The 72,064-nt window shown below is 43.9% G+C and overlaps 3 protein-coding genes and 1 long non-coding RNA gene across 4 annotated transcripts; 2 read left to right on the top strand and 2 right to left on the bottom strand.

Annotated features, from left to right (window-relative positions):
• Nucleotides 1-21,748: 21,748 nt before the first annotated feature.
• Nucleotides 21,749-23,238, top strand: LOC112074960 (dexamethasone-induced Ras-related protein 1-like). Its single transcript, XM_024142028.2, has 2 exons — nucleotides 21,749-22,117; nucleotides 22,340-23,238. Exons 1-2 carry the CDS (start codon nucleotides 21,847-21,849, stop codon nucleotides 22,873-22,875), a joined length of 807 nt encoding a protein of 268 aa, XP_023997796.1. The 5' UTR covers nucleotides 21,749-21,846; the 3' UTR covers nucleotides 22,876-23,238.
• Nucleotides 23,239-23,610: 372 nt separating this feature from the next.
• LOC112074959 (mediator of RNA polymerase II transcription subunit 9-like) lies at nucleotides 23,611-24,672 on the bottom strand. Its single transcript, XM_024142027.2, has 2 exons — nucleotides 24,563-24,672; nucleotides 23,611-24,322 (listed from the first exon to the last, which is right to left on the bottom strand). Exons 1-2 carry the CDS (start codon nucleotides 24,640-24,642, stop codon nucleotides 24,103-24,105), a joined length of 300 nt encoding a protein of 99 aa, XP_023997795.1. The 5' UTR covers nucleotides 24,643-24,672; the 3' UTR covers nucleotides 23,611-24,102.
• A 15,063-nt stretch (nucleotides 24,673-39,735) lies between these two features.
• On the bottom strand, nucleotides 39,736-44,477 carry ube2t (ubiquitin-conjugating enzyme E2T (putative)). The gene is made up of 7 exons (XM_024142026.2): nucleotides 44,339-44,477; nucleotides 44,049-44,166; nucleotides 43,740-43,809; nucleotides 42,707-42,812; nucleotides 42,457-42,555; nucleotides 41,034-41,117; nucleotides 39,736-40,202 (listed from the first exon to the last, which is right to left on the bottom strand). Exons 2-7 carry the CDS (start codon nucleotides 44,155-44,157, stop codon nucleotides 40,092-40,094), a joined length of 579 nt encoding a protein of 192 aa, XP_023997794.1. The 5' UTR covers nucleotides 44,158-44,166; nucleotides 44,339-44,477; the 3' UTR covers nucleotides 39,736-40,091.
• Nucleotides 44,478-50,449: 5,972 nt separating this feature from the next.
• LOC112074958 (uncharacterized) lies at nucleotides 50,450-57,552 on the top strand. Its single transcript, XR_011477185.1, has 4 exons — nucleotides 50,450-50,584; nucleotides 54,764-54,928; nucleotides 57,323-57,347; nucleotides 57,390-57,552. It is a non-coding gene; the product is annotated as an uncharacterized lncRNA (long non-coding RNA).
• The last annotated feature ends 14,512 nt before the right edge of the window (nucleotides 57,553-72,064 follow it).

The raw sequence follows: 72,064 nt of genomic DNA, 5'->3' as shown, positions 1-72,064 counted from the left end.
TCAGACTCTCCAATCCTGACCCAAAAAGCGCTTCATAATAGCTTCGTAGTCCCTCGCATAGCCACTCGGGAAAGATACGATATATAGATGACAACAATATAGAAGTTGTTTGTTTGTTTGACCTTACAACAAATGAAGACTAATTTAATATGAAAATACGATATTTCTATTAATTATGGTATGTCTATTTGTCTCCTCCTAACATGTCTTGTTCATTGTATGTTACTGTTTGAAGCGTCTTGAATCCAGTATCGCTATGAGCCATATTTTCTCTACACTAAAAACTGTGCAGATAATAGAGCTTTACTGATGAAGAGGACACTATAACAATGTTTTCGTTTACAGAAATACAGATGCTAAAAATATGCCCTGCGGATTTGGTAGGTCAATTCACATATTTATTGATGTCCAATTTTAAGATTAACTAAGTAAATTTCCACTAAATGGTATATTCTGAGACAGATGATTTGCAAAGGGCCCTATTAAATGAGTCTGGAATATACATACTTACATTTGAGCGGTAGAACTAATGAAAGTTGCTGACGATCACACATAAAAGCCAGCTTGTACTCAAAATAAGTGAGATGGGGAAAAAGTAGCGCATTATTAAGGACAGGGATTCACTCCAAGTTCAATCTTAAGCAAGCCAGTCAAACTTGAAAGGGCCCTATAATGTTCTGGAACCTCGAATTGAAATGAAATGGAAGAGAAGCACAGACAACTAAAGCAGACTTGCGTAACTCAAAACAAATGACATGGAGAAATAAACATGTTATTCATTTTCTAGTGTTACACAGAAACGGTCAATGTGGTACACAAAAGGTTTTAACATACTAAGTTACAGGTATCCTACTCTTTTATGGTTTGAGAGATTACAAACTAAGATTCTATTCAACAGCATAGCTACTCATTTGGGTTTACCAGTGAGAACGTGACGAGATGTATTTGTTTCTAGCAGCCTCATATAGTCTAAATAGCTACCCATGCATATGGCTAAGGAACCACGCTGGCATCGTGTCTCTGTAATAGCTGCTCCAGAGGATACATAGTGGTCTAAATTACGACCAATGAACAGGGCCGTAGTCACTGTCACTCCACCCTCGTTACACAAAACCTCATGAGTTTGTTTGTTGACACTGGTGATTGAACCCCTCTCTCTGAACTGGATCCGTGGATTCCCTGACGGCCTGGCCCAGGCAGGTCGCAAGGGTAGGCAACAACACACATCTGCCACCGCTACCGTAAACTCACGGGGCCCGTACAGGGGTGTTTGGCTGCTTAGACCCCTTGTGTAACTCCTGTCACACGACTGTGTGGGCGTGCATAGACTGCTACACCATCATTACATTTGCAGACGAAATCGACAGTGGTAGGCGCTGATCACAGATGACAATGAGACAGCCTGATAGGGAGAGGGATTCAATGAGAAGTGTCAGTGTGGTGCAAGGATATCACACAGCTTTCCTTCCTTCCCTCAGCAAGTATCATGAGGACTGGGATCGTGGACTAAAAAGAAAAGCGGAGGAACGACACAGCCCCATGAGTCACATACGGTGGGGCATGTAGTGGGGCGCGGGTTACGAGAGCTTCAAGTGTTTCCGTGAGGAGGGTGTGCAACATAACGCATGAGGATCTAGATTGAATTAGGGTGTGCACGAGAGTCAGACAGCAATGAGGGTGAAGAGTTGAAAAGGGCACGGATCAACACCTAGATGCGATTTCCCCAAGTGAGAGGCTGAAGACAGGAATATTGGGCGAGTGAGGGCGAGGAATCTAGATACAGATACAGAAGAAGGTTCTACAGCTGCGACCGAGATTGAGGAAGCATCTTGACTGGGGCTGCACTCTACCGCAGCTGAGTGTATGACGAAGTGATGTGGAACATCGAGCGCTAGGTAGAGCAGAAGGGAGTACAGGAGGGGATTAGGGGGGTAACGGCCTCAGACAATGCACTATGAGCGTAGAGCATCCTGCGGTTCAGTGACTATTTATAGACCAGGTAGGGGGTCAGAGGAATAGGAGCAAGAACCGGATAGGGGTCAAGAGATACTCGAGAGTGGGGCGACGATATGAGAGTAGGGGTGAGTGGACGGTGCGAGCTACGCGACAGAGGGCAGAGTGCGGGAGTGGATCCAGACGCGTAGAGTGATCGCAGAAGAGCAATTGAGGGGGACTGAGAAGCTGATGCTTTTCCTCAAGAGACGCGCAGAGGAGGAACGCGCGAGAATATGATATTAAGTATATTATGAGGCAAAATAAGGCGGTAAGCTGCGTTGTTGCTGACGGTGCTAGTACGAGACGGGAGGCGATGGGGAGGCATGTGATGTGGCGACGCGAAGGCATGTTGGGATTGAGCGTGAGCAGTATCATGGACGTAGGTAATGTGGAGGTGTATTGGTGATTGTAGCTTGAGCCAGTAGTGAGACGGTGTAAGTGTGCGTAGTAGAGATGACCGCAGCAGTTGAGTGGAGTGGCAGTGCGAGTAAGTAGATGTAGTGTTGTATGTGAGAGTATAGGGACAGTTGTAGTAGAGGGTGTGAGTAAGGCGCTGATTTTATAATGTGTATGTTATGACTAGTATGTATGGAGTCGTTTCTGAGCGAGAATTGTGTGGTAGATAAGACGCAGTAAAGGTAGAAGGCATTTCACTGTTAGGTCGCTAGCAACCTGTTTTTAGCAAAGGCATGGTGACAGAATGAAGATTGGGTACTCTTGATTGATTTATGAGTTTGGAGTTAGAGGCCTTGTGCACGCACTAGAGGGAGATGGTCTACACGGAAACGCAAAAGGGTTCGTACACTGGAAGCAGAGTAAGGTTCCCGTGTAAAGTGAGTAGAGCAGCCGAAGAGGAACCCTTTAAGGAAGCCTTGAGACGCTGTGAAAGAGTGTATCACAGTGAAGCAATCCAGTCTTGAATGAAAGGAAAGACGAAGAAACTAGTACTGAAGTCACCAAGGACCAGAACGTTTCATAAACACCACGAGGAAGGGGAGGGACGACGTTTTTATGTTAGGATGTGTTCAGGCTGCTGTCAAAGTGATCTGACATTAGGAAAGCGGTGAGCGCGAGGCTGGATCGTAGTATGGAATCGCCCAGGAGTAAGGCTGATAGAGTAAGTCGGTCGCTGGGTTTTCACTCCACCAATAATCTGGAGTAATAGTCTGGACGCTGAGTCGTGCCGGTCGCTCTTGTATAGCGGGGTTGTTGTTCCGATTAGGCACAGAGCATTTGAAAATCATGGTTTTTGCTTATAGAAAAATAAAGTGGAGCATTTCTTCTTTGGACAAGAAAGATGGGTCCCTGCTTGCGTATGATTCATTCTTTCTTTGTGACGTTGTAAGTGGAGCAGGAACGAGATGTACGTCTCAACCTGTCATAGCTGTGACAGCACGAGAAGGTAAGAGACAGGTGACGACAATGGCGTCCCTGCAGAGCAGTAACTTGCGCGGGGAAGGGAGGGATCATAGGACCCTCAATATAGATTGAGAGGAAAGGTCCGTTTGACCACTCAAGTAGATATACGCATGATGGGTTTTTCAATTGATTGGAAAAACAATTCACACTGTGACGAGCCACAGGCAGCTACTGCTTTATGTGGCTTTGCCCACGTGCCTGCGGTTCCTCCTTTTTTATGATTGGATACCGCCGCCAGATACGCTTTGTGGTAAAGGTGTTGAAGCACGGCTTTGCAAGGAAACAGAGAAATGGGAAATTTCTCCCTCCATTTTCATCGGTCTAGGATCTACGGTTACTTTTGGTTGCAGTTAGCATTTGCAGCAGCACACCCAATATCCAAGGTCTCTTTCTCTTTTGTGATGTTTGCTGAGGAGAGGGTAACTATATTCACGAGCACTCCTAATGTATATCATGTTTGTAAAAGTTTAAAAAGAGTAAAGTTCATGTTGTTTGTTGTTCATTTTTATGTTTTGTGGTAAACTAAGCAAACGATTGGCGATGAGATGATTGTGTAGAAAAGAGTTCTATACCCGAGTGATACTGATGCATGGCACTGTTAGGTTGGCTACTTTAGCTAGGCTATGTTTGCTAGCTAGACGAACGGAGCTAGCAATCAAACGCTAGAGCAGCAATCTGGGTCTTTCGCCCTTTTTCATTTCAACTGCAGTTTTTCAGATGGCAGCACTCAATAGGTCACTCCATTCACCCTAGTGAAAATCAATTAGCCGCAAGCCATTTTTTATTGTATTATAATGGTAATTTGGTAATAATGATTATGCAGGGGTAAAGACAGGTAGCTAGAGTCGAGGGAGAGAGAGGGAGAACACTGCATTGTTGATGCCAGGGAGAGGGTGACAGGCATCAGGTGAGAATATGGAAACTTGAAGTTATAAGCAGTTTGGTAAAGGAACAATCGCACACAAGACTCAACTATCGATTCTAACTCTCATCTTTGCGACTGCTGCTGTTTATAAACAAACTGTTGTTGCCTGCATTCTGATTGCATCTTGGTTGTCATGGCAGGGGTCAAAACAGTAAGTTGCGAGAGGAGAGAGGGAGAGAGAGAGAAGAGTAGAAAGAGAGCACTGGCTCAAACTTCACGCAGAACACAAACTATCTGCTGTAAAAAACAACAACAAAAAACAAAAAACGGGTTGTTGACCCTGAACCCCAAATATGCAACACAAATTTACACCCTGCCTCCATGTTGTTGTACTCCACCTCACAGCTTTTGTGAATCCTGGGGTGGATGCTTTGTATAGTAACGTCTCCTCAAACATATCTCTTCAGATGAATTGAGATAAGAAACCCTTGAGTGTGAATGGGTTACTGTGAACTGACAGTGTTAATGTTTCAGCATTCAGTTCCATGCTACAAGGAACAAATTGTACTTGAATCTCAATCTGCTAGTATCTAGTGAGGTTGCAGCGGGGCGTATACCACGTGTCAAGTCAAAGCCCTGCAGGCCGGAAGTCCGATTCAATGCTGCCTTTTTTTGTTTTTTGTTTAAGATTGATTTTACAAAAACAATCGAAAACGGTGTAAAGAAATTATACTTTGACATAATTATATACACGTCTCTTCACTATTTCCAGGGTGCAAGAATCCAAAAAGAAACTAGGATAATCGGGAAATATAACACATTTTTCCGTGCTGCCTCGGACTAGGTGAAGACAGCCCACAATGCAGCCTGTGGGAAATGTTGTTTTATACCTCTGGCGTAAACTGTTCATAATTTTAGTGAGAATGAATGAGAGTGAAGAGAGAACAAGAGATCCTTCACCTCCTTGTCTTCTCATCTTGACCTTCACCTTGACCTCTCCACCAACCACCCTCGTCTGTTGCACAGTGTGCTTTTTGTTATCGCAGTCAAAGAAAATGTTCATCCCAAGACCTTGAGCCATTTTCTACATGTTCCCTATATGACACGTACTGTATCCGTTTAGACCTGTGATGTGAAATGTGAATGCAAGTCACGTTCATCAGATCACGCGTGATAGTGTGTATATTTGAAAGACTTCGATTATTATGAATTGTTTCACCATAACAGGTCTTTCTTTTTCATCACGAGACAGAGATGTCATTTAAAACACAATGTTATTGGCCAAAACGACACTCTAAAGGGAGTTGATGCTCCAATGGCCTCTTTCTCTCTGTCTCTCTCGCATGCACACACAAAGACACACACACACACATGCACACACACACACACACATGCACACACTCGTTTCACTTCTCTGCTGGCCTGCCAGTTAGCCTCTGTCCATCCCTCCATCCATTCCTCTATCCGGGTTTGATTTTCTGTTTCACTCTCTGATGACTCTGACATCATAGTCGGTAGCCTGTGTTTATATTTGGAGTGAGAAAGGGGGTTAATTTGATACAGGATGGAGGCGGCCCAAGTTGGAGGGGATCGGCGCTTTGTGGATTCGATAATAGAATCAAGGGCCAGTTACAATGCAATACAAGCAKGTTTCCCTGRCGACAGTGACATTTAGTTTAGTGGGCTGGCCAGCATGAGGCCTGGTCAGACATGATAGTGTATACTATATAGTGACCGGTTTAAAACAATACAGACGCAGTGAGTGACAGCTATTTAAGGTAGGTTATGTAGGAGCAGGTGATGATGGCTATTTAAATGTAGGTAGTTTTTATAGCAGTGATGATAGCTATTAATGTAGGTTATGTTATAAGGGTGATGATAAGCTATTTAAATGTAGGTATGTATGAGCAGCGTGATGATAGCTATTTAAAGGTAGGTTATGTATGAGCAGGTGATCCTAGCTATTTAAAGGCAGGTTATGTTATGAGCAGGTGTATGATACTATTTAAAGGCACCGGTATGTTATGAGCAGGTGATCCTAGCTATTTTTAAAGCAGGTTATGTTATGAGCAGGTGATCTAGCTATTTAAAGGTAGGTTATGTTATGAGCAGTGATGATAGCTATTTAAAGGTAGGTGTAGCGTAGCAGGTGATGATAGCTATTTAAAGTAGTTATGTCAGAGCAGTCTGATGGCTATTAAAGGTAGGTTATGTAGAGACATGTATATGATTACTTAAACCGAACCTACACGAAATAAATGCATTAAAATAGGATATAGACAGCGATGATAGCTATTTAAAGATAGTATTTAGGAGCAGTGATGATAGCTATTTAAAGACTAGGTATGTTAGAGCAGGTGATGATAGCTATTTAAAGTAGGTTATTTTAGGAGCAGGTGATATAGCTATTAAAGGTAGGTTATGTATGGAGCAGGTGATGATAGCTATTTAAAGGTAGGTATGTTAGGAGCAGGTGATGATAGCTATTTAAAGGTAGGTTATGTTAGGAGCAGGTGATGATAGCTATTTAAAGGTAGGTTATGTTTAGGAGCAGGTGATGATGCTATTTAAAGGTAGGTTATGTAGAGCAGGTGATGATAGCTATTAAAGGTAGGTTATGTTATGAGCAGGTGATGATAGCTATTTAAAGTAGTTATGTTATGAGCAGTGATGATATAGCTATTTAAAGGTTAGGTTATGTTAGGAGCAGGTGATGATGAGCTATTAAAGTTATATGTAGGTTATGTTATGAGCAGGTATGATAGCTATTTTAAGGAGGTTAAGTAGGAGCAGGTGATGATAGTATTAAAGGTAGGTTAAGTTAGGATCAGTATTTTCCTCCTTTTGATAATGTTTTACATACATATTAGCCAGTTTCACAATCTTGCATGGTTTGAAATAAGTGGTATAATATTTTGGTTTAAAGGGCAATCTGCAGTAGCAACAGTACATGATTTTTGGTTGTATATATTATTACATGTACCCATTGATTCTTCAAGAATAAAACTTATAAATGCCTCATGAGCTTAGTCAACTGTCGTACCCCTCAGAACCCCAAATTATTTTTTACTGCAATGTTGTAAACAAAGTCAAATTCAAACAATACTGTATATCCTCAAAACATGGTTAAAACTATCATTTTGATATCATGGATATTCAGTCTTGGCACCCATAGTAAAGCATCTCTGTCTGTCTCCATAGTGACTGAACCAATCTACAGCAATATTCGTTTTACAGTAGCCTATACATTTAGTTTTTTTCACCATACGGTGAAGCATGGTGGTGGCAGCATCATGTTGTGGGGATGTTTTGCAGCTGCAGGGACTGGGGAGACTAGTCAGGATGGAGAGAAAGATGAAGGAGCAAAGTACGGAGAGATCTTGATGAAAACCTGCTCCAGAGTGCTCAGGACCTCAGACTGGGGTGAATCTCACCTTCCAACATGACCTTCAACGACCCTAAGTACACAGCCAAGATAACGCAGGGTGGCTTCGGGACAAGTCTCTGAATGTCCTTGAGTGGCCCAGCCAGAGCCCAGACTTGAACCCGATCTAACATCTCTGGAGCGACCTGAAAATAGCTGTGTAGCGACACTCCTCATCCAACCTGACAGAGCTTGAATAGTATCTGCGAGAGAAGAATACAGGTGTGCCAAGCTGTTGAGCGTCACCCAAGAAGACTCAAGGCTGTAACTGCTTCAACAAAGTACTGAGTAAAGGGTCTGAATATTTATGTAAATGTGATTTTGCATTTATTCATTTAATAAATTAGCAAACATTTCTACAAACCTGTTTTTGTTTTGTCATTATGGGTATTGTGTGTAGATTGAGAGAAAATAAAACAATTGAATACATTTAGAATGAGGCTGTAATGTAATAAAATATGGAAAAAAGTCTGAATACTTTCCAAATGCACTGTATGTTCTCCAAAAACCCAACCCATAAGCCATAGTAATATGACTTGCTAATAAAGAGAGGAGACGAGAAGTAAGCCAATGCTTAGCAACGGCACACGGCAGCCACCGTCCAACTCACTGTCACCATGGAGACAGCCACAGGGTGCACTACCTTACTGATTTCCTCTGTGGAAACGAATTCATATACGAATTCATGAACGCCACCAGGACTTCACCATGACTCTTGTCTAACTCCATCCACGCAGGTGATGACTGGCTCAGTATGAGGTTCTCCCCTGAATCTGGGCTGGAGTGGATGTGTCCTCTGCTCTGTAGCCCGGAACACTGACTAGACTGGCTGGGGGGCATTATAACTGTTCTCTCCTCCATCCATTCACTCTGACCCATTTCTACTTCTATCCTGCTGTTCTGAAGTCAACAGGACATTCACCTGCAAACAGTCATGGTACAGGTCCTTTTGTCCAAACAAGCATTATAGGTCAATATATTGTTGTCTAATGCCACCGAAGGGTAAGGTTGGGTTGAACAATACAGTAACTACCACTCCATACAATACGTTCACCATTAAGCACAGTCTGAAACACTGGACCCCTCTACTAAGCCTATCCTTTTGATACTGACAGCATCATCACAACAAATCTACTGACACCAGGGAGCACACAAAGTTAATTACATAATATAAAGTGGAAATAGGCCAGCAAGGCTCCATTGTGCCTGAATGTAAAGTGGTTCACCAGCAAGGCTCCATTGTGCCTGAATGTAAAGTGGTTCACCCAGCAAGACTCCATTGTGCCTGAATGTAAAGTGGTTCACCCAGCAAGGCTCCATTGTGCCTGAATGTAAAGTGGTTCACCCAGCAAGCTCCATTGGCCTGAATGTAAAGTGGTTCACCCGCAAGGCTCCATTGTGCCTGAATGTAAAGTGGTTCACCAGCAAGGCTCCATTGTGCCTGAATGTAAAGTGGTTCACCCAGCAAGGCTCCATTGTGCTGAATGTAAAGTGGTCACCCACAAGGCTCCATTGTGCCTGAATGTAAAGTGGTTCACCCAGCAAGGCTCCATTGTGCCTGAATGTAAAGTGGTTCACCCAGCAAGCTCCATATGTGCCTGAATGTAAAGTGGTTCACCAGCAAGGCTCCATTGTGCCTGAATGTAAAGTGGTTCACCCAGCAAGGCTCCATGTGCCTGAATGTAGAGGTTCACCCAGCAAGGCTCCATTGTCGCTGAATGTAAAGTGGTCACCCAGCAAGGCTCCATTGTGCCTGAATGGTTCAGTAAATTGCGAGCAAGGGGAGGTTGGTGGTAAGAGGATGGTGACGTTCAGGCACACAGTGAACATGCTGACATTTGGGGTGGGAACCCCTGGGACTGGTGGGATATGTAGGATTGTAGCACACAGCATCAGAGCTCAGGGGGTTGACTAGGTGACACATGCAGCCAGAACTTTCCTAAACCCATTATCTAAGAGTGCAGAAGGCCCACTAAACTAAAGTATGCACATTGTTCATGGCTGATAGATTGTTGAGTGAAGGTTATTGAATGAACCCAGTCTTCAGTGACTTAGACTAGACAGACACATCAAGAGACTCCAGGTGGCAGGAACAGCGGGTGATGCATCACTAGTCAGCATCCTTCAGTGACAGACATTGTCAGATTGCTCAGTTGACCCTTTGAGGTTAAACATATCTTTCAGTTGTATTTCTCCACTTCCTCCCTGCCACTTCCCCCTGTATATATATGAGCTCTGCAGGTAATGACAGACTATAGTATGTGATGCCGTATTCAGCCTGTGTCACTACACATTGTGTGACCCAGTTTTGATATAGATGACAGGTCATGAATAACTAATAACCCTTTATGGTGCCCATATGGTGCCTTTTCACTCACTGCTACCACATCATTCATTAGTGTGTGTGTGTGTGTGTGTGTGTGTGTGTTGTGTGTGTGTGTGTGTGTGTGTGTGTGTGTGTGTGTGTGTGTGTGTGTGTGTGTGTGTGTGTGTGTGTGTGTGTTGTGTGTGTGTGTGTGTGTGTGTGTGTGTGTGTGTGTGTGTGTGTGTGTGTATCCACCAGTAAGTGTAGAAGCACAACTGTACGGTCATACCCATCACTTGTCCTTGGCTTCTGCGGTGCAGTCAGAGATGATGATGTACACAAACATGCCGTGCAGAGCATGGCTAGTTGCCCACAGTAGATTATCCAGGGTCTCCAAATAACTCACAGGTATGACATCAAAGCTTTTCCAGCTCATCAATGGCTGCCACTGTGTACAGTACATGTCCACCTGTTTAAGTAAAGCCCTTTAACGTGGTGAAAATGCCATGAATCCTGTCCCACTGTCGCAGTAAGGTCTCCATTTAATATCTAACGTTAATAATAACCAAGCCAGAGGAACAGGGCTAAAACCCTACTTTCTGAAGACCGTCATTGTCGTGGCTGGTCTAGTGCAGCAGCTTGGTCAGACAGACACAGCTGGGCTCAGTATAATGGCCAGTAGGACGTAGTGCTGTATTCGGCACAAGTGACAAATAAAATTTGATTTGCCTGTGCTTCCTTCCTTGTCTTCAAAGTAGAGTCAAAACGGTAGCAAAACTTCCCAAGCTCCTTGGCTCGAGAAAACCCATTTGGACACCGCTTCTGAGCCGGCCCTTGCAACAACCCTAAGTAGAAGTTCTGACCCTAAGTAGAACACAGATATTTCATGCATAATTACCATCACATTCAGAATGAAACAAAGTCAATTATGAGAAAACATTCCTATTTGTCTGGAAAGTAAATGTGAGTGACCTCCAGCATGGCCTGTCACTCACCAGTCACCTCAGTCCCCAGGAAGATGAGAAGGATGCAGAGAAGAAACGATGCAGTCATGACTCCCATGATGAGCAGACAATGGTGGTGGTCTGGTGGTCTCACTGCACTTCTTGTCATGTGCAGGGTCACACCAACACTGTGTGTTACSTATGGATTCATGCGCAATATAAATGTTCATTACGAAAGATATGCATGGTTATTTCACCTCTATTTCACTTCTACAACAAATCAATTGAATGTATTTGTGGCCTACATAGCTCTGTTATTAGTAAAACAGCAAGAGACTTACCAAAGTCAGCAGATAGAAGCTGAGCCGTTCCTCCCTAGAAGAGTGTGGAAGGTTCAGCTGTCTTCTCAGTCAACATGTAGGTCCTTATAAACAGACATGTGGGGAAATGCTGCTAGGCATATCACCTGCAAGGCATGTTTGTGTGGCACAAATCAGTTATTGGGATCTGTAATGTCATTGTGTGCAATGTGACCTTACTGTACCCAATGCAATGCAATGTGTTACTTGAGTGAACCAAGCATTTTGTATCAACACCATGTTTTAAACTTGCACAATTACACTACATGACTAAAAGCCTGCTCCATGCAGGCCAGTCAAGTTCTTCCACACTGATATCGACAAACCATTTTTGTCACACCCTGACCATAGATTGCTTTGTATGTTTCTATGTTTTGTTTGGTCAGGTTGTGATGTGGGTGGGCATTCTATGTTGTATGTCTAGGTTGTCTTTTTCTATGTGTTTGGCCTAGTATGGTTCTCAATCAGAGGCAGGTGTCAGCGTTGTCTCTGATTGGAGCCATATTTAGGTAGCCTGTTTTTCATTGTGTTTTGTGTTTTTTTTTATTTTCTGTTCTGTTTTTTTGTTTTCAATGTACAGGAGTGTTCGTTTGTCGTGGTATTGTTTTTGTTCAGTGTTCATTTTTGCGTATTAAACAATATGGACACTTACCACGCTGCGCATTGGTCCTCCTCTTCTCATTCCAACGACGAGCGTTACAATTCTTTTATGGACCTCGCTTTGTGCACGGGGGCATTGTCATGCTGAAGCAGGAAAGGGCCTTCACCAAACTGTTGCCATAAAGTTGGAAGCACAGAAGCGTCTAGAATGTCATTGCATGCTGTATTGCATGCGTGATGCATCACTCCAGAGAACGCGTTTCCACTACTCCAGAGCCAATGGCGGCGAGTTAACAGCTCTCCAGCCGACGCTTGGCATTGCGCATGGTGATCTTAGGCTTAGGCTGCTCAGCCATGGGAACCCATTTCACGAAGCTCCCGACGAACAGTTCATATGCTGACGTTGCTTCCAGAGGCAGTTTGTAACTTGGTAGTGAGTTTTGCAACCAAGGACAGACCTGCTACGTGCCTCAGCACTCAGTGGTCCCGTTCTGTGAGCTTGTGTGGTCTACCACTTCCCGGTTGAGACGTTGTTACTCCTAGACATTTCAACTTCACAATAACAGCACTTACATACCGGGGAGCTCTAGGGGGCATAAATTGATGAACTGACCTATGACAGTGCCACGTTGAAAGTCACTGAGCTCTTCAGTAAGCCTTCCACTGCCATGTTTGTCTATGAAGATTGCATGGCTGTGGCATATCTGTCAGCAACGGTGTGGCTGAAATATCAGAATCCACTCATTTTAAGGGGTGTCCACATACTTTTGTATATACAGTGCAATCGGCGTGTATTAAAACCCTTCACTTTTCCACATTTTCTTACGTTATAGCCTTATTCTAAAATGATTCAAATCAAATGTTTCCTTATCAATTCTCACACAATACCCCATAACGACAAAGCGAAAACATTTTTTTTTTTTGCAAATTTATAAAAACAAAAAATAGATACCTTATTTACAGTATTCAGACCCATTGCTATGAGACTCAAAATTTAGCTCAGGTGCACTGTTTCCTTGATTCACAACTTAATTGGAGTCCACCTGTGCTAAATACAATTATTGGACATGATTTGGAAAGACATACAGCTGTCTATATAGGGTCCCACAGTTGACAGTGCATGTCGAGCAAAAACCAAGCCATGAGGTCGAAGGAATTGTCCGTAGACTCCGAGACAGGATTGTGTCGAGGCACAGATCTGGGGAAGGGTACAAAAATGTCTGCAGCATTGAAGGTCCCAAGAACACAGTGGCCTCCATCATTCTTAAATGGAAGAAGTTTTGGAACCACCAATACACTTCCTAGAGCTGGCACCCAGCCACACTGAGCAATCGGGGGAGAAGGGCCTTGGTCAGGGAGGAGCCAAGAACCCGATGGTCACTCTGACAGAGCTCCAGAGTTTCTCTGTGGAGATGGGAGAACATTCCAGAAGGACAACCATCTATGCAGCACTCCAACAATCAGGCCTTTATGGTAGAGGGCCAGACAGAAGCAACTCCTCAGTAAAAGGCACATGACAGTCCGCTTGGAGTTGCCAAAGGCACCTAAAGGACACTCAGACCTTGAGAAACAAGATTCTCTGGTCTGATGATCTGCAGAGAAGATTGAGAAGATATGCAGAGAAGAATGGGAGAAACTCCCCAAATACAGGGTGCCAAGTTGTAGCGTCATACCCAAGAAGACTTCAGGCTGTAATCGCTGCCAAAGTGCTTCAACCAAGTACTGAGTAAAGGGTCTGTATACTTATGTAAATGTTATATATTATTTTTTTTAACTTTATTTAACCTTTATTTAACTAGGCAAGTCAGTTAAGAACAATCTGAAAGACAGACAGACAGACAGACAGACAGACAGACAGACAGACAGACAGACAGACAGACAGACAGACAGACAGACAGACAGACAGACAGACAGACAGACAGACAGACAGACAGACAAGACAGACAGACAGACAGACAGACAGGAGAGAGACAGACTTTTACGTAGCTGGGGTATCTCCACTAACAAGACATGTGGAGAACATTTAAGTGCCTGGTGTGTGTGGAACAATGCTCCCCACTGTGGATGACCAGCTCCACCAGACAGGCATCAGGAATCAACTCCAATCCCTCAATGAGGCTATTGTAGATTCCAGCCCAGTAAAGCAAATAAGAAAATAAGAGCATACCAGTTGCAAGTAAAGTACTCCTGGGAGAATTGATTTGCAATTAATGGAAAATTGGCATCCAACTGTACCCCAGTGGATGATACTGAGTTGCACTCAAAGACACATGTCAAATCAAGAATTATACCTTCCTCCTCAGCGACAGCTAATTAGCAACACAAACTATTTCAGTCTGGTAGCTGTCAAACTATCTTGATGCAAAAACACATCTGCATTTCAAGGATGACGAAAAGATTTGTTATTACACAAACATGACTGATACAAATGCTGGAAGAATGACATAATAAAGTGATGTAAGACTGTAAATACATCAATTCCTACAGAATAGATAATGTTGTTGCTGTCTGTATAATGTTGTTGCTGTGTTATGTTTTTGTCTCATATGTTCTTATAATGTGTTCTCTGTATAATGTGTTGCTGTCTGTATAATGTGTTGCTGTCTCTATAATGTTGTTGCTGTCTGTATAATTTGTGCTGTCTCTATAATGTTGTCTTCTATAATTGTTGCTGTCTTATAATGTTGTTGCTGTCTCTATAATGTTGTTGCTGTCTCTATTAATGTGTTGCTGTCTCTATAATGTTGTTGCTGTCTCTATAATGTTGTTTGCTGTCTCTATAATGTTGCCTATAATGTGTTCTAATGGCTGTCTCTATAATGTTGTTGCTGTCTCTATAATGTTGTTGCTGTTCTTAATGTTGTTGCTGTCTCTATAATGTTGTCTCTATTGTGTTGTGTTGTTATGTTGCTGTCTCTATAATGTTGTCTCTATAATGTTGTTGCTGTCTCATAATGTGTGCTGTCGTTAATGTTGTCTCTATAATGTGCTGCTTATATGTTGTTGCTGTCTCTATATGTTGTTGCTGTCTCTATAATGTTGTTCTGTCTCTATAATTGTCTGTTAATGTTGTTGCTGTCTCTATAATGTTGTTGCTGTCTTATAATGTTGTTGCTGTCTCTATAATGTTGTTGCTGTCTATAATGTTGTTCTAAAGTTGTTGCTGTCTCTATAATGTTGTTGCTGTCTCTATAATGTTGTTGCTGTTCTCTTAATGTGTTGCTGTCTCTATAATGTTGTTGCTGTCTCTATAATGTTGTCTGCTATATGTTGTTGCTGTCTCTATAATGTGTCTTAAATGCTTGTTTGCTGTCTCTATATGTTGTTGCTGTCTCTATATGTTGTCTATAATGTTTGTGCTGTCTCTATAATTGTTGTCTCTATAATGTTTGTTGCTGTCTTATAATGTTGTCTCTTACTGTTCTTTGTCATAATGTTGTTGTTGCTGTCTCTATAATGTTGTTGCTGTTCTCTATAATGTTGGTGCTGGTCTGCTTTATTAATGTTGTTGCTGTCTCTATAATGTTGTCTCTATAATGTTGTTGCTGTCTCTATAATGTTGTTGCTGTCCTCTATAATGTTGTTTGTGTCTCTATAATGTTGTCTCTATAATGTTGTTGCTGTCTCATAATGGTTGTCTCTATAATGTTGTTGCTGTCTCCTATAATGTTGTTGCTGTCTCTATAATGTTGTTGCTGTCTTATAATGTGTCTTGTTGTCTGTGTATAATGTTGTTGCGTCTCTATAAGTTGTTCTATAATGTTGCTGTCTCTATAATGTTGTTGCTGTCTCTATAATGTTGTCTCTATATTTGTTCTAATGTTGTTGCTGTCTCTATAATGTTTGTTGCTGTCTCTATATTTGTCTCTATAATGTTGTTGCTGTCTCTATAATGTTGTTGTGTCTCTATAATTTGTCTCTATAATGGTTGTTGCTGTCTCTTATAATGTTGTGCTTCTCTATAATGGTTGTTGCTGTTGTGTTCTATAATGTTGTTGCTGTCTCTATATGTTGTCTCTATATGTTGTTGCTGTCTCTATAATTGTGTTCGTTTGATGTCTCTATAATTTGTCTCTATAATGTGTTTGCTGTCTCTATAATGTTGTCTCTATAATGTTGTTGCTGTCTCTATAATGTTGTTGCTGTCTCTATAATGTTGTTGCTGTCTTATGTATGTTAATGTTGTCTGTTTAATGTGTTGCTGTCTCTATTGTTGTCTCTATATGTTGTTTGCTGTCTCTTATAATGTTGTTGTCTTGTCTGTCTCTATAATGTTTGTGTCTCTATCTTTATGTTGTTCTATAATGTTGTTGCTGTCTCTATAATGTTGTTGCTGTCTCTATTAATGTTGTCTCTATAATTGTTGTTGCTTGTCTCTATAATGTTGTTGTGCTCTATAATGTTGTTGCTGTCTCTATTAATGTTGTCTCGTATAATGTTGTTGCTTGTCTCTATAATGTTGTTGCTGTCTCTATAATGTTGTTGCTGTCTCTATAATGTTGTTGTCTCTATAATGTTGTCTCTATAATGTTGTTGCTGTCTCTTATTATGTTGTTGCTGTCTCTATAATGTTGTTGCTGTCTCTATGTTGTTGTTGTTCTATAATGTCTGTTAATGTTGTTGTTTGTCTCTATAATTTGTCTCTATAATGTGTTGCTTGTTCTCTATAATGTTGTCTGTATAATTGTTTGCTGTCTCTGTAATGTGTTGTTGTCTATAATGTTGTTTGCGTCTATAATGTTGTCTATTAATGTTGTTGCTGTCTCTATAATGTTGTTGCTGTCTCTATAATGTTGTTGCTGTCTCTATAATGTTGTTGTGTCTCTATAAATATTGTCTCTATAATGTTGTTGCTGTCTCTATAATGTTGTTCTCTTATAATGTTGTTGCTTGTCTCTATAATGTTGTTGGCTGTCTCTCTATAATGTTGTTACTGTCTCGAATGTTGTTCTGTATAATGTTGTTGCTGTCTCTATAATGTTGTGTCTCTATAATGTTGTCTCTATAATGTTGTCTCTATAATGTTGTCTCTATAATGTTGTTCTTGTGTCTCTATAATGATTGTTGTTGTCTGTATAATGTTGTTGCTGTCTCTATAATGTTGTTGCTGTCTCTATAATGTTTTTGCTGTCATATGTTGTTGATGTCTTCTTATAATGTTGTTGCTGTCTCTATAATGTTGTTGCTGTCTCTATAATGTGTCTCTATAATGTTTGTCTCTATAATGTTGTTGCTGTCTCTATAATGTTGTTGCTGCTCTTATAAGTGTTGTTGCTGTCTCTATAATGTTGTTGCTGTCTCTATAATGTTGTCTGTATAATGTTGTTGCTGTCTCTATAATGTTGTTGCTGTTCTGTATAATGTTGTTGCTGTCTCTATAATGTTGTTCTCTTCATAATGTTGTTGCTGCTCTATAATGTTGTTGCTGTCTATGTGTGTATTTGATCATTTGTAAAGTATTATGTGTGAACCCCAGGAAGAGTAGTTGTTTCGCTACAGCTGAAGGGATCCAAATGAACAAGTTTGTTAGACTTGGGCATATTTAATGAACTTTTATGCCTTTGGAGTTTAGTACCACTGGCACACTGGGATAATCACAACTCAACAGGTACTGTTTTCCTGTCCAGTCAGTGCCCCCTTCTGCAAAATACAACTGACAGATATTTTTTTATAAATAGTTATGATACAACATGAGCAAATTACATTTAGTAATTCATTTAACATCATGGGGGGAAAAGCACAAATCTAAGGGGGAATGTGACTTTGTGCCTACATTGTCATGAAGCCACTGTAACAAGGTTGACGTGTTGTGCTCGACCCACTCAGTTTCCACCACTAAACACCAGAAAATGACAAAAATAGTAGAACCAGCTCACCTGCTTTTACACTATGACTATTAGGTGTTCAATTTGACTATTAGTGTTCATTTGCTATTCATCTTTCTTTACAAAAAAATATTTAAATTCACATAATAGGGCTGACTTTAAAATGAAGGACACATTTAAAAAAGGGACTCATTTTGTGGAACAACCGCGGACAGTATTTCCTTCAATTTGAAAAGGACTTTCCAGACCAATCAAATGTCGTTGGATCTTAGTTTGGCACAGGAAAACAAAGCCCTTGATAATAAATGTACAGAAAGCTGGTGGTTATGAATGCTACAGAGTTCTCCACTCTTTGACTCCACTCCAGTTTTTTGCATATCAAATTTGAATATAATTCTTTCCTGCAATCTAAACAACCAAAAAGCACATGGAATCAGATATTTTCAAGTCAGTTCAAACCAAATTAATACTTGATTAAAAAGCAATAAAACTGGCCTTCTTTAGACTAGTTGAGTATCTGGAGCATCAGCATTTGTGGGTTCAATACAGGCTCAAAATGTCCAGAAACAAAGACTTTCTTCTGAAACTTGTCAGTCTATTCTTGTTCTGAGAAATGAAGATTATTATTCCAATATGAAATGCAAAGGGTATTTTCAGAATCTTGTGCCTGCACAATTTTATGCCACTTGATGTGAATTGGAAAAGCACGTGTTGTGCGCTCCTCGTGTCATGCACTCACAGAGGAGTAAGATAAGGAGAAAGAGGTCAAATGGGTGACAATGAGAACCAGAATGAAATAGATGTGTCCATGTTAAGTTGTTAAAGAATCAATGTGCATCATAAATTATAATTGAGGTATACTTAGACAACCTATGCATACAATATATATATATATATTTTTTTATGATTATCGCTCTAGATTGCAGGGAAAGGCTGTTTCAGGTGTTTAAAAAATGCAACATTCTGAAATTTACAGAAGTGGGGGGGGGGGGGGGGGCAACAGACTCCCTCTGGACCACTCCTCCTCCATTCTCACCTGCTTAGTTCCCACCTCTAAAATAATGGGTACATGACGCCCCTGCCTGTTACCCATAGATAGACAGGCTAGAAATGTTTTAACAATAAATGAATAAAATAAGCTTGCATTCAATTTGACATTCAACCACTGGCGATACCCTCACAATGATTTCAAACTGTGTTTCTAATACACAATGAAATGAAACACAGACTACCCCTTGCTAATCAGGAACTCTTGGTATGTTGTGTGGACTGTCATTAAAATGACTTCACGGAATCTGGTAATTATGTTTGTAGTGTAGCTAGCCACTGAGTGGCTCTAAATTCACAGTCAGCATGCAGTCAAAGCTATAACCAATTTTCGAGCAAACTAGTGCTCTCAACAGGCTCTGCATTTCAGGAATCACAGTAGCAATTAATCCTGGTGCAGGTTAAATTATTTAGCCATTTAAACATACGTTTTTTAAGGAAAACACTACGTTTTTGCTATAGCCCTCACTGGCTTTCATAACGGAAAACACAACGTTTTTGCTATTGCCCTCCTTGCTTCATGCGATTTAAAGGTGAGCTTGTCCTAGGTGTCGGACTCGAGGACTGTTGCTATCCATTGGAGCGCTGCGATTGGTTGCCCAAAATTCTGGGGCGGGGCTTAGTGAAGAGTCAATTGCCCCTTCTTGCACACAACAAGCTTCCATTCCCCGTCACAAGGGAATTTATGACTGATTTAAGAGGAAATGAACAACCCTCTTATGGTCAAATCTTACTTTATTTGGCACTAAATACGTACTTACTATAGTCCTTTTTTTTATTGATATGGGAAAGCATTTTTATTTTTATTACATTAAACATGTGCTCTTCTTGGCAGCATTTTTACATTTGGTTAAATCAGTACCCACAATTGACTAATTTCGTGGATAAGACCCACAACTGTTATAGTCTGTGAACTGAATAATCTTCTCACTGAACCTTGAAAACATTATAAACTAATGGTACTCATTGTCAAGTATTCAAGTTTAATTATGTTTCTCTGAACAAATACTTTCATTAAGGAAGTGCACTTAAATTATAGTTAGAATAGGCTTTCAGAATATAATTTTGTATTCAAAAGAAGAGCACTTTAATCATATTATTTAGTTTTTCTGAACAAATACTTTTCTACAAGGAGAGTGTAACGATTCTCGTCCTGGGAAGATGAGGAAGGATCGGACCAATACGCAGCGTGGTACGTGTCCATATTTATTAAATGAACACTGAAATAACAACGATAACGCCCGAAACAGTTCTGGCTGGTGCAGACACACAACAGAAAACAACTACCCACAAACACAGGTGGGAACAGGCTACCTAAGTATGGTTCTCAATCAGAGACAATGATAGACAGCTGCCTCTGATTGAGAACCACACACGGCCAAACACAAAGAAATAGACAACATAGAACACCAGACATAGAATGCCCACCCCAACTCACGCCCTGACCAAACCAGAAAGACATAAAAAAGGAACTAAGGTCAGGGCGTGACAGARAGCACTTTGATTATATGATTTAGTTCAATTAGGTTTGTATGAATGTTTTCTAAAAGAAGTGGTCTTCCTATACATTTATATAAATAAATGTATGATTGGAGCATAAATCCACACGTTTTTACATCCATTAGTCAACACAGCCTACAGGTTGAGAGAATGGACGAGAGAGAAAGAGAGAATAGACACAGAGAGAGGGGGATGATTGAGAGAACAAGAGTGCTTTCACTTTTGTTTTGAGAATGTAGACAAAAATAATGACCTTGATTTACTCTAAGGTGTGGAGAAAGATAGGGAATTTCACCAATAACTCGTTTTATGTTCAGTAGGCTCACTATGGCAGGCTATAACGCGATTGATTGTAATCTCATTTGAGTAGGCCTACTTACAATTCATATGTAGCTTCTCTGCATTAAAGTCTATCAAACACATGTGAAATATTTTGTCTTCAATGGGACTCCCTGTTAAAAAAAGTCAAATAAATAAATAAATACATTATTGGTAGCTGGGTCAGTTCAATTGTGTCTACCATAATTTGGTTATTACCTTGGTAGGACTACCAGGTTAAGCACAATATGTTGAGATTTCTYCAACTGCAGGGACAACACCTTTTTAATAGTTAGCAGAATGTATTTTTCTTCTATAATTYCCATAAAAATGTCTATACTTCTATAATGTCCATACTGTAGCGCCCTCGTCCGGTCCACACAGAAAGTATGTGCCCGAAATACGAGGCTCACTGGGCTGCGCAAGCTCAGCTGACGGTTTTCAGGACAGGGTACAAGAAACTGAACGTCTCGTGAAACAGAAAATGGGCGAAGGACGGTCTATGTTAATTTCTTTTTGGCAGTGAAACATGTTGACATGAAACATGAAAATTAATTACAAATGTTGCGTAATATTTATTTATATTATTTGCACACACAGTGCTCAACATTACCATAATCACCAAATTAATAACACTATGTTATTGAGTATTTGTCCTGTTTCTGSTGTTTTACTTGAATGCAAATCCTTGTAATGCATGGTGGATGTAAACATGGTTATGTGTTACGCCGTCACCAAAAGAGGAGGTTGCCTACACTTTATGCATTTATTTATAAAACACTGCACTATGATGAATTGTCAGTAAAAAAATATATCTGCAGAAGTTTAACTCATTAAGAGTTTCTGCGAAATTGGTGTTAAGTGAAAAAGTACACTGTTGCATTTTACGCAAACTTTACACAGGGTTTTTAAACCCATTTATTTCTCTAAATTATTTATATACTTTACTCTGTTCGCTCAGATAGAGAGTCTGTACAGACTCACGTATAAACAGRCGCAAAGTCATAACTACAGACTCTCTCTCATACGATCTATGCATTCTCCCCTCAGACGGACGCATAATTGCATGACGCACCGGGGAGGAGTGTGGTCGGCATCGCCTATATATACCCAGTCGCGCTCGCTTCAAACTCAGCAGAGTAGCAGCGCTAACAAAGAATCAGGATCCCCAAAAGCAAGTAGAGCTTGCATTCAGCATCTAGCTCTCGTACCAAAGACATTTGTCGGTGCGCAAAACTCGCAATCATGATTAAAAAAATATCGCCTTCTGAGAACGAGTTTAACATCCCGGCCAAAAACTGCCACAGGATGGTRATTCTAGGATCCACAAAAGTTGGCAAGACTGCTATCATCTCTCGGTTTCTGAATAAAAAAGTCGAGGACCAGTACACGCCAACAATCGAGGACTTTCATAGAAAATTATACTGCATTCGGGGAGATGCGTACCAGTTGGACATTCTGGACACCTCTGGAAACCATCCTTTCCCCGCTATGAGGAGACTCTCTATCCTTACTGGTAAGCTTAACTCTGAACGAATGAAACAGACAAATGTCTTTATGTAAAAGTGAATCATAATATTAAGCTGCATTCTGCAAATCACTTTCTATGAGAATATTTCAATTTAGCTTCACTAAAATGCATGCTTATGCGTAACGCAAAACTTGTGCTGTGCATTATGGAAAGTACATTGACTTTTGAGCTGTGATATTAATGTTCCTTCCATTTCTCTCTCCTCAGGTGATGTTTTTATCTTGGTGTTCAGTCTGGATAACAGAGACTCCTTCCAAGAGGTCCAGCGCCTGAAGCGTCAAATTTACGAGACCAAGTCCTGCCTGAAAAACAAAACCAAGGAGAACGTGGATGTCCCGATAGTTATCTGCGGGAACAAGTGTGACCGGGAGTTTAACCGGGWGGTTCAGAATGAGGAGATTGAGCAGCTGGTGGCTGGTGATGAACAGTGTGCCTACTATGAGATCTCTGCAAAACGGAACACTAATGTCGACCAGATGTTTCAGACTCTTTTTACCATGGCTAAACTGCCCAACGAGATGAGCCCGGACTCTCACCGCAAAGTGTCCTTACAGTTTTGCGAAGTACTGCAAAACAGCAGAAGAAAGTCATTCAGAAATAAGAAATTCAAAGACAGCGAGGTATACGGGATTGTGGCACCGTTCGCGCGCCGACCAAGCGTGCACAGTGACTTAATGTATATCAAAGAGAAAGCTACTGGCTGCAGCCAGGGAAAAGAGAAAGACAGATGCGCCATCTGCTAAGGACTCACTTGACAATGCACATGGAGACATGTTACGAGATGTTCTATACAGCGATGGAGATGATACCCGCCAGGCTTCGTGCCAGTGTGCTGAGTCCGGGATAAGGAAGCACGTCAAGACGCAGTGACAGCCAGGGGTGTATGTCCCAAACCATGCGAGAAGGCATGCCATGGTCATTGTCAGATATTCCCTGTGGAGTCAGGGTGATCAAATGTGATCTGGCTTCAGAGAACCTCTAGTGTTCTTGTCACTATAGCTACATGCTGTAAAATGACATTACTGAATGGAGAATGTAGCCTACACTTATGGGGTGGCATTTGTTTACATGTTCTTTTTTCACACGGAACTGAACTTGAATGTTAATTGCATACTTAACGCATATGAATGCTTATTCTTATGTCATCGTTTACTTTTCACAAAAAAGAAACATGGAGAAAATAAAATTATCCATTTGAAACGTATATCCTATGTCTATCATCATTTTTAACATTGGTAAAGCATATTCCCAAGCCCTTTCAGTGACACTCATACCATTAGCTAAACAAGTAACCTGTACCTAATTTATGAAATACATCATTTCTGTGAAGAGTATATAGCATATGGTAGCTAGCAGATTGATGTTTCCATTTAGGCCGATAAGCTATTCACATGTAATTCATGAAAAATAACAGCGCACGTAAGGTGGCTCATGCTACAATCTTACTAAGAAACGGAGTTAAAACAAGTCAGAAGGAATTAAAACAAAGGTTTATTTTAGGCCTACCGCATTGGGAATCTGCAGCACTCAATCTTTATAGCACACCAACAAAACCATGACCTAAAATAAGAATCCACTGCATATACAAACTTGACGAGGGCATTATAATTCAGTATGGATAATACATTTTTTACAAAGTAAAAATGGGACAGTTTACAAAACAACAAGATAATGCCTGAAGGTAGTGTTATAGTGAAATAAAATGTTTTCTGGTGGTTTTGACAAACGGGATGAGTTCAAGTTATACTGCACGAGTTGTTAGGTTGGAAAGGCACATGAGATAACACGGAGCCAAGAGATGGAATCCCCCAAAAATACTCCATATAAACAAGATCATTTCTCACGATTTCAAATGGATGGTCATTTTCTCAGTCCTCTAAATATAAAAATATATCATTTGCAGTACATGTGTGTTTCTCTCCAAGTGTCTCCTGAATTCAGTTAGTTTCTTTGGGACTGTCAAACATCCCTCACGACGCTTTGGGAACCTCAAACATACACAAACTCTTGTATTTCTGCAGTAGCTGATTCTTGGTGCGGACTTGCTCCCGCAGCGTCTCCAGTTCATGCTGCTGCTCGGACAGGCTCATGTCAATTCCGGGCATGGCTCCGATCTGCTCGCGCGCTTCATGAATCCTTGTCTTAAACTTGACCAGTTCTTGATGGACATCTTGACTATCTTTGTCCATGCTTTCGACATAGATGGACAAAGAAGTACACGTTGTTTAAAACATATWATTTTTTACAAAGTACTTAAACATAATTTAACCAAATTGTTGCTGCTTTTCAAGATTAGACTTTTGAACTGCAACTAGCAAGCTGGCTAACGTTAGCTTCAYAACACGTCCTACCAAACCAGGACAAATATATTCATCAACTCTCCCCGGTAATAAACACATTATAGAAATATATGTCAAATTAAAGATTTACCATTTTATAATGTCATGAACCAAAGGGAGAAAAGAGCAATCATCGTTCTCACTTCCTCGCTTTGGTTGATTCGTCGCCATCACGGTCGATGCGAATTGACTGGCGCCTACAATTTACATCATCAACCAGTGGCAACCATAGACTTATATAGACATCGCATCATTGTACAGTATCTGTCCCATTATGGCATTTGTGAGAGCACTGAAAATATTATTAGTATACTGACAATGTATGTTCCTCCGCCCTAACAATGGGATTCCTTTCTTTGGATTGGTAGATACATTTCATTATTGTAATCATTTTCTAAATATTCAATGAGGTTGTTGATGTCAGCTGCCTGTATTCAATAGAGAGATGCTACGCTACTAGCCGCATGCCAGGAATATGCATAGCCATCTCAAGACAACTCCTATATAAAGTGTTTTTTTCTCAAAGTTTCCGTGATGTCACGTGTCATACTTATATCAGTACACCTGTAACAACTTATGCATTATAAAAAATGTATTAGATCAAATAAACCTCACGCAGCAAATAAGTCATTAATTGTCAATAAATTCGACACGCTGTCATTGACCTCCATACAAAAATACCTTGCTTGATGGGCAAAACAACGAAAAAACGCCACCTGCTGGAGGGAGACAGATTTTCCTCTGAGTAGGGCCTTTCTCTTCCTCTCTGAGCACGAGCAGCGCCATGGAGGCCATCTCCATTTTGAAGTAGTCCATTTTCTTCTACTATTTCTATGAGTTGGCAAACAAACTGAAAAGGTGCATACTGCCACCTAGAGTGTGTTGTTTGAACAGCTATAAAGCCAATGTTGCCGGGTTTACTGCGACCTGCAGTTATGGAAGGTTTCATCACACGTATAATTCATTGGCTGATACCTCCTAATGACCTAGATGGAATTATAGGATCCTCAATTCCTTAACCCATAGGAATTCCCACCCAGTTGACTACTTCAAAATAGTGAAAGTCCTCAATAGATTTGCCTATACTAAAATAAGAGTCCTCTATCTATCTCTATGGTGCATTCGAAAGAGAGAGAAAAAGCTAGCTAAGCAAATTACTTTAGATGAGAAGAATGATCTATTTTTAATAACTTTAAAATACATTTAAAAATCGAAAGTCCTAATTGTATTATTATTTTTGGTTTGTTGTTAACGTTTACTTGGCATAATAACCAGAGGTGGAATAATATTTGTGACTTGATGACTGTAACTGTTTCCTGTAAAATTGTTAAAGCTTTCATTTTGAAATAGTAAGGGCAACTGAGACATTTTGTCACTGGAGCAACAGAAAACGATTTGCACTGTTGCAACATCATCACATAATGTTCAAAATGTTAATCTGGAAACACCATAGTCAGGTTCTCCTTTATACTACTTATAATACATTTTAAAAAGGAATGCATGGACTGATGGTGACAGAACAATCTTTTTACGGATTTGGTTTTGTGATAGGTAAACTGACAGGGACAGTCAGCTACAACTAGGTCCTGTATCTCAGTTGGTAATGTTGGCATCACTAAGGTTGTGGGTTCAACTCATGCAAGGACTACAGGAAATTAAATTGTAGACTACTCACTATCCTGTCAGTCACTTTGGAAAAATATTACTAAGTGGCATACATTATTATATGCATCTGTGGTATGGTGGCAGGTAGCCTAGTGGCTTAGAGTGTTGGGCCAGTGACCGGAAGGTTGCTGGTTTGAATCCCCAAACTGACTAGGTGAAAAATCTGTTGATGTGCCCTTGAGCCAGGCACAACCCTAATTTCTCCTGTAAGTAGCTCTGGATAAGAGTGTTCTAAATGTCTACGTAAAATGTCTTACTAGTACTGAGCTAGCATAGCTTAACTGTTAACGAGTTAGTGTCCGCTATGAACCTGGACTAAAACGGACCAATAAGAGCGGTCCTCTGCACAACCTCCAAGCCTTTCAAAACACTGGGTGACATAACACACAATTGCTGCCCGGTCTCTGACTGAGCAAACACAAGACTGTTTAATTAAATGTGCAGGATGAGTTAGCATGTGGCTAACTGGCTATATCTACATAGGCTAATGCAATGCAGTCAGGCGCTATTGTTTACAGTTTGTGTTGGTGTCAATGCTATATCCAGCTCAATACTATATCCATGTATCCAGGCCAATGCTATATCCAGGTGTGTACATAGGCCTAGTAAACCCAAAGGTCACTGATTGTAGTGGTTGTGCCACTATAAGTCTTACCCCCTGGAGGGTTCTGGTCCAGCATGGATGAGAGGAGGAGGAAGGAGTGGGTAGAAGGGAAATCGTGGTGGAAGAGTGGGTCATGCGCTCGCTTGCCCATTGTAGTTTCCTGCTTAGGCCTACAGATGAGTTAGCTGACAACCTCAAGAAAACGATGAGTGCGATTCAATGGGGCAGAAGCCTGGGTGTTGTTGTGATTCCGGATGGCCAGATAGCTAGCAAGTATTGGTAAAAAGCTGTAGACAGGTGGTTATTACCAGGTTATGATGAGGTCTTAACTATGACCAGTAGGATACACAATATAGCACATAATATAGTGGTCACAATTATGACCAACTGGTCGTATGGTGGTCAGAAAATATGTCATACTCTGGTCAGTAAAAATACGTAAAATAAACGTCCTTTTCCAAACAGTTTGCGACMAGAATAAGACGTCATAAAAATATGTCATACTGACGTCTTTTCAACCAGGTTTTGCCCACTGGGATGACAAGACGCTGCCATGTGGGRAATCGTAGGTGACTCGTTTCAGCTAGTTTTATATTTTTCTTTATACCGTGTCTTGATTTGAGGTGTTTTGACTGATGTCATGTGTAACGCAGGTCAACTAATGTTGAATACTAATCGGTACTAGTAAGTTTCCAGTAACCGATCATATTATACTATATTGCTATTGATATGTTTAAGTTGACAGCTATTACAAATCAGATGCCAGAAGCTGCATGATGAGCAATTTATTTTGAGCCAATCAAAATCCATTTCCTAACCTCACATTATACGCCAGTTGGCGCCAACATGTTCAAAAAAACGGAGCTAGAACGGAACGTGAAGAGCTACCGCCATTCCATGGAAGAAAAGCTCGGTTTTAAATCGTTGAGAACTTGTATAAAACTGAACTAAAAAGAGAGAACTGGATATTTAACACTCATTTATCTATACAAACGTGCTGTGAAGGGATTGAGGGAAAGATTGACGCCAGGATTTGGTGAGTTTTGGTGAGTTTTCATATTGCTAGCATTTTGTGTGTATTCACACTGAACCAAGAATATGCACAAGSCGTTAACATTTAGGCTAGGTCAGTTATCGATCAATTGAAATAGCAAACTTTAGTGATCATGCTACTCATGCATGGCGAACTATTTTAGTTTTCATAATTTGATAAAATGTGATTAACTAGTATCATAATCCATTTTGGTACACTTATGTTTTAGATGACTTTATAAGAAATGAGGTTGTCGGTGTAAGCACTAGTACTTTTCATTTGCCCGGGCTAGTCTATTGTTCAGTCCACGTGAGCCTTGTGCTRTAGTTGTGTAAAGTCCTTTGCATGAGAAGATTTATTTTTCTTGGAGAACACTATGGTGTGGTAGGATTTTTCTTGCAAGACATCATTGCATCATACATTGCAGTGGGATTGTTATAAGCACATGCTACACTTAACTTTGGGCTAGATGTGCCGCTAGCGATCCCCCTTGACATCATCCAATGAAATTGCAGAGCACGAAATTCAAATGACAAAAATCGTAATATTAAACATTCATGAAAATACAAGTGTCATACATAATTTAAAAGCTTAACTTCTTGTTAATCCAGSCGCTTTGTCAGATTTCAAAAAGGCTTTATGGCGAAAGCATACCATGCGATTATCTGAGGACAGCGCCCCGCACACAAAAGCATTACATACATTTCCAACCAAGCAGAGGCGTCACGAAAGTCAGAAATAGCGACAAAATAAATCACTTACCTTTGAAGATCTTCATCTGGTTGCAATCACAAGGGTCCCAGCTACATAACAAATGTTCCTTTTGTTCGATAAAGTCATTCTTTATATCCCAAAAAAGTAAATTTCATTGGCGCGCTTGACTCAGTAATCCACCGGTTTCCCTCGTTCAAAATGCATACAAATGAATCCCGTAAGTTACCAATAAACTTCTTCCAAACATATCAAACAACGTTCCTAATCAATCCTCAGGTACCCTAATATGTAAATAAATGATACAATTTAAGACGGAGAATACCGGAGACCATTACCGGAGATAAATAACGAAGTACACGCCCTCACCGGAATGCGCAACAAACACTACAGCCAAAATGGGAGCCACTTACTGAAACTCTTTCTAAAGACTGTTGACATCTATTGGAAGCCCTAGGAACTGCAATCTGGGAGGTATTCCTTTATATTCCCATTAACAGCCATAGTAATTAAAGGTGAGCTGAAGAAAATACATTCTGGATGGATTGTCCTCGGGTTTTTGCCTGCCATATCAGTTCTGTTATACTCACAGACATTATTTTAACAGTTTTGGAAACTTTAGAGTGTTTCCTATCCAATACTACCATATTATATGCATATCCTAGCTTCTGGGCCTGAGTAACAGGCAGTTTACTTTGGGCACCTCATTCATCCAAACTTCCGAATACTGCCCCCTAGCCCGAAGAACACCTTACAGTGTTTATTGATAGGCACGGTCACTCACATTTGATTCCATCTCATAGTGGTTTATGTCTGTATTTGTGAATTGGTTTGTGGTCTGTGGATTCATGATTATTGTATTGTTATTGAACTTTGAACATTGACATCTGAGAGACCCTCAGATTAAGATAGTTGGGTGCACCCTAGTAAACTATAGGCAGGATATAGTCTATTGTCTATTGTACTACTGAACTCATTGTACAAATTTCCCATATCAATATTTACTCAAGGTGATTCATTTTTTTGTAAGTATTTTTATTTACACAATATAAGCTGGCATTCCTTTCCTAAATGATTCAGTTGTGTAGTTTTCATTTGTCTTTACTGCTCCAGTAGCGAACCTACTGTAACTGGTCCAATAGAGTTTAAGCTTAAATATATAGTAGCCCATAGTGTTAAGCAATTGTTACATAAAGTGGCGAGCTTGCCAGGAGCCGTTTGGAGTATTGAATGATCACTGTGAGACTTAATATTAATAAGAAGTTTAAAATTAGGGCCCACAACAACAAAAAATAAAAATAGATTTAGTAATGCGAGAAGAAGTAAAAACCTCTAACTCTGTTATAGTTAGTGGCTTTACCAATAGTGAGTTGGATAACGAACTCTCTGAATATCTCAAAACTGATCAAATCAGTCGTTTTTTTCCGTGTGGATAACCAAATGTTTGAGTTCCACAAACACATGATAGTTGAGTTGACCTACGGCACATCTATGAAGTTGTTAGAACCCATATAGAACCCAAGAGCCGTAGCCAAGTTGATGAAGTCTACCACGTGAAAGCTTTAGCTACAGTGTACACCTCCGCCGCAAGAAGTGGCGCCACCAAGAGCTATCTCCAAGAATTGCAGATCATTTCCAAGTTGAGTGGAAAACCCTTTGAGGAGGTACTTCAGGAGGAATTATCCAAACTTAGTAAATCTGCCATTTCTCCCTTACCTGACAAAACTCAGAGCCATTATACAGAGACAGGCCCTGAATCAGAAGACTTAGCACCTGCACAGCCGAATGAGAGCGGGACCATGCCACACTCTGCTCTGCCTACAACCCAAAACCTGACCAATCCCATCTCATCACCAGTTACTCAACCAGCTGATGTAAAAATTAAATCAACATTCACTGTAAGTGACGCCAACCCCACTGATGTGCAAAGGGTCGTTATTGAACACATTGTTAGGAAATAGGATGCTACGTTCCAACACCATTTATCGTCAAGACTCAGATCATTCTCTGGTAGATCTCCGCGTCCAAACAATGAAGCTGATTTTGACACCTGGCATGCTAATGTAGAACTCATCTGAAGTGACCCTGGCATGTCAGATCTTCATCGTACTAGAATCATTTTTGATGGTTGTGAGAAAGAAGAACAGTGATATAAGGTTCATTGATTACCACAAACTCAATCTGCAAACCATCAAGGATGCATACACCCTTCCAAACCTGGAGGAGACTTTCTCTGCCCTAACTGGTTCTAAGTGGTTCTCTGTTCTTGATCTAAAATCAGGATACTACCAAATTGAAATGGAGGAGTCGGACAAACAAAAGACAGTGTTTGTGTGCCCATTAGGGTTTTGGGAATTCAAAGGTATGCCACAAGGGATCACAAATGCACCAAGCCCATTTTGACGGCTACTGGAGCGCTGTATGGGTGACATTAACCTGAACGAGGTTCTTGTTTTCATTGATGACCTAATCATTTTCTCAGAGTCCCCTGAAGAACACAAAAGCAGGCTGTTTAAAGTTCTTCAACATCTCAAGGAGTATGGGCTGAAATTATCACCAGAAAAATGTAAGTTCTTCCAGACCTCTGTGCAGTATCTAGGCCATGTCGGGTCAGAGAATGGAGTTGAAACTGACCCTGAAAAGATTGAAACGCGTCATTCCTTGGGTTCTCTGGTTATTACCGGAGGTTCATCCAGGACTACTCTAGTATCGTCAAGCCTCTAAACAACCTTACCTCTGGATATCCCCCACTACACAAGGGGAACAGGAAGAAAGAGAAAAGTAGTGAGTATCACAACCCCAAGGAGCCATTTGGAAACCGATGGACACCCATCTGTCAGCAAGCATTTGACACAGTCATTGAAAAGCTCACCTCAGCCCCTGTCCTGGGATTTGCCAACCCCAAGCTCCCCTACATCCTGCACACAGATGCAAGTACTTTGGGTTTGGGTGTTGCTCTATATCAGGAACAAGACGGGCAGAAGAGAGCAATAGCGTTCGCTAGCAGAGGATTGACCTCTAGTGAATCGACGTATCCAGCCCACAAGCTGGAATTCCTAGCACTTAAATGGGCAGTTACAGAAAAGTACAGTGGCTATCTGTATGGGAAAGAATTCACAGTCGTAACTGATAGTAATCCACTGACGTACATCTTGACTTCTGCCAAACTAGACACCACAAGCCACAGGTGGATTTCTGCCCTCTCCACCTACTCATTCAAGCTGCAGTACCGTGCGGGCAAGCAAAACCGAGATGCCGAAGCACCTTCAAGACGTACTCACAGCCAGCTTTCAGACGATTTCTCCTCTCAGAAAGAGCAGGAAAGAATCCATCAGTTTACTCTCCATCTGGAACAATCTAAATTCCAAAACAAAGTCCACGAAGATGTAGTCAAAGCAGTCCGTGATCGACACACTGTTCACTACACTGACCTTGAAAAGAGCTGCTATACGATCTTGCTGGTTGAGTCTCTTGCCTTCCACTCCAGTGCAATACCAGATGTTTTCCAGGAAGAGGAACATCAAGATGGGTTTCCAGTCATTCCTCATTTGTCAGAGAAGGAGCTGATGGAAAAACAAAGAGCTGACGCTAGCATCAGAGAGGTCGTCACTCAGTTGGGAATGGGAGAAACCTCCTCCCACTGTTAGAGCCGAGTTTCCAGAACTCACTCTGTTGCTGCGTGAGTGGAACCGGTTAGAGCTAAAGAATAGTGTTCTTTACAGGAGAAGACAGGAAGGAGCCAACACTATGTGCTTCCAGAAGAGCTGAGAGCAGTTGCATTGAAAAGTCTGCATGATGATATGGGTATCGAGCGCATGATGGATCTCATACGATCCCGGTTCTATTGGCTCAAGATGTCAATGTCTGTGGAGGAGAAGATTAAGACCTGTGTGCGGCGTAAAACCGTCTCAGAGAAATCTGCACCTCTAGTTAGCATTAAGACCAGCATGCCTTTGGAGCTAGTATGCATGGAAATCCTTTCCTTGGAGCCTGATCGTAGTAACACAAAGGATATACTGATAATTACAGATCATTTTACCAAGTATGCAGTGGCCATACCGACTCCCAACCAGAAAGCCTGCACTGTTGCAAAGCCTTTCTGGGACCACTTCATTGTGCATTACGTTTTTCCTGAGCTCCTCCATAGGTACCAAGGTCCTGATTTTGAATCACGAACAATCGAAGAGCTGTGGGAGATTGTTCTCACTTTCTTAATTCTAGCAACGCCATATCATCCAAGAGGAAATCCTGTCGAGCGTTTTAACAGGACGCTACTCCAGATGTTTGGTACTCTGAGCATGCATGACAAAACTCACTGGCGTGACTTTGTTAAACCACTTGTACAAGCATACAACTGCATGAAGAATGAAGTCACCGGCTACACTCCATATTAACTAATGTTCGGGAGACAACGTAGACTACCAGTTGACATAGCCTTCAATCTACTTGTTAATGACCAGAATAAATTGCATTCACAGTATGTGCAAGACTTGAAGAGTCACCTGGAAGAAAGCTACAGGATAGTCACCCGGAACGCTCTCAAAACAGCTGAACGAAACATAGCCAGATTTGACAGGCATGTCACAGAGTCCACCCTTGACGTTGGTGACAGAGTTCTTGTGAGAAATGTTGAACTGAGAGGGAAACATAMGTTGGCTGATAAGTGGGAAACTGACATTTATTGTAGTCACTAAATGTGCATGATTAGCATGATCACTAACATTTGCTATTTCAATTGATGTTTATTGATAGGCACAGTCACTCACATTTGATTCCATSTCATAGTGGTTTATGTCAGTATTTGTGAATTGCTTTGTGTTTTTCTGTGGATTCATTTTTCATCATAGACAAGAGTTAACTGTTTTCCCTGACATGTCTGAAAGTGCTGAAGAGGCAAATAACACAAGGGATAATGTCCCTGTTGAACTTGCTCCAGTTGACTCGTTTGCTATTTCAATTGATCGATAACTGAGCAAGCCTAAATGTTAACAGCTTGTGCGTATGCTTGGTTCAGTATGAACACCCACAAAATCCTGTTTACAAAGGTACTCACCAAATCTTGGCGTCATTCTTTCCCTCAATCCCTTCACAGCACGTTTGTATAGATACGTTACATCAGACTGACAACTTACCTGAAGAACCTGAAACACCTGACAGTGAGACAAACCTAACTGGTCMAGTAGAGTTTCAGCTTAAACATACAGTACAATAGACTTAGATATCGGCCATATATCCTGCCTAGAGTTGGGTGCACCCTAGTAAACTCTATCTTAATCTGAGGGTCTCTCAGATCCTGACCTGTTTAACTAACAGGATCACACAATATATGGGTCTTGCTTCCCATAGTTACACATGCATTGGTTTTGTTGCTAAGCAACCAACCAGTCTATAGCTGCAGAATKGTTTCCTGCTCAGGCTTATAGCTGCAGAATYGTATAGATACAGTATCATCCTGCACTCTAAGCTCTCCACTCTCTCCCCTCTCAGCAGTAGCAGCAGGTGGCAGCGAGTACAGATCCTTGAGAGTCTTTCTTTACATTGTGTATCCCTCTGGCCTGAGCCGTCTTATCTGTTTGAATAAGATACGAAAAAAGACCCACTGGTGATAGGATTATTAGACCGGCTGCTATTACAGCAACACTGATTGCTATTTGCAACACYGCCAATAGTAGGTGAGAAATGTCACCTGTACTCGAGCCAATCGAATGACCTACATATAGTTTAAAAAGGTCACTCTGAGTCTCTGACCAGTGCCTCCTATCTTTGGCCCCAATACAAGCTCTGACAATGAAATAATGTGACAACTGTTATGTTTGATGATTGATAGGAGTTAGCGATGTGACAGCTCGTCGTCTTGTCAGTTGCCAAATGCTTTGTTTCTCGTTATCGTTTCTGGTCATGAGGTTAATTATGCAAAGTCAACCTACTGTATTCCCAGAGTTCATACAAGGCGAATCATGGATTGCAAAAGTAGTAAGATAATACATTGTATCTAGTACAAGGCTCAGTTCAAAAGGGGAAATAAAATCCTTCTGCATTGTGTCATCACTGAATAACAAAATAATACATTTCAAGTAATTCAAAAAGTTATTAGAGTAGCATTCATAATCACAAGAATTAATTAACTTGACCATATCACCTTAATTTAAAATGTAAACTTTTATTTGCCACTTGCATTGGACACAACAGGTGTAAAATGGTACAGTGAAATTCTTACCTTGAGAGCTCTTTTGTCACAATGTAGCAATACTACTACTACTACTAATAATAATAATAATAAAACATAAAATAAAAGTAAGAATAAAATCACACAACAATTACAATCAGAGTTAAAGAAACATGAGAATGCCAGTATATACAGGTCAGTGCCAGTACCTCATTCAATGTGCAGGGGTACTGGAGTGGTTGTATATACAAGTCGGTGCCAGTACCTTATTCAATGTGCAGGGGTGCTGGAGTGGTTGTATATACAGGTCAGTGTCAGTACCTTATTCAATGTGCAAGGGTACTGGAGTGGTTGTATATACAGGTCAGTGCCAGTACCTTATTCAATGTGCAGGGGTACTGGAGTGGTTGTATATACAGGTTAGTGCCAGTACCTTATTCAATGTGCAGGGGTACTGGAGTGGTACCAGACCTTTTCATGTCCAGGCGGTTTCGGAGTGACGATCTGCATTGCATTACAGGTTAGTACCAGTACCTTATTCAATGTGCAGGGGTTCTGGAGTGGTTGATTATACAGCGTAGTCAGAACCTTATTCAATGTCAGGGTCTGGAGTGTTGTATATACAGGTCAGTACCCAGACCTTATTCATCTACTGATACAGGGTTACTGCGGTGGTCTTATACGGTCTAGCAGTACCTTATTCAATGTCCAGGGGTACTGGAGTGGTTGTATATACAGGTCAGTACAGTACACCTTATTCAATGTCCAGGGTTCTGGAGTGGTTGTATATACAGGTCAGTACCTTAATTCAATGTCGCAGGGGTACTGGAGTGGTTGTATATACAGGTCAGTACCAGACTTATTCAATGTCCAGGGTTCTGGAGTGGTTGTATATACAGGTCAGTCCAGACCTTATCAATGTCCAGGGTTCTGGAGTGGTTGTATATACAGGTCAGTACCAGACCTTATTCATGTCCAGGGGTTCTGGAGTGGTTGTATATACAGGTCGTACCAGAACCTTATTCAATGTCCAGGGGTTCTGGAGTGGTTGTATATACAGGTCAGTACCTTATTCAATGTCCAGGGTACTGGAGTGGTTTGTATATACAGGTCAGTACCTTATTCAATGTCCAGGGGTACTGGAGTGGTTGTATAACAGGTCAGTACCTTATTCAATGTCCAGGGTTCTGGAGTGGTTGTATATACAGGTCAGTACAGAACCTTATTCAATGTCCAGGGGTTCTGGAGTGGTTGTATATACACGTCAGTACCAGAACTTATTCAATGTCCAGGGGTTCTGGAGTGGTTGATATATACAGGTCAGTACCAAGAACCTTATTCAATGTCCAGGGTTCTGGAGTGGTTGTATATACACAGGTCAGTACCAGAACCTTATTCAATGTCCAGGGGTTGGAGTGGTTGTTATATACAGGTCAGTACCAGCCAAACCTTATTCAATGTCCAGGGTGTTCTGGAGTGGTTGTATAAACAGGTCAGTACCATTATTCAATGTCCAGGGGTTCTGGTGGTTGTATTCGGTCGTGACCTTTCAATGTCCAGGGTTCTGGTGTTGTATATACAGTCAGTAACCAGAACCTTATTCAATGTCCAGGGGTTCTGGAGTGGTTGTATATACAGGTCAGTACCCGAACCTTATTCAATGTCCAGGGGTTCATTGGAGTGACGTTGATATATACGGTCAGTACAGAACTTATTCAATGTCCAGGGTTCTGGAGTGGTTGTATATACAGGTCAGTACCAGAACCTTATTCAATGTCCAGGGGTTCTGAGTGGTTGTATAACACATTCAGTACCAGTATCTTATTCAATGTCCAGGGTTCTGGAGTGGTTGTATATACAGGTCAGTACCAGAACCTTATTCAATGTCCAGGGGTTCTGGAGTGGTGTGTATATACAGGTCAGTACCAGTACCTTATTCAATGTCCAGGGGTTCTGGAGTGGTTGTATAACAGGTCAGTACCAGAACCTTATTCAATGTCCAGGGGTTCTGGAGTGGTTGTATATTACAGGTCAGTTACGCAGACCTTATTCAATGTCCAGGGGTTCTGGAGTGGTTGTATATACAGAGTCAGTTCAACCAGAACCTTATTCAATGTCCTGAAACATACCGTCTCGTCGTTTTCAACATAGTTCCTAGACATGGAGTCTCGTCGTTTCAACTAGTTCCTGACATAACGTCTCGTCGTTTCAACTAGTTCCGCGACATGACGTCTCGTCAGTTTCAACTAGTTCCTGAACATGACGTCTCGTCGTTTCAACTAAGCTTTACGCATAATCGTTTCGTCGTTTCAACTAGTTCCTGACATGTCGTTTCAACTAGTTCCTGACATGACGTCTCGTCGTTTCCAACTAGTTCCCGACATAACGTCTCGTCGTTTCAAATAGTCTGACAGAACGTCTCGTCGTTTCAACTAGTTCCTGATATAAGTCTCGCTGTTTCAACTAGTTTCCTGACATAAGTCTCGTCGTTTCAACTAGTTTCCCGACATGACGTCTCGTCGTTTCAACTAGTTCCCGACATAACGTCTTCGTCGTTTTCAACTAGTTCCCGACATAACGTCTCGTCGTTTCAACTAGTTCCTGCATAACGTCTCGTCGTTTCAACTAGTTCTGACATGTCGTTTTCAACTAGTTCTGACATGACGTCTCGTCGTTTCACTAGTCCTGACATAACGTCTCGTCGTTTCAACTAGTTCCTGACATAACGTCTCGTCGTTTCAACTGTTCCTGACATGACGTCTCGTCGTTTCAACTAGTTCCCGACATGTCGTTTCAACTAGTTCCCGACATAACGTCTCGTCGTTTCAACTAGTTCCTGACATGACGTCTCGTCGTTCTACAACTAGTTCCCGACATGTCGTTTCAACTAGTTCCCGACATAACGTCTCGTCGTTTCAACTAGTTCCGTGACATGACGTCTCGTCGTTTCAACTAGTTCCTGACATGACGTCTCCGTCGTTTCAACTAGTTCCTGACATAACGTCTCGTCGTTTCAACTAGTTCCTGACTAACGTCTCGTCGTTTCAACTAGTTCCTGACATGACGTCTCGTCGTTTCAACTAGTTCCTGACATGACGTCTCGTCGTTTCAACTAGTTCCTGACAGACGTAGAAAACTATAGTTACTAGTCTCGTCGTTTCAACTAGTTCCTGACATAACGTCTCGTCGTTTCAACTAGTTCCTGACAATAAACGTCTCTGTCGTTTCAACTAGTTCCTGACATAACGTCTCGTCGTTTCAACTAGTTCCTGATATAACGTCTCGTCGTTTCAAATAGTTCCTGACATGACGTCTCGTCGTTTCAACTAGTTCTGACATAACGTCTCGTCGTTTCAACTATTCCTGACATGACGTCTCGTCGTTTCACTATTATCCCGACATAACGTCTCGTCGTTTCAACTAGTTCCCGACTAACGTTCGTCGTTTCAACTAGTCCTGACATGTGTTTCAACTATTCCTGACATAACGTCTCGTCTTTCAAACTAGTTCCTTGAACATAACGTCTCGTCGTTTCAACTAGTTCCTGACATAACGTCTCGTCGTTTCAACTAGTTTCCGACATAACGTCTCGTCGTTTCAACTAGTTCCTGACATGTCGTTTCAACTAGTATACGTGCTACTAACGTCTCGTCGTTTCAACTAGTTCTGACATGACGTCTCGTCGTTTCAACTAGTTCCTGACATACGTCTCGTCGTTTCAACTAGTTCCTGACATACAGTCTCGTCGTTTCACCACTACGTCCTGACATTGACGTCTCGTCGTTTCAACTAGTTCCTGACATTAACGTCTCGTCGTTTCAACTATTCCCTGACATAAGTCTCGTCGTTTCAACTAGTTCCTGACATGACGTCTCGTCGTTTCAACTAGTTTCCTGACATGACGGTCTCGTCGTTTCAACTAGTTCCCGACATACACGTCTCGTCGTTTCAACTAGTTCCCGCAATAGGTCTCGTCGTTTTCAACTAGTTCCTGACATGACGTCTCGTCGTTTCAACTAGTTCCTGACATAACGTCTCGTCGTTTCAACTAGTTCGACATAAGTCTCGTCGTTTCAACTAGTTACCTGTACTGATACGTTTCGTCGTTTCAACTAGTTCCTGACATAATGTCTCGATATCGTTTCAACTAGTTCCTGACATAACGTCTCGTCGTTTCAACTAGTTCCTGACATAACGTCTCGTCGTTTCAACTATTCCTGACTAACGATACCTCGTCGTTTCAACTAGTTCCTGACATGACGTCTCGTCAGTTTCAACTAGTCTGGACATAACGTCTCGTCGTTTCAACTAGTTCCTGACATAACGTCTCGTCGTTTCAACTAGTCCTGACATAACGTCTCGTCGTTTCAACTAGTTCCTGACATAACGTCTCGTCGTTCAACTAGTTCCTGACATGTCGTTTCAACTTAGTTCCCGACATAACGTTTTCAACTAGTTCCTGGACATAACGTTTCAACTATTCCTGACATAACGTTTCAACTAGTTCCTGACATAACGTTTCAACTAGTTCCTGACATAACGTTTCAACTAGTTCCTGAATAACGTTTAGTTCCTGACATAACGTTTCAACTAGTTCCTGACATAACGTCTTGTTTTGAGGTGTTTGAACTGACCTCAAGTTGATGCTCAAATTCACCAGCTAACTAACAACTGTTACAATATATTTGAGACAAGTGCTCATTCTACACGTTTAAACATTGGAGACTAAATATAGTTTACATATCGTCAACAGTCTAAGCCAACCCTGTCAGTTTTGCCCCATAATTCCGCACGTATCGGCTGTGTTGCTAAACAACCAACCCTTCTATAAACCAACCCTTCATGTCCCCTTTGTTAAAGCATCAAATATATGACATATAACTTTTAAAATGTTTGTTACAAACTGACTTGTTCCTTTGGATGTACATACCTGCCATTGTTTGTTGAATAAAACCTGTTAAAGTATGTTTTGAATAAAAATAGTTTTATACGAGTAGAGATGACTCGTCTTTGTTTTTAACTTATGTGCTTACACATTCCAAAAAGGTGACCAATGTTAAATATATAGAAAATAAAATGTTCAACTCAGCTTCAAAACATATTTTAATAAGAAAAGAAGAAACAAATTAAAGTAAGCAGCATGACATTATTTCAACAGCAGCTCTTTTCCCAACGGTCAAATGAACTCCCATATTGGTACTTTATAAAAACCTACGACCACGTCGACCCCTCAACTGGTATGCTTTCACTTTCAGAATTACAAGTGTGTGGGCACGGGATGAATACTGTAAATAAAGATACTGTCTACACATTGCTATGAATGAATCCCAGCCTTAGTCTGTACATAACTATATAAAGGGAAAAATCTCAAACACTTAAAAAGACAAAGTGAAGTAATGACTGTTACCAACACAAAGAGACAGAGAACGAAATGAGACGTGTTACAGACATGTTCTCTTGGGTTGATCCTCTGTCTTGTCCTGAGCTTCTCTCTTGAGGGCCGACGGCTGGACCTGAGCTTCTACACTGTCCACGGTCTCCACCACACCACCCTACACACACACGCACACACACAATTAATTACCTGCTGAAGGCAAGCATCTTCAAATGAACTAATTCAGGAGATATTTGATCATTGAACAGCATATTCAGCTCTGTAGCTACAGTAACCTTAATAAAATGGCCTTTTCTATAATGAACCCATGTCCACTAAATAGAAGCACCATAACATTTCTACACTGACAGGGAGTTACAGCACCACCTTGTGGAGAGAAGACACCACTACATTAACATGGAGTTACAGCACCACCTTGTGGAGAGAAGACACCACTAGCCATTAACATGGGAGGTACAAGCACCACCTTGTAGAGAGAAGACACCACTACATAACATTACATTAACATGGAGTTACAGCACCACCTTGGGAGAGAAGACACCACTACATAACACTACATTAACATGGAGTTACAGCACCACCTTGTGGAGAGAAGACACCACTACCATAACACTACAATTAACATGGAGTTACAGCACCACCTTGTAGAGAGAAGACACCACTACATAACATTACATTAACATGGAGTTACAGCACCACCTTGTGGAGAGAAGACACCACTACATAACACTACATTAACATGGAGTTACAGCACCACCTTGTGGAGAGAAGACACCACTACATTAACATGGAGTTACAGCACCACCTTGTGGAGAGAAGACACCACTACATAAAACTACATTAACATGGAGTTACAGCACCACCTTGTGGAGAGAAGACACCACTACATAACATTACATTAACATGGAGTTACAGCACCACCTTGTGGAGAGAAGACACCACTACATATAGTCACTCAGTGTGTCTCCGGTCCACCTGTTAACATTACCTTGTTGTTCTGTACAGCGTGTTTCTCTGTCCACCTCTTGGCCTTCTCCAGATATACCTGCTTGCTGTACTTCAACTCTGATGACTGGCAGAGAAACAGACAACTCAGTGGGTGAGACGGATAACATCCCCACTCACCGAGGGGGGAGATGGGATACGGGGGAAAAACATTTCCAATTCACACATGCATTAACACACACTTGTACATGTGTGAAATAGGGCCCACCTAAAGTATGATTAATTATGAATTATACTGAACAAAAATATTTTAAAAATGGAACATGCAACAATTTCAAAGATTTTACTGAGTTACAGTTCAAATAAGGAAATCAGTCCATTGAAATAAATTCATTAGGTCCTCATCTATGGATTTCACATGACTGGGCAAAGGTGCTGCAATGGAAGGGCCGGGAGGGCATAGGCCCACCCTCTGGGGAGCCAGGCCCACCCTCTGGGGAGCCAGGCCCACCCTCTGGGGAGCCAGGCCCTTTATTGGCCTTTTATTGTCCAACAGCACAAGGTGCACCTGTGTAATGATCATACTGTTCTTGATATGCCACACCTGTCAGGTGGATATTTTCACTAACAGGGATGGAAACAAACGCACAACATTTGAGAGAACAAAGCTTTTTGTGCGCCTGGAAAACGTGTCATGAAACATGGGACAAACACTTAGAAAACTGTGTGAGGGCTACAGGTCCAACATCAACTCTGTGTGTGAGGTGGGCTACAGGACCAACATCACCTCTCTGTGTGTGAGGTGGGCTACAGGACCAACATCAACTCTGTGTGAGGTGGGCTACAGGACCAACATCAACTCTGTGTGAGGTGGGCTACAGGACCAACATCAACTCTGTGTGAGGTGGGCTATTGGTGATGTTAGGCTTGTGTGCGGCTGCTCGAACATGGAAACCCATTTCATGAAGCTCCCGACGAACAGTTCTTGTGCTGATGTTGCTGCCAGAGGCAGTTTGGAACTCGGTAGTGAGCCTTGCAACCGAGGACAGATGATTTTTACGCGCTTCAGCACTTGGCGGTCCCATTCTGTGAGCTTGTGTGGTCTACCACTTCGCGGCTGAGCCGTTGTTGCTCCTAGACGTTTCCACTTCACAGCAGCACTTACAGTTGACCGGGGCAGCTCTAGCAGGGCAGAAATGTGATGACCTTACTTGTTGGAAAGGTGGCATCCTATGATGGTGCCACGTTGAAAGTCACTGAGCTCTTCAGTAAGGCCATTCTACTGCCAATGTTTGTCTATGGAGATTGCATGGCTGTGTGCTCGATTTTATACCCCTTGACTAAAATAGCCGAAACCACTAATTTGAAGGGGTGTCCACATACTTTTGTAGAGTATATCAGCCATGGGGTCAGTCTGTCTTGTTTGAGTCGTTGTAGAGACAGAGAAGGAGCAACGTGTTACTCACTATGTCAGCCATAAGTGGGTCGTCAAGGTTGGGTTCAGCCATCAGCAGCTGTATGGAGGTGAGCACTGTGGAGATGTTCAGGGAAGGTTTCCACGCACCCTACACACACACACACACACACACACACACACAAGGGAAGAGGTGCTACACAGGGTGCAGAGGTTGGCTGTCCATATTGTATCTTGGGTGGTTACCGTGGGTGTTGGTGGGAGCGTATGTGTGTTTCCCTGGGTGTGGGTGTGTGTGTTACCCTGGGTGGTAGTTTGAGGGCGTCGTGACAGATGCGACCATTGTTGTCTATGTTGGGGTGGTAGATGGGGGTCAGGAACCTCATCTTAGGGGGCTCGAAGGGATACCTGGAGGGTTAGGAGAGAACTTAAGGGGCTCAAAGGGATACCTGGAGGGTTAGGAGAGAATCATCCCGATCATTGTACCTAAAACGTGTACTAGACCTGAATCTACTCAGAGGTGTGTGTGTGTTATGTCATCAGAGGTGTGTGTGTGTTTATGTCATCAGAGGTTTTGTGTGTTATGAGGTCACAGAGGTTGTTGTGTGGTATTATGTCATCAGAGGTTTGTGTGTTTATGTCATCAGAGGTGTGTGTGTGTTTATGTCATCAGAGGTGTGTGTGTGTTATGTCATCAGAGTGTGTGTGTGTGTTATGTCATCAGAGGTGTGTGTGTGTTATGTCATCCAGAGGTGTGTGTGGTTATGTCATCAGAGGTTGTGTGTTATGTCATCAGAGGTTTGTGTGTGTTATGTCATCAGAGGTGTGTGTGTGTTATGTCATCAGAGGTGTGTTGTTGTTATGTTATCAGAGGTTTTGTGTGTGTTATGTCATCAGAGGTTTGTGTGTGTTATGTCATCAGAGGTTGTGTGTGTTATGTCATCAGAGGTTTGTGTTGTTATGTCATCAGAGGTGTGTGTGTTATGTCATCAGAGAATGTGTGGGTTATGTCATCAGAGGTTTGTAGGCCTACTGTTAGGGACTAGGATTACTGTTTCTTGAAATAGATGTCATAAATCACAAGAGTAGGTGAAGGGGATTTTATTAATGTTTTCATTAAGTTCCATAACCTTACATGGACAGTCAAACCATTGCAGAATTACCGCGTTGGTGTGTTATGTCATCAGAGGGTGTGTGTGTTATTCATCAGAGGTTTGTGTGTGTTATGTCATCAGAGGTTTGTGTGTGTTATGTCATCAGAGGTTTGTGTGTGTTATGTCATCAGAGGTGTGTGTTATGTCATCAGAGGTGTGTGTGTGTTATGTCACATCATACCTGTCTGGAACTATGATCTCCAATGAGAAGACTCCTCCTTCAAACGGAGTCTCAGCTCCGCCCACTATTTCTACACAGGACAAGAGACAGTAACAACACCTATAGGCGTTCATATCTATATAAAACTACATCATTGATCACTACTATAATTTATGTTTATAATATACGGTATATATTATTGATCAACTCCAATAGGCTATCAATGGCGGCTGCATGAAAAAAGTTCCTTCAACACATATACTAGCACCCACCGAGAGGCTACATAACCGTACGGTTGACTGATCGATAAGTTGATTGATAGCTACTCACGGGCCCGGAGCTCGTCCATCTTCCCCTCGGTCTGCCAGCAAGTGATCCCCGGTGAAGGCTCCATGCTAAGCATCTGCAACTCGCGCTTCAGCCGTGAGGTCCTCTGCATTCTCTCGCTCTGAGACACACGGTGAAAGACATGTTTAACTAGTTAACCTTAACTAACTCGTTACTTAGCTAACTACAGACCAACCTTAGCTAGCTATATAACGTTACAGTAGCTAGCTAGAAGCTTTGTGTCAACTAACGTTACTTACGTTAGCCATGATGCTGGACACATTTGGGCTTACCTGGACAAAATACTATGTCGAGTTTCGCTTCAAATACACCTGTAGTCGACAGAAAGACGTAGCTAGTTAAGGAGTTTCTGAAGGGGCGTTTGACAGAATGTTTAGAATTTCCCTCCTCATACCTTACCGGAAATCCGGTGTGTGCATTGTGGGTGTTGTAGTTCATTGGTAGAATGTAGAAAACTTCTCAAATATAATTGTAAGCCATCTACCAGAGCTTCATCCAAATTATATAAAAAATTGACACTAAGTCAATATACATATATTCAGACTTATTTAAAACGTAAAACAGACAAAGTTGCTTAGGTTTATTATATCAAATTCAACTGGTATGAAGTACCACTGTATGAGTCATAATACCCATGAAACCTAGCAGTCAAACAAGGAAATGGTTCCAATCCTTTTTCCACCGTTACTTTTTTCCATAGAAACACTTAAAATAAAAAAAATAAAAAACATTCTCCTTCACCCAAATCCAGATAGCTGATGTTCTGAAACAGCTGCAAAACCTGGACCCTCTCTTTCTAAAATGATCTGTCGAAAATGTTGCAACCCCTATTATTAGCCTGTTCAACCTCTCTTTCCTATCCTCTGAAATCCCTAAAGATTGGACAGCTGCCGCGGTCATCCCCCTCTTCAAAGGGGGAGACACTCTAGACCCAAACTGTTATAGACCATTATCCATCCTGTCCTGCCTTTCTAAAGTCTTCGAAAGCCAAGTTAACAAACAGATCACCGACCATTTTGAATCCCACCGTACCTTCTCCACTATGCAATCTGGTTTCCGAGCTGGTCACGGTTGCACCTCAGCCACGTTCAAGGTCCTAAACCATATCATAACCGCCATCGATAAAAGACAGTACTGTGCAGCCGTCTTCATCGACCTGGCCAAGGCTTTCGACTCTGTCAATCACCGCATTCTTATCGGCAGACTCAACAGCCTTGGTTTCTCAAATGACTGCCTCGCCTGGTTCACCAACAACTTCTCAGATAGAGTTCAGTGCGTCAAATCGGAGGGCCTGTTGTCCGGATCTCTGGCAGTCTCTATGGGGGTGCCACAGGGTTCAATTCTCGGGCCGACTCTTTTCTTTTCTCTGTATATATCAATGATGTCGCTCTTGCCGCTGGTGATTCTTTGATCCACCTCTACGCAGACGACACCATCCTTTATAAATCTGGCCCTTCCTTGGACACTGTGTTAACTAACCTCCAAACAAGCTACAACACTCCTTCCGTGGCCTCCAACTACTTTTAAATGCTAGTAAAACTAAATGCATGCTCTTCAACCGATTGCTGCCTGCACCCTCCTGCCCGCTTAGCATCACTACTCTGGACGGTTCTGACTTAGAATATGTGGACAACCCCGTCGATGAGAATGGGGGCATGCTCGGTCCTCCTTTTCCTGCAGTCCACAATCATCTCCTTTGTCTTGATCACGTTGAGGGATAGGTTGTTGTCCTTTCACCACACAGTCAGGTCTCTGATCTCCTCCCTATAGACTGTCTCATCGTTGTCTATGATCAGGTCTACCACTGTTGTGTCATCAGCAAACTTAATGATGGTGTTGGAGTCGTGCCTGGCCGTGCAGTCATGAGTGAACAGGGAGTACAGGAGGGGGACCCCTGAGTGGCCCCCGTGTTGAGGATCATCGTGGCGGATGTGTTGTTACCTACCCTCACCACCTGGAGGCGGCCCGTCAGGAAGTCCAGGATCCAGTTGCAGAGGGAGGTGTTTAGTCCCAGGATCCTTAGCTTAGTGATGAGCTTTGAGGGCACTATGGTGTTGAACGCTGAGCTGTAGTCAATGAACAGCATTCTCACATAGGTGTTCCTTTTGTCCAGGTGTGAAAGGGCCGTGTGGAGTGCAATAGAGATTGCATCATCTGTGGATCTGTTGATGTGGTATGCAAATTGGGTCTCGGGTTTATGGGATAATGGTGTTGATGTGAGCCATTACCTGCCTTTCAAAGCACAAAGCACTTCATGGCTACAGACATAGTCATTTAGGCAAGTTACCTTAGTGTTCTTGGGCCCAGGGACTATGGTGGTCTGCTTGAAACATGTTGGTATTACAGACTCAGACAGGGAGAGGTTGAAAATGTCAATGAAGACACTTGCCAGTTGGTCAGTGCATGATCGGAGTACACGTCCGTCTGGCCCTGCGGCCTTGTGAATGATGACCTGTTAAAAAGTCTTACTCACGTCGGCTGAGGAGAGCCTGATCACACAGTTGTCCGGAACAGCTGATGCTCTCATGCATGTTTCAGTGTTACTTGCCTCGAAGCGAGCATAGAAGTTATTTAGCTCGTCTGGTAGGCTCGTAACACTGGGCAGCTCTCGGCTGTGCTTCCCTTTGTAGTCTATAATAGTTTGCAAGCCCTGCCACATCCGACGATCGTCGGAGCTGGTGTAGTACGATTCGATCTTATTGTTTATTGATTTGTCGGAGGGCATAGCGGGATTTCTTATAGGCTTCCGGGTTAGAGTCCCGCTCCTTGAAAGCGGCAGCTTTAACCGTTAGCTCAGTGCGAATGTTGCCTGTAATCCATGGCTTCTGGTTGGGGTATGTACGTACAGTCACTGTGGGGACAACGTACTTCGATGCACTTATTGATAAAGCCAATGACTGATGTGGTGTACTCCTCAATGCCATCGGAAGACTCCTGGAACATATTTCAGTCTGTGCTAGTGTAACAGTATAACTTTAAACCGTCCCCTCGCCCCGACACGGGCGCGAACCAGGGACCCTCTGCACACATCAACAACTGACACCCACGAAGCGTCGTTACCCATCGCTCCACAAAAGCCACGGCCCTTGCAGAGCAAGGGGAAACCCTACTTAAGTCTCAGAGCAAGTGACGTAACTGATTGAAATGCTAGTAGCGCGTACCCGCTAACTAGCTAGCCATTTCACATCCGTTACACTCACCCCCCTTTCAACCTCCTCCTTTTCCGCAGCAACCAGTGATCCGGGTCAACAGCATCAATGTAACAGTATAACTTTAAACCGTCCCCTCGCCCCGACACGGGCGCGAACCAGGGACCCTCTGCACACATCGACAACTGACACCCACGAAGCGTCGTTACCCATCGCTCCACAAAAGCCGCGGCCCTTGCAGAGCAAGGGGAAACCCTACTTAAGTCTCAGAGCAAGTGACGTAACTGATTGAAATGCTAGTAGCGCGTACCCGCTAACTAGCTAGCCATTTCACATCCGTTACACTAGCAAAACAGTCCTGTAGTTTAGCATCAGCGTCATCTGACCACTTTTTTATAGACTGAGTCACTGGTGCTTCCTGCTTTAATTTTTGCTTGAAAGCAGGTATCAGGAGGATAAAGTTATGGTCAGATTTGCCAATTGGAGGGCGAGGGAGAGCTTTGTATGCGTCTCTGTGTGTGGAGTAAAGGTGGTCCAGTTTTTTTCCCTCTGGTTGCACATTTAACATGCTGATAGAAATGAGGTAAAACATATTTAAGTTAATCCTTTTAAGGATTAGCCCCTTTTTTTCAATTTTCGACTAAAATGACATACCCAAATCTAACTGGCAAAAGCTCAGGCCCTGAAGCAAGGATATGCATATTCTTGGTACCATTTGAAAGGAAACACTTTAAAGTTTATGGAAATGTGAAAAGAATGTAGTAGAATATAACACAATAGATCTGGTAAAAAATAATACCAATATTTTTGTACCATCATCTTTGATATGCAAGAGAAAGGCCATAATGTATTATTCCAGCCCAGGTGCAATTTTGATGTTGGCCACTAGATGGCATCAGTGTATGTGTAAAGTTTTAGACTGATCCAATGAACCATTGTACTTCTGTTCAGAATTTTGTATCAAGACTGCCCAAATGTGCCTAATTTGTTTATTAATAACTTTTCATGTTCAAAATAGTGCACTCTCTTCAAACAATAGTATGGTATTATTTTCACTGTAATATCTACTGTAAATTGGACAGTGCAGTTAGATTAACAAGTATTTAAGCTTTCTGCCAATATCATATATGTCTATGTCCTGGGAAATGTTCTTGTTACTTACAACCTCATGCTAGTCACATTAGCCTACGTTAGCTCAACCGTCCCATGGAAGGGACACCGATCCTAAAGAAGTTTTAAGTTTCCCTGCATTAAAGTCGGCCGCCTCTGGATGAGCGTTTTCCTGTTTGCTTTGGGCGGTATACAGCTCATTGAGTGTGGTTTTAGTGGCAGCATCGGTTTGTGGTGGTTAATAAGACAGCTATGAAAAACATATAGGAAACTCTCTCGGTATACAGCTCATTGAGTGTGGTGTTAGTGGCAGCTTTGGTCTGTGGTGGTATGTAGACAGCTACGAAAAAATACAGATGAAAACATTCAAGGTAGATAGTGTGGTTTACAGCTTATCATGAGATACTCTACCTCAGGAGAGCAAAACCTTGAGACTTCCTTAGATATCGTGCACCAGCTGTCAAATGCATAGGCCCCCTCTCCGTATCTTACCAGAGGCTGCTGTTCTGTCCTGCTGATAGAGTGTGTAACCCGCCAGCTGTATGTTCTTAATGTCGTCGTTCAGCCACGACTCGTTGAATCATAAGATATTACATTAATTCCGGTAGATGGAAACGGCCCGATGTACTTGGGCCGATTCTGGGCAGTCATTAATTTTGATTCCGGGCCGATTCCAACACCCAATTCTGGGCCGATTCAATCAGTTCCGTGCCCTGGAAGATGGCCGCTTCTGGACCGATTCCTCATTGCTAGCTGGGCCCCCAGATCCCCCTCCAGGTTATGTCCCACCAACTCCTAAAACCAAAGTCTAAATCATTTAATACAGAGAAAAATGTAGTTTTTCTGTACACACTAGGTTCGGCTGATTGCACTTTTATCACGGTCCCTTAGCCGTGAGTGCACAATTATTCCCCTACTGAAAACAACATGAACTTTTTGAAAACAGAATCGAACGGAGGGGGGAAAAGGCTGTACCTTGCACTCTATTTTTTATTTGATTCGAGATATACTAATCATCTTAAGACCTTCCATCGAAGAGGTACTGACGAGCAAACTCCGAATATCAAACCAATATCCAAACTGAAAACAAATGTAATGCGGCGTTAGCTGGGGAGGGCTCATTAGGACGACTGAATGAACCGAATCCGTTTGTCCCCTTTTTTTTTTAAATGTATTGTTTATTGAATCAAGTATAAACACACACTTAAACATAATTTAATTCAAGATTTGACAAAAATATATATGTTCCTTCCCACTCAACTCTCGCTGCCCGACATTCGTCATACATTTTGGGCACCGGGCGTCCGTATAGCCTCTCCAGAAAACAACACGCGCTCAATTTAGATAAGCGAGCGCGCAGGCACGCACACCTTCAGGGTTGAGTTCATGGAACTGATATCTGCTCTTGTTTTTTAAAACACACACCTCTATGGATTCTTTCGATTTCGTTACCCGGAAACAAGGATCATATGTCATCATAACTAGTCGGGTTGCATGTGAAAATCATGTCCAGCTCCTACGTTTGGATTACATGATAATTTATTCTGACCCTTAAATCGATAGAAGTTTTATAGACAGAATTATCGTATTAGCGGACGGATTGTTGATCACTCTATAGAGATTTATTCTACTAGTCTACTTCCGGACAGACAGGTAGAGGACGATGGAAGACAGAGGCAGTGCCCCGCCAGATCTGATCAAGGTAAACTGAAGCCCTGATGACATGAATAGGAAACGCGTTCAGGTCCTACAAGTAGTGTTTCCGTTTAATAGGAATATATATAGAGAGATGGATTATGCTGCTTTTACGCATTTTGTCAGTTGTTTTTACTCCCAGCGAATGATTGATCAGTTTCAGAAAGAGACACTTTCACTTTTGCATTTACTTCTGCATGTGTGGTTTCATGCTCGCTACATAAAAGTTAATTCCCGGAAAAAGGAGACAGAATAGTTGTGGGCTTTACTGTGTTGTATTAGAAACAATATAACTTAAAATTGTAATATAAAAAAGTGTGTGTGTGTGTGTGTGTGTGTGTGTGTGTGTGTGTGTGTGTGTGTGTGTGTGTGTGTGTGTGTGTGTGTGTGTGTGTGTGTGTGTGTGTGTGGCGGACGCATGGAAGAACACAGTCATGTTCTCACTCCCCTAGCCCCGGCAGAAGGATGTCTGTTCCCTCCATCCCTCCTTCCTCCCTGCTCTACCTCCTCCCTCCTGGCATCCCCCTTCACAGAACGACCTGTGGCAGCTACCTGGAAGACTCCGTGAGTCAACACACACAAATATACACAACACACTTGTTGGCTAACAGCTCCATGTATGTATGTATGTATGTATATGCATGTATAGGTATATTTTAGTATATGTATGTATGTATGTATGTATGTATGTATGTATGTATGTATGTATATTATGTATGTATGTATGTATGTATGTATGTATGTATGTATGTATGTATGTTTACAGTGGAGGGAACAAGTATTTGATACACTGCCGATTTTGCAGGTTTTCTCTAACTTACAAGCATGTAGAGGTCTGTAATTTTTATCATAGGTACACTTCAACTGTGGAGAGACGGAATCTAAAACAAAAATCCAGAAAATCACATTGTATGATTTTAAGTAATTAATTTGCATTATTATTGCATGAATAAGTATTTGATCACCTACCAACCAGTAAGAATTCCGGCTCTCACAGACCTGTTTAGTTTTTCTTTAAGAAGCCCTCCTGTTCTCCCCATCATTACCTGTGATTAATGCACCTGTTTGAACTCGTTACCTGTATAACAGACACCTGTCCACACACTCAATCACAACTCAGACTCCATCTCCACATGCCAAGACCAGAGAGCTGTGTAAGGACATAGGGATAAATTGTAGACCTGCACAAGGCTGGGATGGCTACAGGACAATAGGCAAGCAGCTTGGTGAGAAGGCACAACTGTTGGCGCAATTATTTAGAAAATAGAAGAAATAGAAGAAGTTCAAGAATGATGGTCAATCACCCTCGGTCTGGGGCTCCATGCAAGATCTCCCATCGTGGGGCATCAATGATCATGAGGAAGGTGAGGGATCAGCCCAGAACTACACAGCAGGACCTGGTCAATGACCTGAAGAGAGCTGGGACCACAGTCTCAAAGAAAAACCATTAGTAACACACTACGCCGTCATGGATTAAAATCCTGCAGCGCACACAAGGTCCCCTGCTCAAGCAGGCGCATGTCCAGCGCCCGTATGAAGTTTGCCAAGACAATCTGGATGATCCAGGAGAGGATGGGAGAAGGTCATGTGGTCTGATGATTCAAAAATAGAGCTTTTTGGTCTAAACTCCACTCGCCGTGTTTGGAGGAAGAAGAAGGATGAGTACAACCCCAAGAACACCATCCCAACCGTGAAGCATGGAGGTGGAAACATCATTCTTTGGGGATGCTTTTCTGCAAGGGGCAGGAGACTGCACCGTATTGAGGGGAGGATGGATGGGGCCATGTATTGCGAGATCTTAGCCAACAACCTCTCTTCCCTCAGTAAGAGCATTGATGATGGGTCGTGGCTGGGTCTTCCAGCATGACAACGACCCGAAACACACACAGCCAGGGCAACTAAAGGGCGTGCCGTAAGAAGTATCTCAAGGTCCTGGAGTGGCCTAAGCCAGTCTCCAGAACTGAACCCAATAGAAAATCTTTGGAGGGAGCTGAAAGTCCGTATTGCCCCACTGACAGCCCCGAAACCTGAAGAATCTGGAGAAGGTCTGTATGGAGGAGTGGGCCAAAATCCCTGCTGCAGTGTGTGCAAACCTGGTCAAGAACTACAGGAAACGTATGATCTCTGTAATTGCAAACAAAGGATTCTGTACCAAATATTAAGTTCTGCTTTTCTGATGTATCAAATACTTATGTCATGCAATAAAATGCTAATTAATTACTTAAAAATCATACAATGTGATTTTCGGGATTTTTGTTTTAGATTCCGTCTCTCACAGTTGAAGTGTACCTATGATAAAAATTACAGACCTCTACATGCTTTGTAAGTAGGACAACCTGAAAAATCGGCAGTGTATCAAATACTTGTTCTCCCCACTGTATGTATGTATGTATGTATGTATGTATGTATGTATGTATGTATGTATGTATGTATGTATGTATGTATATTTGTATATGTGTGTGTATGTATGTATGTATGTATGTATGTATGTATGTATGTATATTTGTATGTATGTATGTATATTTGTATATGTGTATGTATGTATATATGTATGTATATATGTATGTATGTATGTATGTATGTATGTATGTATGTATGTATGTATGTATGTATGTATGTATGTATGTATGTATGTACAGTGCTGTGAAAAAGTATTTGCCCCCTTCAGGATTTCTTATTCTTTTGCACATTTGTCACATTTAAATGTTTCAGATCATTAAACAAATTTAAATATTACACAAAGATCACCCAAGTAAACACTAAATGCAGTTTTTAAGTGATGATTTTATTTATTAAGGGAAAAAAGCTATCTGAACCTTCATGGCCCTATGTGACAAGTAATTGCCCCCTAAACCTAATAACTGGTTGTTCCACCCTCACCAGCAACAACTGCAATCAAGCGTTTGTGATATCTGGCAATGAGTCTTTCACATCGCTGTGGAGGAATTTTGGCCCACTCTTCTTTGCAAAATTGTTTTAATTCAGCCACATTGGAGGGTTTTCGAGCATGAACCGCCTTTTTAAGGTCACGCCACAGCATCTCAATCAGATTAAAGTCCGGGCTTTGACTAGGCCACTCCAAAACCTTCACCTAGTTTTTTTGAAGCCATTCAGAGGTGGATTTGCTGGTGTGTTTTGGATCATTGTCCTGCTGCAGAACCCAAGTGGACTTGCTGGTGTGTTTTGGATCATTGTCCTGCTGCAGAACCCAAGTGGGCTTCAGCTTGAGGAATCCAGAAGGGGGCAAATACTTTTTCACAGCACTGTGTGTGTTGATGTGTTGTGGTGTGTGTGTGTGTTTGGTGTGTGTGTGTGTGTGTTGTGTGTGTGTGGTGTGTTTAGGTATAAACCCGTCTAAGGAGTGTGTGTGTGTGTGTGTGGTGTGTGTGTGTGTGTGTGTGTGTGTGTGTGTGTGTGTGTGTGGTGTTGTGTGTGTGGTGTTGTGTGTTGTGTGTTGTGTGTTAGGTATAAACCCATCTAAGGAGTGTGGTGTTGTGTGTGTGTGTGTGTGTGTGTGTGTGTGTGTGTTGTTGTGGTGTGTGTGTGTGTGTGTGTGTGTGTGTGTGTTGTGTTTGGTATAAACGCTAAGAGTGTGTGTGTGTGTGTGTTGTTTAGGTATAAACCCGTCTAAGGAGTGTTGTGTGTGTGTGTGTGTGTGTGTGTGTGTGCGTGTGTGTGTGTGTTTAGGTATAAACCCATCTAAGGTGTGTGTGTGTGTTGTGTGTGTGTGTGTGTGTGTGTGTGTGTGGGTGTGTGTGTGTGTGTGTGTGGTGTGTGTGTGTGTGTGTGTGTGTGAGTGTGGTGTGTGTGTGTGTGTGTGTGTGTGTTAGGTATAAACCCATCTAAGGAGTGTGTCTTGTGTGTGTGTGGTGTGTGTGTTGTGTTGTGTTGTGTGTTGTGTTGTGTGTGTGTGTGTGTGTTGTGTGTGTTAGGTATAAACCCATCATAAGGAGTGTGTGTGTGTGTGTGTGTTGTGTGTGTGTTATGTGTGTGTGTGTGTGTTGTGTGTGTGTGTGTGTGTGTGTGTGTGTGTGTGTGTGTGTGTGTGTGTGTGTGTGTGTGTTGTGGTGTGTTTAGGTATAAACCCATCTAAGGAGTGTGTGTGTGTGTGTGTGTGTGTGTTTAGGTATAAACCCGTCTAAGGAGTGTTGTGTGTGTGGTGTGTGTTAGGTATAAACCCATCTAAGGAGTGTGTGTTGTGTGTGTGTGTGTGTGTGTGTGTGTGTGTGTGTTTAGGTATAAACCCGTCTAAGAGAGTGTGTGTGTGTGTAGTTGTGTGTGTGTTTAGGTATAAACCCGTCTCTGTGGGATAAGGAGTGTGTGTGTGTGTTTAGGTATAAACCCGTCTCTGTGGGATAAGGAGGATGTGTGTGTGTTTAGGTATCAACCCGTCTCTGTGGGATAAGGAGTGTGTGTGTGTGTTTAGGTATCAACCCGTCTCTGTGGGATAAGGAGATGTGTGTGTGTTTAGGTATCAAACCCGTCTCTGTGGGATAAGGAGGATGTGTTGTGGTTTAGGTATAAACCGTCTCTGTGGGATAAGGAGGATGTGGTGTGTTTAGGTATAAACCGTACTCTGTGGGATAAGAGGATGTGTGTGTGTTAGTATCAACCCGTCTCTGTGGGATAAGGAGGATGTGTGTGTGTTTAGGTATAAACCCGTCTCTGTGGATAAGGAGGATGTGTGTGTGTTTAGGTATCAACCCGTCTCTGTGGGATAAGGAGGATGTGTGATGTGTTTAGGTATCAACCCGTCTCTGTGGGATAAGAGGATGTGGTCCACTGGCTGCACTGGGCTCAGAGAATATTCTCTTCCTCAGAAACTGAGAGAGGACGGTTTGAAGATGAACGGCAGAGCTCTCTTGCCTCCTCACAAGGAAGACTTCAGACGTCGCTGTCCCGACTCAGGTACGCCACTGCCCCCCAGTGACAGCTCCTCTCTCTCTGTTTCTAGGTACGCCACTGGGTGGGAGCTCTCTCTCTCTGTTTCTAGGTACGCCACTGGGGGGAGCTCCTCTCTCTCTGTTTCTAGGTACGCCACTGGGGGGAGCTCCTCTCTCTCTGTTTCTAGTACGCCACTGGGGGGAGCTCCTCTCTCTCTGTTTCTAGGTCAGCCACTGGGGGGGAAGCTCCTCTCTCTCTGTTTCCAGGTACGCCACTGGGGGGAGCTTCTCTCTCTCTGTTTCCAGGTACGCCACTGGGGGAGCGTCCTCTCTCTCTGTTTCCAGTACGCCACTGGGGGGAGCTCCCTCTCTCTGTTTCAGGTACGCCACTGGGGGAGCTTCCTCTCTCTCTGTTTCTAGGTACGCCACTGGGGGAGCTCCTCTCTCTCTGTTGTCCAGGTACGCCACTGGGGGAGCTCCTCTCTCTCTGTTTCTAGGTAGCCACTGGGGGAGCTCCTCTCTCTCTGTTGTCCAGGTACGCCACTGGGGGAGCTCCTCTCTCTCTGTTTCTAGGTTACGCCACTGGGGGGAGCTCCTCTCTCTCTGTTTCCAGGTGATGTACTGTACGAGCTCCTCTCTCTCTGTGTCCAGGTTGGATGTACTGCTACTGAGCTCCGCTCTCTCTCTGTTTCCAGGTGATGTACTCGTACGAGCTCCTCTCTGTCTCTTGTTTCCAGGTGATGTACTGTACGAGCTCCTCTCTCTTCTGTTTCCAGTGTGCATTGTACTGTACGAGCTCCTCTCTCTCTGTTTCCAGGTGATGTACTGTACGAGCTCCTCTCTCCTGTTTCCAGTGATGTACTGTACGAGCTCCTTCTCTCTGTTTCAGTGATGTACTGTACGAGCTCCTCTCTCTCTGTTCCAGGTGATGTACTGTACGAGCTCCTCTCTCTCTGTTTCCAGGTGATGTACTGTACGAGCTCCTCCTCTCTCTGTTTCCAGGTGATGTACTGTACGAGCTCCTCTCTCTCTGTTTCCAGGTGATGTACTGTACGAGCTCCTTCTCTTCTGTTTCCAGGTGATGACTGTACGAGCTCCTCTCTTCTGTTCCAGGTGATGTACTGTACAGTCCGCTCTCTCTGTTCTAGGTGATGTATTCTACGAGCTCCTCTTCTCTGTTTCTCAGGGTGATGTACTGTACGAGCTCTCTCTCTCCTGTTTCCAGGTGATGTACTGTACGAGCTCCTCTCTCTCTGTTTCCAGGTGATGTAACTGTACGAGCTCCTCTCTCTCTGTTCCAGGTGAGTTTACCTCTCTGAGCTCCTCTCTCTCTGTTTCAGGTGATGTACTGTACGAGCTCCTCTCTCTCTGTTTCCAGGTGATGTTTACTTGTACGAGCTCCTCTCTCTCTGTTTCCAGGTGATTTTACCTCTCTGAGCTCCTCTCTCTCTGTTTTCAGGTGATGTATGTAGAGCTCCTCTCTCTCTGTTTCCAGAGTGATGTACTGTACGAGCTCCTCATCTCTCTGTTTCCAGGTGATGTACTGTCAGCTCCCTCTCTCTGTTTTCCAGGTGTATGTACTGTCTGAGCTCCTCTCTCTCTGTTTCCAAGCGTGATGTATCTGTACGAGCTCCTCTCTCTCTGTTTCCAGGTGATTACTGTACGAGCTCTCTCTCTCTGTTTCCAGGTGTTTACTCTCGATGCTCCTCTCTCTCTGTTTCCAGGTGATGTACTCTACGAGCTCCTTCTCTCTGTTTCCAGGTGATGTACTGTACGAGCTCCTTCTCTCTCTGTTTCCAGGTGATGTACTGTACGAGCTCTCTCTCTCGTGTTCCAGGTGATGTACTGCTACGAGCTCCTTCTCTCTGTTTCAGAGTGATATTATACGACAGCTCCTCTCTCTCTGTTTCCAGGTGATGTACTGTACGAGCTCCCTTCTCTCTGTTTTCCAGGTGATTACTGTACGAGCTCCTCTCTCTCTGTTTCCAGGTGATGTACTGTACGAGCTCCTCTCTCTCTGTTTCCAGGTGATGTACTGTACGAGCTCCTCTCTCTCTGTTTCCAGGTGATGTACTCTACGAGCTCCTCTCTCTCTGTTTTTCAGGTGATGTACTGTACGAGCTCCTCTCTCTCGTTTCCAGGTGATGGTACTGTACGAGCTCCTCTCTCTCTGTTTCCAGGATGTTACTGTACGAGCGTCCTCATCTCTCTGTTCTTTTCCAGGTGATTACTGTACGAGCTCCTCTCTCTCTGTTTTCCAGGTGATTAAGCCGTACGAGCTGCTCCTCTCTCTCTGTTTCCAGGTGATTGTACTGTACGAGGCTCCTCTCTCTCTGTTTCCAGGTGATGTACTGTACGAGCTCCTCTCTCTCTGTTTCCAGGTGATGTACTGTACGAGCTCCTCTCTCTCTGTTTCCAGGTGATGTACTGTACGAGCTCCTCTCGTCTCTGTTTCCAGGTTGATGTACGTGTACGACGCCCTACAGTGTGTGGAAGCAGCAAAGAAGAGATGTCTCCACAGGCCACACAACTCCACCATCCTGACCCTCACCCAGCCCCCGCTCAGTCTCACCAAACTCCTCCCTACTAAACACACCCAGCCACCCCAAACCAATGGAAGCCAAGGTGCCCAACCCCTAGGAGCCAATGGATCAAACAAGTGAGTATGAGGTCCTTTCTAACCAAAGTAGCCTGAGTGAATCCCCACATCTACTTTTCAGGAGAGAAGATGAATGTTTCCCTTAAAACGAAACGTTATGACTCTAACTACTGTTGCTCGAAGGAGGGAAACAGCGGTACAACAACACTATGGGTGGTCACACTCTCGCCACTTCGACTGAAGGATCTAGTGTCACGCCTGAAAAAGCCAATGGAAATCCGGGCCTCGCTGTAAGCCCCGCCTTCCACAGTGCATAAGCATGAGGGTTGAATTTATTCCTTCTATTTAATAGCCGCACTTCACCGGGACCAGAACGGAGGTGTGCCTCATTCCCCTCCTTCAGGGAACCAGCAGTTATACTCACAAACTTTATATTCCTTTTCAGTCAGTCAACTTCGGTACAAACATACTAGGGGGAAATATAATCACCACCCAGCCGACACAACAGATACTAAATGAAAGGCCCATAGTAACCCCCCCCCAGACCTCTACCCCATCAGAGTAGTAGAACCCCCCCCCAGACCTGACCCCATCAGATGTAGTAGACCCCCCCAGACCGACCCCATCAGATGTGTAGTTAGACCCCCCCAGACCTACCCCATCAGATGTAGTAGACCCCCCAACAAGCCTGGACCCCGCAGACTACCCCCCAGACCTGAACCCACCAGACCTGACCCCCCAGACCTGACCCCATCAGATGTAGTAGACCCCCGCCAGACCTTGACCCCCCAGATGTAGAAACCCCACCAGTACCTGACCCCCCCCCAGAACTGACCCCCCCAGATGTAGTAGACCCCCCCCAGATGTAGTAGACCCCCCCAGACCTGACCCCACCAGACTGTAGTAGCACCCCCCCAGACCTGACCCCCCCAGACCTGACCCCACCAGAATGTAGTAGACCCCCCAGACCTGACCCCCCCAGACCTGACCCCCCAGAAACTGACCCCACCAGACCTGACCCCCCCCAGACCTGAACCCCCCCAGGACCTGACCCCCCCAGACCTGACCCCCACCAAGATGCTAGTAGACCCCCCCAGACCTGAACCCCCCCAGATCTGACACCCATCCAATGTATGTAGGACCCCCCCAGCCTGACCCCCCCAGTGTAAGCAGACCCCTCAGACCTGACCCCCCCCAGACCTAGAACCCCCCCCCAGACCTGACCCCACCAACCTGAAACCCCATCAGACTGTTAGTAGGACCCCCCCAGACCTGACCCTCCCAGACCTGGACCCCCCCAAACCTGACCCCCACCAGATGTTAGTTAGACCCCCCAACCTGACCCCCCCAGACCTGACCCCCCCAGACCTGGACCCACAAGACTGACCCCCACCAGACCTGACCCCCCCCAGACCTGACCCCCCCAGACCTGACCCCCTTTGACCTGACCCCACCAGATGTAGTAGACCCCCCCAGACCTGACCCCACCGAATGTAGTAGACCCCCCCAGACCTGACCCCTCCCCAAGACCTGACCCCACAGATGTCAGTATGTACACCGCTAGGTAAACCTGGTACGTACACCGCTAGTAAACCGGGTACGTATCCGCTAGGTAACCTTGTACGTACACCGCTAGGTAACCCTGGTACGTACACCGCTAGTAACCCTGGTACGTACACCGCTAGGTAACCTGGTACGTACACCGCTAGTAACCCTGGTACATACACCGCTAGGTAACCCTGGTACTACACCGCTAGGTAACCCTGGAACGTACACCGCTAGTAACCCTGGTGGAGGGTTATGTACACCGCTAGGTAAACCTTGGGAGTGGGTATGATACACCGCTAGTAACCCTGGTACGTTTACACCGCTAGGTTACCTTGGTGGCAGGGTATGTACACCGCTAGGTAACCCTGGTACGTACACCGCTAGGTAACCCTGGTACATACACCGCTAGGTAACCCTGGTTACGTACACCGCTAGGTAACCCTGGTGGAGTGGATATGTACACCGCCATGTAACCCTAGTGGAGTGGATATGTACACCGCTAGGTAACCCTGGTACTGTACACCGCTTGTAACCCTTGGTGGAGTGGTATGTACAGCCGCTAGGGTAACCCTGGTATGTACACCGCTAGGTAACCCTGGTAGGTACACCGCTAGGATAACCCTGGTAATGTACACCGCTAGGTAACCTGGTATGTACACCGCTAGGTAAACCCTGGTACGTACACCGCTAGTAACCCTGGTATGTACACCGCTAGGTAACCCTTGGTGAGTGGGTACGTACACCGCTAGGTAACCCTGGTACGTACACCGCAAGGTAACCCTGGTGGAGTGGTATGTACACCGCAAGGTAACCCTGGTGAGTGGGTATGTACACCGCTAGGTAACCTGGTGGAGTGGGGTATTTTTACCCGCTAGGAACCCTGGTGGAGTGGTATGTACACCGCTAGGTAACCCTGGTATGTACACCACTAGGTAACCCTGGTACGTTACACCGCCAGGTAACCCTGGTGGAGTGGGTACGTACACCGCTAGTAACCCTGGTACGTCACGCTAGGTAACCCTGGTACGTACACCGCTAGGTAACCCTGGTATGTACACCGCTAGGTAACCCTGGTACGTACACCGCTAGGTAACCGCTGGTACGTACATCGCTAGGTAACCCTGGTACGTACACCGCTAGGTAACCCTGGTACGTACACCGCTAGGTAACCCTGGTGGAGTGGGTACGTACTCCGCTAGGTAACCCTGGTACGTACATCGCTAGTACCCTGGTACGTACACCGCTAGGTAACCCTGGTACGTACACCGCTAGGTAACCCTGGTGGAGTGGGTACGTACACCGCTAGGTAACCGGGTCGTACACCGCTAGGTAACCCTGGTGGATGGGTATGTACACCGCTAGGTAACCCTGGTGGAGTGGGTACATACACCGCTAGGTAACCCTGGTACGTACACCGCTAGGTAACCCTGGTATGTACACCGCTAGGTAACCCTGGTACGTACACCGCTAGATAACCCTGGTACGTACACCGCTAGGTAACCCTGGTACGTACACCGCTAGGTAACCCTGGTACGTAGACCGCTAGGTAACCCTGTGTAACCGCTAGTACACCGCGTACGTAACCGCTAGGATAACCCTGGATGTACACCGCTAGGTAAACCCTTGTATGTACACCGCTAGGTAACCCTGGTATTGTACACCGCTAGGTAACCCTGGTATGTACACCGCTAGGTAAACCCTGGTATGTACATCGCTAGGTAACCCTGGTCTCTCTCTCTCTCTATGTCTCTCTACCCCAGAATCCTTGTAGCTGTATGCCAGGGGAGATAGCCTCCACGATCCAGTGGGAGAGACGCCGTTTAGGAGACGCCGTTTAGGGAGACGCCGTTTAGGGAGACGCCGTTTGAGGGAGACGCCGTTTAGAGCGCGAGACGCCGTTTAGAGCAGACGCCGGTTTAGAGAGACGCCGTTTAGAGAGACGCCGTTTTAGGGAGACGCCGTTTAGAAGACGCCGTTTAGGGAGACGCCGTTTAGTTGGAGACGCCGTTTAGGGAGACGCCGTTTAGAGAGACGCCGTTTAGGAGAGACGCCGTTTAGGAGACGCCGTTTAGGAGGACGCCGTTTAGAAAGACGCCGTTTAGAGAGACGCCGTATTGGGACGCCGTTTAGAGAGACGCCGTTTAGGAGACGCCGTTTAGAGAGAACGCCGTTTAGGGGACGCCGTTTAGGAGACGCCGTTTAGGAGACGCCGTTTAGGGAGCACGCCGTTTAGGGAGACGGCCGTTTAGGGAGACGCCGTTTAGAGAAGACGCCCGCTTTAGAGAGACGCCGTTTGAGGAAGACGCCGTTTAGGGAGACGCCGTTTAGAGAGGACGCCGTTTAGAGATGACGCCGTTTAGAAGAGGACGCCGTTTTAGGAGACGCCGTTTTAGAGAGACGCCGTTTAGATTGACGCCGTTTAGATTGACGCCGTTTAGGGAGACGCCGTTTAGGGAGACGCCGTGCATCCTGCCGTGAGCTGGATTAGCAAAACAGGCAGAAAGCTGCTCGTAAAACCAGTAATCCCGGTTCCATTCAATGTACCTGCGTAAAAGCTCCCAGCGGACACAGGGCATGTAACCTCTGCTGCTCTTCAGAAGCAAAAGGAGGCGGTGAAAAGGGAAACAGACCTGTAGGACATAGTCATGACTGTCAGGGCGAACGTCACCTTATGAGTCATGAGTCATGAGCAGGGAGGTTTTGTAGGAGAGGATCTTCAGATCCATTGACTCCAGAGGTTCAAAAGGGGGTGAAACACTGTGCCTCCAAAACCAGTGCCATGTCCCATGTGGGCGCAATAGGTTTAGAGACCGGTCTGAGACGATGTACACCTTTCAGGAACCGCACCACAAGGGGGTTGAGACAGAGAGAGAGAGACACAGAGAGAGAGAGAGAGACACAGAGAGAGAGAGAGAGACAGAGAGAGAGAGAGAGACAGAGACACACAGAGAGACAGAGAGAGACACAGAGAGACAGAGACACACAGAGAGAGAGAGACAGAGACACACAGAGAGAGACAGAGAGACAGCGACAGAGAGACTCTTCCGTGTAACACTTCCGTGTCCCATCATTGTATTGTTCTTAGTGTTTACGGCTAGTACACTTCCTGGTGCACTATGCAGCACACACACTCACACAGACACACAGATCAGCTGTAGGTGGTTTCCTGAGGGCAGTAGGGTGTGTGTTGTGTAGGTTTGTACCCCTGTCCGTCCCCCCCGTCCCCTAATCAGGGAAGAAAGCACCCTAGCAGAAGGCGCTGTAATTGTCTGTATTTGAAACCATCTTTGCAGTAACCGTCACGGATTAGAAGCAGGAACAACTGCTCCTTTGTTGAGGAGAGATTTATCTTTCACTTTCTCTCCTAACTTCTCCACTCCTCCCTTTTTCTTTGTCACTCACTCCTCTCACTCCTCCTCTTCCTCTCTGTCTCCTCCTCTCTCCTCTCTGTCTCCCCCCCTCTTCTTCCTCTGTCTCCCCCTCTCACTCACTCCAGACACACACACACACAGATTGGTCAGTTAGTAACACACACACACACACTCTGCACAACGACACACAGATTGGTCAGTTAGTAAAACACAACAACACATTGCACCCGAGCCAGTTGTAACAATGCACCAGTCAACCACACACACACACACACCACACACACACACACACACACACACACACACACACACACACACTGGTGAGTACCAAACCACTCTGCACAGCAACTTCTGGGTGAACATGCATTTTAATATGTTGTGAATCTCTTGCTCTCTCTCTCTCAATTCAATATCGATTTAAGGGGGACACATATGTTACATTGACCAAAGCAAGTGAAACGTAGATAATAAAAAAGTGAAAAAAACTATAAAAACTTTCTCTCTCTCTTCCAGATGTGTCCAAGTGTCCTCCCATAATCCCCACTCCAGGAGGAGGAGCCTCTCAACCTGTCCAAATCAGGAGAGGACTGAGAAGAAAAGTCCCACCTAGAGAGGCCACGGCAAGATCCAGGTAACACACACACACACCACACACACACACACACACACCACACACACACACACACACACAACACACACCACACAACACACACAACACACACACACACACACACACCACACACACACACACACCCTCTCTCTGGATCTGTGTAGACTGCAGGTTGCGTTGGGACTATGTGTACCAGCCTGTTGTCAGAACCCCCTCCCCCCCCCCCCCCAGCGCTAACCAGCTCCTTCATCCGTGGGAGGACCAGGAGAAGCCTGGTTGTTCCAGGTGTGGTCGACCCCAACGGAACTAGCTTCGACTCTGGTGGGTACCACAGGGTTACTGTGAGGGTCTGTCTGGAGCTACAGTATGGGATGATGGTGGAACAGAGTTTTAGTAAAGGACCATTGCAGGTTCGGGTCAATTCCCAGTTTCAATTCAGTCCAATATCAGGAAGCATTTTTTGGAAATGGAATTTCAGTTCCTACTAGAATGAGAATTTACATGTAATTGGACCCAACCCCTGGCTGAGTAGGGAAGGTGACTCTCTGGCTGAGTAGGAGATGACATCTGGCTGAGTAGGGAGAATGACCTTCTGCTGAGTAGGAGGTGACCTCTGCTGAGTAGAGAGATACATCTGGCTGAGGAGGGAGGTGACATCTGGCTTGAGTAGGGAGGTGACCTCTGCTGAGTTAGGGAGGTGACCTCTGGCTGAGTAAGGGAGGTGACTCTGGCTGAGTAGGGATGTGACCTCTGGCTGGTAGGGGAGTGACCTTCTGGCTGAGTAGGGAGGTGACTCTGGCTGAGTAGGGAGTGACCCTCTGGCTGAGCTAGGGAGGTGGACTTCTGGCTGAAGTAGTGGAGGTGACCTCTGGCTGAAGTTAGGGAGTGACCTCTGGCTGAGTAGGGAGGTGACCTCTGGCTGAGTAGGAGGATGACCTCTGGCTGAGATAGAGAGGTGACCCTCTGGCTGAGTAGAGAGGTGACCTCTGGCTGAGTAGGGAGAATGACTCCTGGCTGAGTAGGGAGGTGACCTCTGGCTGATAGAGAGCTGAACCTCTGGCTGAGTAACGAGAGATGACCTCTGGCTGAGTAGAGAGAATGGCTCTGGCTTGAGTTAGGGAGGTGACCTCTGGCTGAAGTAGGACATCGACCTCTGGCTGGTAAGGAGGTAGACCTCTGGCTGAGTAGGGAGGGGAACCTCTGGCTGAGTAGGGAGATGACCTCTGGGCGATAGGGGAGATGAACCCTGGCTAAGTGAGATACGGTAGTTAGGGAGATGACCTCTGGCTGGTAGAAGACTCGGGTGAGAGGGAGGATGCCCGTGGCTGAGTAGAGAGGTGACCCTGGACTGCGTAGGAGATGACTCCGTGGCGCTTGAGTAGAGAGATGATCTGCGGTAGGGTGACTCGGCTGAGTAAGAGATATGAACCCTGCTGAGGATGACCGGGCTAGTAGGGAGGTGACACTCTGGCTGAGTAAGGGAACATGACCTCTGGCTGAGTAAGTCGAGGTGACCTCTGGCTGATAAGGGAGGTGACCCTGGTGCTGAGTAGGGAGATGACCTCTGGCTGAGTAGGGAGATGACCTCTGGCTGATAGGGAGATGACCTTGCTGGTAGGGAATGACCTCTGGCTGGAGGTAGAGAGTTGTGACTTCTGGCTGAGTAGGAGAATGACCCGTGCGCTAGAGTATGAACGAGATGACACTCGGCTGAGTAGGAGCATGACCTCGCTGGAGTAAGGGAAGATTGACCTCTTGGCTGAGTAAGGGAGGTGACCTCTGCTGAGTAGGGAGATGACCTTTGCTGAGTCAGAGAGGTGACCTCTGACTGGAGAGGAGAGATTGCGACTGGGTGACTCTGGCTGAGTAGGAGAGTGACCTCTTGGCTGAGTAGGGGGTGACCTCTGGCTGAGTAGGGAGATGACCCTGGCATAGGATCTATGGACTTGAGTAGGGACAATGACCTCTGGACTGAAGTAGGGACGGTGACCTCCTGGCTGAGGATAGGGGAGGTGACCTCTGGCTGAGTAGGGAGAATGACCTCTGGCTGAGGTAGGGAAATTGCACTCTGGCTGAGTAGGAGGTGACCTCTTGGCTGAGTAGGGACGTTGACCTACTGGACTGAGTAGGGAGCTGAGTAGGGAGGTGACCCTCTGCGTGAGTAGGGAGGGACCTCTGGCTGAGTAGAAGCGGTGACCTCTGGCTGAGTAGGGAGGTACCTCTGGCTGAGTGGAGGTGGACCTCTGGCTGAGTAGAGAGGTGACCTCTGGACTGAGTAGGGAAGGTGACCTCTGGACTGAGTAGGGGAGGTGACCTCTGGCTGAGTACGAGAGGACCTCTGGCTGAGTAGGGAGTGACCTCTGGCTGAGTATGGAGGTGACTCTGTGCTGAGTAGGGAGGTGACCTTCTGGCTGAGAGGGGGTGACTCTGGCTGAGTAGGGAGGTGACCTCCTGGCTGAGTAGGGAGGTTAGACCTTCTGGCCTGAGTAGGGGATGTTGTATGGGCCTGAATGACATTCAAACTCTGTTGAGTTGTGGATGATGGTGGTGGTGATGAGGTGGTGGTGATGATGATGGTGGTGATGATCGATGGTGGTGATGGATGAATGGTTGTCGGGATTGTGATGACAAAGGATGTATGATGATAGTGTGTGATGACTGATGAAAGACAGTAGTGGTATGATGAAGACAGTATGGTGATGATTGAAGACAGTAGTGGTGATGATGAAGGCAGTAGTTGGTGATGATGAACAGAACAGTAGTGATGATGATGAAAAGACAGCTAGTGATTGATGATGAAGACAGTAGTGGTGATGATGAGACAGATAGTGGTCGGATGATGAAGACAGTAGTTGATGATGATGAAGACGTAGGATGATGAATGATGGAAGACAGAGTAGTGGTGATGATGAAGACAGTAGTGATGATGATGAAGACAGTAGTGATGATGATGAAGACAGTAGTGATGCATGATGAATGACAGTAGTGATGATGATTGAAGGACAGTAGTGATGATGATGGTGATGATGATGAAGACAGTAGTGGTGAATGATGATGATAGTGGGTGACTGATGATGGTGGTGATTGATGATGGGGTGATGATGATGATGGTGATGATGATGACTGATGAAGGACAGTAGTGATGATGATGGTAGATGGTGATGATGCATGATGATGATTAACGTGGTGGTTGATGATTGATGATGATATGATGAATGATGAAGAACAGTAGTTGTGATGATAAGACAGTAGTCGGTGACTGATGATGGTGGGTGATGATGATATGGTTGTGGTGATGAAGACAGTGAGTGGTGATGATGATGGTGGTGATGATGAGACAGTGTGTGGTGGTGTGATGAATCGGATGATGATGATGATGGTGTGATGAGGATGAAGACAGTTAGTGGGATGATGATGATGGCGTGTTGATGATTGATGAAGAAAGTAGTGGTGGTGATTGAAGACAGTAGTGGTGGTGATGATGAATGGTGGTGATGAATCGAAGACAGTAAGTGGGATTGCATGACAGTATTGATGATGGTGGTGATGATGAAGACAGTAGTGGTGAATGATGAACGACAGTAGTGGTGAATGATGATGGTTGGTGGTGTGAAGACGTAAGTGGTGATGATGATGGCGTGGTGGTGATGAAGACAGGTAGTGGTGATGCTGGTGGTGGTGAGATGAATGGATGTGGTGGTTGATGAAGACAGTAGTGGTGATGATGAAGACAGTAGTGGTGATGATGAAGACAGTAGAGTGTGATGATGAAGACGTAGTGATGATGATGAAACAGTACGTGTGATGATGAAACAGTAGTGGTGATGATGAAAGACGAGTAGTGATGATGATTGAAGACAGTAGTGATGATGATCGAAAGACGTAATTGAGTGATGAGAGCAGTTGGGGTGATGATGAAGACGTGTAGTGGAGGTGATGATGATGAAGACAGTAGTGGTGATGATGAAGACAGTAGTGGTGATGATGTAGTGAATGATGATGATGGTGTGGTGTGATTAGAAGACAGTAGTGTGATGATGATGACCAGTAGTGGTGATGAGTGATGGTGGTGGTGATTAAGACATAGTGGTGATGATGGTGGTGGTGATAGATGATGATGGGGTGGTGATGAAGCAGTAGTGGTGAATAGATGATGATGGTGATGATGATGGTGGTGGTGATGAAGACGTAGTGGTGATGATGGTGGTCGTGATGATGAATGATGTGGGTGTGATGAAGACAGTTAGTGGTGGATGATGAAGCAGACGCGGTATGATGATGGGTGGTGAGAAAGATGGTGTGATGGGTGGTGGTGATGAAGACAGAGTACGGTGGGTGTGTGAAGAAGATCTATGAAGACAGTAGTGGTGATGAGATGGTGGTGGTGATGAAGACAGTAAGTGGTGATTGATGATTGGTGGTGGTGATGAAGACAGTTAGTGGTGATGAAGACAGTAGTGGTGATGATGATGATGGTGATGATGATGAGGGTGGCATGAAGACAGTAGTGGGTGTGAGACCAGAAGTGGTGATAGTAGTTTGAATACCAGTCAGTTGTTGATGGATGATGTGGTGGGGATGAAGACAGTAGTGGTGATGATGAATGACAGTATGTGATGAATGGCGGTGGTGGTGGATTGAAACAGTAGTGTGGATGAATTGATGGTGTGGGAATGGAAGACAGTAAGTGGTGATGATGAAGACAGTTAGTGGGGATGATGAAGACAGTAGTGGATGATGATGATGGTGGTGGATAGACAGTAGTGGTGAATGAAGACAGTAGTGGTGATGATGAAGAAAGTAGTGGTGATGATGAAGACAGTGTGGTGTGACTGAAAGTATGGTGATGAGGCGAGTGTGGTGATAAGACGTATGGTATATGGCGTGGTGGTGATGAAGAAGTAGGGCGTGTAAAGTGGTGTATGATGAAGACAGTAGTGGGTGTGATGAAGAACAGTAGTGATGATGATTCGAAGACAAGTAGTGATGATGATAGAAGACAGGTAGTGCGTTGATGATGAAGACAGTAGTGGATGATGATGAAGACAGTAGTGGTGATGATGAAGACAGTATGGTGGTGATGAAGACAGAATTGTGGTTTGAAGACAGTAGTGATGATGAGAAGACAGTAGTGATGATGATGAAGACCAGTAGTGAGATAGCGAGTGTGAAGAACAGTAGTGGTGATGATGAAGACAGTAGTGTAGGGATGAAGACAGTGGTGATGAGCATTGATGATGATCGAAGACAAGATAGTGGTGATGATGGCGTGGTGGTGATGATGAAGACAGTAGTGGTGGTGTATGAAGACAGAGTGGTCGGTGATGAAAGCAGTAGTGGTCGTGATGAAGACAGTAGTGATGTGATGAAGACAGTATTGGTGGTGATGAAAGAACAGTAGTGGTGGTGATGAGACAGTAGTGGTGGTGATTGAAGACAGTAGTGATGATGATGAAGACATAATGATAGTGAAGTAAAGTGTGATGATGAAGACAGTAGTGTGTATGATGAAGACCAGTGTCGTGTGATCGATTAGATCAGTATGGATGGAGTGTGTGATGGAAGACAGTAGTGTGGTGAATGGGTGTGTGATGAAGACAGTAGTGGTGTGATAACGTAGTTGAGACTGAAGACAGTATTGGTGGTAACGTATTGGGATGAAGACGTAGTGAGTGATTGATGCAGCTAGTGTGATGATGGAAGACAGTACTGGTGATGATGAATGACAGTAGCTGGTGTTATGAATGAAGACACGTAGTGCGTGGTGATGAAGACAGTAATCGTGGTGATGATGAAGACGTAGTGTGATGATGGAAGGCAGTAGTGTGATGATGAAGCAGTAGTGTGGGTGAGGTGTGATGCGAAGACAGTAGTGGTGGTGATGAGACAGTAGGATGATGAAACAGTCAGTGGATGATGGTCGTGTGGTGATGAAGACAGTAGTGGTGGATGATGAAGACCAAGTATGGATCATGATGAAGACAGAGTTAGTGGTGATGGGTGATGATAAGACAGTAGTGGTGATGATGAAGACGTAGTTTGATTGGTGATGAAGACAGTAGTGATTGATGATGAAGACAGTAGTGGTGATGATGGTGGTGATGTTAAGACAGTAGTGTGTGATTGAAGACAGTAGGATGATGATGAAGTAGTGTGTGCATGGGGTGGTGATGAGACAGTAGTGGTGGTGATGAAGACAGTAGTGTGTGATGAGGGCTGATGGAGTGAGTGGTGATGAAAGCAGTAGTGTGTGATGGAGTGGATGAAGCAGTAGTGGTGCATGATGTGTGGTGAGACAGTAGTGCGTGATGATGGCGGTGGTTGGTGATGAGACAGTAGTGATGATGAATGAGCAGTAGTGGTGATGATGATGGTGTGAGTGATGAAGGACAGTAGTGGTGATGATGATGGTGGGTGGTGGATGAAGACGTAGTGGTGATGATGAAGACAGTATGGTGATGCATTGAAGACAGTAGTGGTGATGATGGGGTGGTGTGATGAAGACAGTGAGTGATGATGATGAAGACAGTTAGTGGTGATGATGATGGTGGTGATGATGAAGACAGTAGTGTGATGATGATTGGTGGTGGTGATGAAGACAGTAGTGGTGATGATGAAGAAGTAGTGGGTGATGAATGTAGGTGGTGAAAGTAGGGTGATGAAAGACAAGTGTGAGTATGGTGATGCATGATGATGGTGGTGGTGATGAAGACAGTATTGGTGATGATGAGACAGTAGTGGTAGATGATGGCGTGGTGGTGATGAGCCAGTAGTGGTGATGATGAAGGACAAGTAGTGTGATGATGATGGTGGTGATGATGAAGACAGTAGTGTGTGATTGAGGTGTGGTGGATGAGTAGTGGATGAACGACAGTGGTGATGATGGTATGATATCGAAGACAAGTAGTGGTGATGAAATGAAGACAGTAGTGATGATCGGATAGAGCGGTGAGTGATGAGGATGTAGTGGGGTGGGATGATTGAGTGGTGTGATGATCCGAAGACAGTATGTGATTGATGATCGGTGGTGGTGATGAAAGACAGTAGTGGAGATACTCCGATGAAGACAGTGTGGTGATGATAGATGGTGGTGGTGATGACAGACAGTACGTGAGTGTAAGAGATGATGATGGTGGTGATGATCATGAATGGAGATGACTGGATGATGGTGGTGATTGATGAAGACAGTAGTGGTGATTGATGATGTGGTGATGATGAATTGAGTTACGACGTGGTGGATATGTGGTGATGATGAAGGACAGTAGTGGTGATGATGATGTTGGTGGTTGATGTTGATGACAGTAGTGTGTGATTGATGGTGGTAGGTGATGAATACAGTAGGTTGATGATGAAGACAGTAGTGGTGATGATGATGGTGATGATGATGAAGGACAGTAGGGTGATTGATGATGGGTGGTGATGATGATGATGATGATGATTGTGATGATTATGGTGGTGATTGATGATGTTCATCACGCCACTACGTCATATCACTACTGTGCTTTCATCATCATCACTACGTCTTCACATCTTCATCATCGAGTATAGTTTGATGAAGACAGTTATTGGTGATGATGAAGACAGTAGTGATATGATGAAGACGGTAGTGATTGATGATGATGGGGTTGGTGTGAAGACAGTAGTGATGATGATGAAGACAGTAGTGGATGATGATGAGTAGTGGTTGGTGATGAAGACAGTAGTGATGAGATGAAGACAGTAGTGATGATGATGGATGGTGTGGTGTATGAGACAGTAGTGATGATGATGAGACAAGTAGTGATGATGATGAAGACTAGTAGTGGTATCGATGATGAAGACAGTAGTTGGTGATGCATGATGTGGTGGTGATTGAAGACTCAGTAGTGGTGATTTATGAGTAGGTGGTGTGATCGATCAGGTGTGGAATGAAGATCAGTACGTGGTGATGATTGCGGGTGAAAGTGGTGCATGAAGACAGTAGTGGTTGATGATGAAGGCAGTAGTGGATGATGATGGGTGATGAGAGTATGGTGATGATGAGACAGTATGGATGATGATGATGGGTGATGTGAGAGTGTTGAGATGAGTTGGTGTGAAGAAGAGTGGTGATGATGAAGACAGATAGTGGTTGAATGATGATGCGTTGATGATGATGAAGACAGTAGTGGTGATGATGAAGACAGTAGTTGATGATGATGAAGGAACGGTAGTGATGATATTGATGGGGGTGGTGATGAAGAACAGTAGTATGATGATGAAGACAGTAGGATGATGATGATAGTGGGTGGTGATTGAAGACAGTAGTGATGATGAATGAGACAGTTAGTGATTGATGATGATGTGTGGTGATTGAAGACAGTAGTTGATGATTGATGAAGACAGTAGTGATGATTGATGGTGGTGATGGATTGGGATGATGATGGTGATGGATGACGGTCGGTTGATGGATGGCGGCTGTGGTGATGTGAATGAAGTACAGTAGTGTGATGATGATTGGTGGTGATTGATGAAGACAGTAGTGGTGATGACGTGGTGAATGAAATGATATGGTGATTGGATGATGTGGATGAAAGAGGAAATGTGTGTCTCCCTGTAGAAACCGAAGCCAACATGACGTATGCAGAAGATGTCTCGTCTCTGCAGACACTAGCTACAGAACTCAAACACTCATCAAGAAAGAACACTGGACAGAACTACTCTTTCAGGTGGGACAACCCACACACACACACAACACACACACAACCACACACACACACACACACACACATCACATCCACACACAACACACACACACACACACACACAGAAACACACACCTTCAGTCCTTCTCCTCTCTCCAGGTTTCTGAAGACCCCTCAGGAGATCAAGCAGCACCGAGCGGACCGCATCGACTCAGCAGATTCCCCTGAACACTCACCCTCACACTCACCCTCCCACTCACCCTCACACTCACCCTCCCACTCACCCTCACACTCACCCCGGCGGGACTTCAGTGAGGATGGTTTGGTCGTGTCCCCTGAATACAACTCCCCAAGCTCTAACCCCCTAAGC

Source organism: Salvelinus sp. IW2-2015, unplaced genomic scaffold (genome assembly GCF_002910315.2).
Source record: "Salvelinus sp. IW2-2015 unplaced genomic scaffold, ASM291031v2 Un_scaffold2902, whole genome shotgun sequence".
Classification (NCBI taxonomy): Eukaryota; Metazoa; Chordata; class Actinopteri; order Salmoniformes; family Salmonidae; genus Salvelinus; species Salvelinus sp. IW2-2015.
This window is presented reverse-complemented; position numbering and strand designations above follow the sequence as displayed.

What these genes read in the sequence shown, in the direction of transcription:
- LOC112074959 (XM_024142027.2), bottom strand. Translation starts at nt 24,642, where the DNA reads ATGGCGACGAATCAACCAAAGCGAGGAAGTGAGAACGATGATTGCTCT. An exon ending in GTTCATGACATTATAAAATG is followed by an intron (nt 24,323 to 24,562) that starts GTAAATCTTTAA and finishes CTATGTCGAAAG; the next exon opens with CATGGACAAAGATAGTCAAG.
- ube2t (XM_024142026.2), bottom strand. Translation starts at nt 44,157, where the DNA reads ATGCAGAGGACCTCACGGCTGAAGCGCGAGTTGCAGATGCTTAGCATG. An exon ending in ACCCACTTATGGCTGACATA is followed by an intron (nt 41,118 to 42,456) that starts GTGAGTAACACG and finishes TTTCTCTGCCAG; the next exon opens with TCATCAGAGTTGAAGTACAG. An exon ending in ACGCTGTACAGAACAACAAG is followed by an intron (nt 40,203 to 41,033) that starts GTAATGTTAACA and finishes GTGTGTGTGTAG; the next exon opens with GGTGGTGTGGTGGAGACCGT.